This window comes from Miscanthus floridulus, chromosome 5, assembly GCF_019320115.1.
Source record: "Miscanthus floridulus cultivar M001 chromosome 5, ASM1932011v1, whole genome shotgun sequence".
NCBI classification, from domain to species: Eukaryota; Viridiplantae; Streptophyta; class Magnoliopsida; order Poales; family Poaceae; genus Miscanthus; species Miscanthus floridulus.
Window position 1 is genome coordinate 63,616,343 of NC_089584.1, and position 72,089 is coordinate 63,688,431.

General features: G+C 45.0%; 1 long non-coding RNA gene and 1 pseudogene across 3 annotated transcripts; both read right to left on the bottom strand.

Annotated features, from left to right (window-relative positions):
• Nucleotides 1–6,906: 6,906 nt before the first annotated feature.
• On the bottom strand, nucleotides 6,907–8,729 carry LOC136450008 (3-ketoacyl-CoA synthase 5-like; annotated as a pseudogene).
• A 26,137-nt stretch (nucleotides 8,730–34,866) lies between these two features.
• On the bottom strand, nucleotides 34,867–52,764 carry LOC136450009 (uncharacterized). 3 transcript variants are annotated; one of them, XR_010758236.1, is made up of 4 exons: nucleotides 52,457–52,764; nucleotides 52,134–52,385; nucleotides 51,895–52,024; nucleotides 34,867–35,126 (listed from the first exon to the last, which is right to left on the bottom strand). It is a non-coding gene; the product is annotated as an uncharacterized lncRNA (long non-coding RNA). The 3 variants fall into 3 exon arrangements; XR_010758234.1 differs by lacking the exon at nucleotides 51,895–52,024; XR_010758235.1 differs by lacking the exon at nucleotides 34,867–35,126 and having other exon boundaries at nucleotides 51,003–52,024.
• Between the last annotated feature and the right edge of the window lie 19,325 nt (nucleotides 52,765–72,089).

Below are 72,089 nucleotides of genomic sequence, written 5' to 3' on the forward strand. Positions count from 1 at the left end.
TTTTGTCATATTTCCTGCATACAAATAATTCTACAAGCACAAGTGGAACTAAGTGAAATTTAAACAAAATTCTACACATGTGATGATGATTTACCTTACTTTGTCATGCTTTTGGGTAGAATGTTGATGGTCAAAATGGGTGTTAGTCACCGTCAACATGAGCACATCGGGCGGTGCAACAATCAAGCTCAATATTTATTGGGTTTGCTCTATTTTATTTGAAGGGAAAAGCATAATTTTTGAAAGGTAAACTATTTTTATTTATTACTACAACTACTACTTTATTTTATGATGATAGAAACTAAACAAACTTTATTGAATTGAAAACAGCAATAAAATAGGTTATCTCCTAGCAGTGCTTTGTTTTAAGTTATAAGCTCGACCTTTGCAGTTTCAATTGCAAGAACTTGCGCCAAGGCAACTACGAGCTTTGGAATACTTATGGTAAACAAAAGCATCCACAACCATCCTCTTGAGGATTTGATAAAAGAGAAGCATAGGATGGGTGTAACTCTCATAGGTGTAGGTAGAAGGAAAGATTGACTCTACGGATTTCCCATGAAAGCATTGGATCTTGTGGCTCTTCTAGAATGTAACTTTGTTATTCATCCACATGATCCTCCTTTTTGGACTCCAAAGTTGATCTCTCGAGAATGTGCATACACCAAACATATTCGTCCATCATTCTCTTGTCAACTGGCATTCTACGAGTGGATTCCCTTCCTCATCCTTTATTAGGATCGGGGTCCTCACCTCGTATGAATTGTGCTCCCATTTGACGTCAACCAAAAGGTTTAGACGTGCCTCCTAGGGTTGGATTATCAACAAAGAAACAAGGAGGGATAAATGGGGGATCATCATATAGAGATTTAAAGTCTGAGGTGTAAGATGGTTTTGATTTGATTGTCTCTTGAGCAACCAAATCTTGAGATGAATAGGGAAGATTATGATTTGGGGTCAAGGACGCCAAAGATCTCTATTGGATTGGATGATTGAAGGTGTTCCCAACATCAGGAGAGAGATCCTCCTCGAATTCAAAACGAAACTCCAAAGGATGAATTTCTTCTTCCTTTGGTGTCCCTAGGAATGGTTCAGAAATTGGGTCAGCGGCTAAAGCATTAGATGGAATTGGCATGGATTCAGTTGTCGAAACTTCTTCTTGCATAGGGTTTGGATTGTACTTTTCTTCAGGGGAGTAGTCATGGACATTGGTGTAGGAAGTGTTTTCAAGGATTGTATTATGGATAGTTGTCCCCTCACTATCAAAAAGATGTAAGAAGGCTCCTCCTGAAGCGATGTCAAGGAGTTGTGCAGATTTCTCACTAAGACCCATATAGAAGTGTTGTAAAAGCATAGGATTGGGTATAGCAAGATTAGGGCCAGATGAATAGACATCCATCAAGCAGGCCCATGCGGCACCTAAAGATTCCTTCTCTTTTTGCTTGAAACTTAGGACATCTAGTCGAAGATGAATAACTCAGGGGGATAGGAAAGAAGGTTAAACAAAACTTGGCAGTGCAAAACCTCCCACTCTCCTTGAACACTCTCTAAGGATCGAGTATACCACAGTTTGGCTAATCCCATCAAAGAGAATGGAAATAGCTTGCACTTTGTGTGACATGCCTGAAATGTGAAGGCATGAACACACTTGCTCAAACTCTCATAGATGAGCATATGGGTTTTCATCTTTTTCCCAAGAAAAAGATAGCTCCTGAACATTAGTTATGAAACAAGGGCAAAATTTTATGACTATTAGTGAGCATAGGTTTTGATGATGGAGGTGGCTCCAGACTAGTGACCTTTGGAGCAGCAAATTGAATGATAGGAATGTGATCCATGGTATGAAAGATAAAGGGTAAAAGGTACTTGGATGACTCAGTTCTAAACTAGAACAACTACCGTTCCCTGGCAACTGCACTAGAAAGCTTATTGACACTAGATATGGCAAATAGATAAATCCGCATGCACATGGATGTCAATGTAGCTTCTACTCTGGAGTATTCCAAGGTATCGAATTTTCATGGGGAACACGAAGTGGACTAGTTAAGAACTAAGAGTGTCCAAGGACAGAGCAAGGGTAAAAATAACAGGTAGAGAGGATATCTGTGGTTTCTGTGAGCTAAGGAAAGACTAAGGAAAACTATATCACACTTGTTTACATCGGGGCACAGCCCGCCTAGCAACCAGGAGGGATAACTAGACAAGGTCTACCATGAGCCCTATGATTTAATAACTAGACCTATCATGGTGGAATACATAGGATAGATAGGGCTGTCACCACCTGCCACTTACCACAATCTATCCGGAAGGCCTAGCCGTAAACATAGGCAAGCTATAGCCTAAGCACCACACTTAATCGATATACTCACTACTCTAATCCTTGTACATGATGAAATGAGACTAGAGCACTCTAACCAAGCGATGAAACCAGTAAATAATAACAATATAAAATAATACTTAAGTAATGCAAAAGATCAGAGTTACCACACAGAAGATGTCGAACTTCACTCGAAGAAGAGTTTCATGGGCCGAAGCACAAGTAGGAGAGGATGTCGACAACCCCGGCTCCTCCACAAGCTTCTCCTCACTCTCTCCCTATCTTTCTACTTCTAAGTAGTAGAACTACGGAGCTTTGCCTAGCTACTATTCTCACTTGGAGTGATGGACTAAGATGGGATGATTACAAATGAGGGAGAGGGGTCCAACTTATAGCTTGAGGTGAAGTAGGGGCTACTCCATCACCACGTCATCAATCTGTGTGGCATCTTCTCCTTGCCCTTGGATCAAACAGACCTTGAACTGCCTTAAATCAAAGCACCACATTGCCCCATTTGTGCTAGTGTGCATGTTGTCCAAAGATGAGTCGATTTGGCAGGAAGTGGGCCATCGGGCGATGCCCCTTGGCATCGAGCGACCCCCACTGAGGAGTGGGCCCATCCTTCTTTGGTGTGGGGCCCTTAGGGGTGTAGTAGAGTGTGGGTATGAAGCTACTTTGTCCATTTGAGCACTGAACATAAGCATGGTGAGTCAACAATCCATGTGATGCACATTTTCAGCCTTTGATCTTGCACTGACTTCAAACCAATGGTGGATGGGCACTTCTAGGGGTGTCACCTAGCTCTCCCATGGGCCAGTGACATGGAAGGCCCAGGTGGGGCATCGGGCGACGCCATGTGGCTTCGGGTGATGACACTTGGTGGCCCCTTGGTCCGTCCTTGCCACTTGGATTGCTTCTAGAAGGCCTCCTTTTGCTTAATTTTGCCTTGTTTTACCCTACAAGCATAATTCTCCAAGTACAAGTGGAACCAAGTGAAATCTAAACATAAAATGTTACTTTTCGATTGATTTTATGTATTTATATCACCAATTTAGGCATAGTTGATGGTATAAAATGGGGTGTTAAGGACCATCAATAACGTTCCTAATGTCAAGATGGCCAAAAAAATATTTGGATCATCGCATTGAAGTACGAAGGGCAAAAATAAGGTTTTGGGCTCAAACCGCTAAAACCAGCCCAACCAGGTTTCTCTTTAAGTGGCCCGGCCAACATGTGTAGGCCCGAAGAAACTGGCCAAGCCGATTTCAAATCCGCTAGGCCGATTTTTCTAGATTCCAAACCGGTTAAGTGTACATATCAGTTTTGGGTTGTGTTTTTTAGAATTACATAGTAAAAAGTTGATGCCCACAACACGCACCCACACTCACTCCTATGAACACACGTACATAAACCCTGGCCTACCCCTATGAGCACCTCCAAAGGATGAAGCCGGCAGATCTGAGATTCACTGAAGTCACTACAGGCACCTCGCTGATGACGGGGACATTGCCTACCACTGAAAGCATAGGGTCGTTAAATCCTGGAATAAATCCAGAAAAATACGAGCTCCCGTGCCAAGTCAAGGACTTAAACCTGGGTGGACAGGCTTTCACCATAAGGAATCCAACCGACCAAGACATGGAAAACTTGCAAAAACATGTAGGACATGTTTTCCTAGTAGGATAAGACCATCCTCCTCTATATATTGGAGGATCACTGATCGATTGAGAGATCCAACATCCAATCAATACATCTATTACTCCTTTTACCCTAACTTTTTCAGCCCTTGCAATTCAGCACGTCTCTCGAAGAGATTCGACGATATTTTTTGTGGCCTTGTCGACCCTAGGACAACCTCAGCGTGCATCTCCCCAATGAGGTCTTCTCAGGAGGTGTTATTGAGCTCTATCAGGTGAAGAACATGCGTCAAATCGGTTCTACCAACCAGCTGATTGGTACATGTTGATTCAGAGTTACTCACTACATGTTTAGGTCATGTGTGACTTCAGGCGTGCTAGCCCTTACTTGTGTATGATCCGAGATTCAATTCGTCGTCAACAGGGGCATTTTATCCGATTTTGAAATTTAAGGAGTAAATTGTCCTGGTATTCAAGTTCAAGGGTGCATTTTTTAAATTCAAGCGATAATTTCGGGAGTAAATTAGACATTACTCTATTGTTGATGAGTCATCTATATCTATATCTATATCTATATCTATATCTATATCTATATCTATATCTATATCTATATCTATATCTATATCTATATCTATATCTATATACTCCCTCCATCCTGTAATATAGCGTATTCTAGCATTCAAAATTTATCCTCAAATATAAGGCATTCTAGAAGATAGAAACCCATTTTGCATTAAATATTTTCTATTTATGAGTCAATCACCACTAATCGTGTTGATGATAGCGTCTTATTAGGAAATAAAGTGAGGACACATACGTCTTTTGTGTTCTCTCTTAATCTGTCCTAAAATTTCTAAAATGCACTATATTATTGGACAGAGGGAATATCTTATAATCCTAAACCTTATTAGAAGTTAGTCTCGACATGCAAGTCATCCACATCAGCAGCCCACTTACATATGCAATTATTGCACGTATCTATTCATACAAGCTATCCACTTCAGCAAATCACGTATCTACTAACATAATTTATTTATCCACTATTAAAATTCTTCGCGATTCCCTCAGATGGCAGGGCAGTGCTTGTAGTTTCCTGAAATACGGGATTACAGCGAGGATTGCCAAGAATCCGATTTCCCTCATCCTAGGCAAAAGGGAAGACTGGCGCTGGACCCTAAGCTAAGTGGCTATTATTATTATTTGACACGAGATAAGCCTTTAGGTTTTCTTTTAGATGTGGACCACACAAGCTGTATCCTAGCGAAATCGACGCGGATCTCTTTTTTCCATGTAATAAATACTGCAGGTCGATTTAGACATTCCATGTAGGTGTGGTTTTCAAATGAGATACGTAAGTAAAAAGTAATCTTTTTTTTTTGTGAAATGCTTGCCTTTCATTATATTCAATGGGGCCTCAAACATCACCAAGTCAGAGACAGACACTGGAATTACATGCCACACTTCCAGACGTTGTGTGCTCGAGACTTGCTTAGGCTAAACATGAGCAACCTTGTTACAAACACGATTAACATAGGAAAAGAAAAAATCATGAAAGGCAAGACTAAGATCCTCTGTCTCCTTCAAGATTGGATCAACGACAGACCGCTGCGAATGCTTCTTCTTCCACAGATTTACCAGCTCGAGGCAGTCGGTCTCCAACACCACCCTTTGCTTGCCATGCTGTTTTGCCAAAACCAAGGCATCCCTGCACGCCGTCGCCTCCATCGTGCAAGCATCCAGCCACCGCTCGTACCAGCGCGCTTGTGCCTCCCTGAAGGCGCCACGGTTATCACGAATAATGCATGCGTAGTACCCACAATGCCGTCTAAGTTGAAAGGAGGCATCAGTATTCACTTTAACCCAGCCCAGGTCCGGTGGCTTGCCATTTCATCTCAACCTGCGGCTTCTCACGTCTCATTGACTGGCTGGTTTCCCACAGATCAAGTGCAGTGTCCCTAGCCCAAACCACAGCTTGATGAATACTGATAGACTTCTCCCCATGTCTTCGCTTGTTGCGCATCATCGACAAAGCCCACATACCGCAGAGAATGAGCGCAGTATCTCTCTTTGAGCATATATCGAGATAAGATCAGTCGTCCAAGTCAGCGGATTCAGAGCTGGGATTTTCACCCCTGTACCCAAGCGAACTTGGAGCCAAAAAATTCGGGCTATCGAGCAGTCCACCAGCACATGTTTGACAGACTCCTCAGGATCACCACAGTCCTCAAAGAAGACCACTGGTTCGATATACTTCTTGAAGAGAACCTGCCTTGCCGGGAGGAAATCATTAGCTACCCTCCACTAGAACACTCTCACTTTAGACCGTCTTCAAACGACCGTTACTTAAAATACAAGACACATTCCACATTTGGATAACACTATGGGCAAAGGGTTCAATATCTATTTTTGGTCCTTCTCCAACAACAAGACCCTAAAAGAGAACTCTTTCTGTAAATGGGTCTCCATGAGAGATGATGCTCAAATTTGATTTATACCTCTCAGGAGACCCTAAAATAGGTCTTCTATATAGATACTATGTTAGGAGGCTACAGATATTCTGTTGAAGACCTATTTTAAGTTTAGGTCTTCTTCTAGGTCTCCTGTTGGAGACATCTCACAGGACCTCCCACAACGTCTTCCCGCATTCGTCCGATGAGGAGCCAGGCGTCTGACTTTGATCCCCATCAAAATTCTTACTGTATAATAGCTTGTACGCAGATCGCACTGTAAAAAAAATAATCTTTTGGAGGTTTACGATTGATAAATTAGTATTTGTTCAAAATAGTGTAGTATTGCGGTTATCATGGTATATTTTCACATTTATAGTTAACTGAAATTCTTGTTTAATTCGTTTTGTTTTTGCAATGATTGGAATCGTTCCATTGGAATTGCAATTTAATGGAAATCCGTTTGGATCGGAGTTCGCACTGCTACTTGTACTTTCTCTCCTATTTATTACAAAAATAGGAAAATATTTGTTTATAGTAGAAGTAGCATGATTTGCAATTATATGGAAGAGATACATAGTATTTTCAGCTATAATATTGTCTGTTCCCATCCTAACAGCAGATATATGGTTGGTTCTTGTACGAAGGTTTGACACCAAACAGTCCCGTTGCTTTGGGCTCAATCGATATGTATACGTGTACTAGGTACGTACAACTATACGCCTGAAAACGCCAGTTGCGTGCATGCTTATTAGGAGTCATCAGATGTGTCCTTGACGATTTCTGGGAGCTGCACCGGGTAGCGGTGGATGGAGTCGACCCACGGCCCGTCGGCGTCGGCCGGCGGCTTGACGCACTCCCACGCAACACTGTTGCAGTCGAAGCCAGGCGCCGAAGGAGATCATCCAAATCCGGTCGCCCTTTTTCATCATCCCCTTGGCCTCGATGTACGCCAGTTCGTACAGCACGGAGCTGCTGGATGTGTTCCCGAACCGGTGCAGCGTCATCCGCGACGCCTCCACGTCCTGGTCGGAGAGGCCGAGGCCATGCTGAACCTCGTCGATCACCCCGCGGCCGCCTGCATGGATGCAGATGTGCTCGAACGCCGTGCGGAAGTCCGGTCGGTAGAGCCTCACCTTGGCGCGCCCGCTGAGGAGCTTTCGCTTGAGCAAGGACAGCGCGACGAGGAGCTGCTCCGAGGCCGGCAGGACAAGGGGTCCGAAGGCGGCGATGTTGCTCTTGAGCGCGTGGCCGGCGGTGGTGGCGAGGTCCTTGGAGAGACGGATCCCGGTGTTGCCCTTGTCGTCCTCCTCCTGGAACACGCACCGGTAGTCGGCGTCCCGGGCCGCCGTCACGGTGCGCACCAGGCGGGTGAGCCTGTACCGCGCGCGCTCCGAGGAGTTGGACAGGATCATGGCCGCGGCGCCCATGCGGAAGAGGCAGTTGGGGAGCAGCATCGCGCGCTCCGTGCCGACGTAGTACTGCGACGAGAGGATCTCCGTGGAGACGATGAGGACGTGCGTGCCCGGCCGTGCCGTCTGCAGGAGGTTCTTGGCGAGGCCGACGGAGACCAGCCCCGCGCTGCACCCCATCCCGGACAGGTTGACGTTCTGCACGTCGGCACGCAGCTTGTACCTGTTGACGACCATGTCGGTGAACACCGGCGTGGGCGTGAAGATGCTGCAGTTAACGATGAGCACGTCGATCTCCTCGGGCTTGACGCTCGTCCTGGCAAACACCTCGTCCACGGCGGAGAAGATGACCAGCTCCGTCTCGTCGCGGGAGGCCTCGAGGCTGCGGTCTGGCGGCATGTAGTGGTACGCCTCCGGCACGCACGTCTCCTCGCCGAGCCCGGAGCGTTCCAGCAGGCGGATGGCGAAGCTGACGCTCTCCTCGTCCACCAGGTACGGCATCAGGTGCGCGTGCTCCAGGCACGTCGCGAAGGGCGCCCGGAACCAGGGCTTGGGCCGGAAGCAGCCGTACTCCACGAGGTACACGTCCTTGGGCCGGCCCATGCGCCGCAGCTTGGCGACGGCGGCGGCCAGGAGCAGGGCCAGCAGGCAGTGGACAGGCCGGATCTCCCGCGCCAGCGCGAGCACCTCCTCAGGGCTCGTCCTCGGGACCACGGCGGCGGCGGCAGCCAAGGCGACGATGACGAGGAAGTTGTTGACGAGGAGCCCGTACATGGTCTTTAGGAACTTGACATGCAGTGGCCTGTTCATCGTGCCAGTGCCACTGTGTAGTATGCGTGCGTATAGCCTTAGCCTGTATGGTTTTTTGCCACTGCACGCGGGCGTGTTATAGAGTGTGTGTGTGTAGCTGAGAAGAGAGTGGAGGGAGCGTATGATTTAAAGGCTGTGTCGAGGGCATTATGGGAACTGGAGACAAGGCAGTGCTGCCACCGAACCGACTTAAATGCGAGTCAATCCGGCGAGTCTTACAAAATTTACTTCTTTAACTGTACTAGTTGACTGGCTGTGCATTGCTATGGACATTCATAACATACGTAGTACAATCATGCTCCCTCTGCCCCGAAAAGAACGACGTTTTAGCTATGAATATGGATAATTTGGGATGTAGGGTATGGGTAATACATATGTGAAGTCTTATGACATGCAATAAATATTGAAATTAGATTATTATCATCTTCACAATATTGTTAATTCGAAGGAAAAAGGCAGCCCATGCAAAGCATCATTCCCTTGGGCCAGGCAACCAATCCTGCGTCAGACATACTTGACAATTCACGTACCGCTTGCTTATGTAAGTGCCTGGTGAAGTCCACTCAGGGCATTCCTGCATTCATGTGCACACGTTTGGAGGAACTGGGCAAAACACGCCAACAACCATTGGATAACCAGCCACATGGTATCCTGAGAACTCAACCATTAGCGATTAGATGCTGTGGAGATTGACACACATGGTATCCTATTCGGAATGTTGAGCTAAACTTTCTAAATGCCCAGTGCATTTCAAATGTTGTATTTGAAACATAGGGCACTTTTGATTCTTCCTACAAAACTTCCCTCGCCTAGCTGAGCAAGGATTATTTGAAGTTGAGTAGTGTGTTTGGTTGATTTGCTAGTAGTAGTATTTTGGGGCTTGTGCACGCAAATTTTTAGTAGATTTCCTTACTACCAGCTCGCTGGGCCTAGCACGCTTCTCGGGGCTAGTGCAAATGCTATTTTCACTCCCCGATAAGCTAAATACTTTTAACTTCAACAAATATATATATATATATATATATATATATATATATATATAATATTAACATTTATAATTTGTAAGTAGTATCATTAGATAGATCATTGAATATATTTTCATAATAAACTTATTTAAAGATATAAATATTGCGCGCATTTTCTATAAACTTAGTCAAAATTTAGAAAGTTTAACCTACACGCATCCCATAACGACTTTATTTTTTTGTACAAAAGGAGTACGAGGCAGACAGCAAATTTGCTTCAGAACCAAACGTGTGCTATGCACATACTATTTTATTTGAAACAATGGCGGGAGCTGTGCCGCTCAATTAAGACGAAACAATTTGTGTATAAGAAGCTTAGCAAACTAGATGTTCACAGAACACCCAAGTGGCTAACCACCCCACGGGACGTGGTTGAGCACAAACACAACACACTGATATGGATCATCATTGCCGAGGATGAAAGCAAAGCAACCAGCAGCTCTGACTTCTGATGGTAGGGCACCCACAAGCCACTACCGATGGGTCCAAAGCACGAGGCCACAAACGGTCATCGTTGCCAAGCTCAAACAAGAGCAGCTCTGACTTCCAGTCACGAACCCACACCTCGCCCCCAACGGATGCAGACCCTCCGCTAAGCCCCAGACTACGATGAAGGGGGCTCGCCATGTGTCATTGTTGCCAAGTCACGTCCCCGATGCAGCAGCTCTGACTTCACGTTGCAAAATCCACATCCACGCATCCACCATGCGTCGAGAAGTGCAAACACCGAAGGAGGCTTTGAAGCTGCGACGACGATCCAAATGCAACGCCTTCAGGAAGAGAGCGACGCCGATGGCGACACAGTCACACATCCACAAAGGACTAGGTTTTTACCCTTGGATGATTAAGGATGGCAATGGGGCGGTTTTGGGTTGGATATCCGTGGGTTCAGGTTCGGGGATGATTTCTCACCCACGGTTTTCGGGTTCGAGCCCCCGAAACCTATCGGGTTTGGTTTCAGTTTTGGTTTTCCACCCGTGGATATCCAATGCATATCCGAAATAAATCATTTAGAATTAAAACTCATGTTTTATAATATGCTAATAATAACTTGTTTACTTAGATTATTAAATTTATTCTAAGTTGACTCATGAAAATATTTATTATTTGTTGCCTCTTGTTTATACATGTGAATATGTGTATATATATCATACATATGTTTAGGGAAAGTCCTTATTGCTCTTACTATGTTGCCATACAAAGCGGGTTTTGGGTATCCATTCGGGTTTCGGGTATCCATTCGGGTTTTGGGTATCCACGAGTTTGGTTTTTAGGACGGATTATCAACTGAATCGGTGTTCGGGACGTTTTTCGGGTTTCGGGTTCGGGTGTATAGAGACTCCAACCGATCCAAATCCGCCCCATCGCCATTCCTATGGATGATAGTGCAGAGGGGAAGACATGATGCCCCCAATAGGGAAAGCGGCACCCACCAGTGTCACCGTCACCAAGGCTTTCACCCAAGGAACCCTCTAGCACGAACGTCGAGCAAAGAAGCCGAACCCCATGCCCACTAACTCCGCCCTTGCCGTTGTCCCGACACCCATAGAAGCCCCTTCATGAGCATCAACTGCGCCAGCTGCTCATAGCAGCCGCACAACTGCATCGGCCGCCACCCCCTTCATCCGGGCAACTCGAAGAGTCAGACCTGACTCCACCACCGCTCGCTTAACACCACTGCACATTGAGGCCTATCGCTGACCACCACCACCGACACTAGCACGCACCCACTGCAGTGTTGCCGACCTACGCCGCCAGCAGCCATGAGGGCACATGCCCCCACAATTATGGGCGCCGCCCCATACCCGCATTCAGTCGTAGACCGCCGTGGGTAGGCTGGCCACCACCCTGGCAGCACCTAGGCCGCATGTCGCGGGCAGCCTATCTCGGCCGCTGTCGGCCACCATCGCTTGTGAGGGAAGGGGCGGGCGGAGGAGGAGAAGAAGAGGGCCCTGTAGCCGCCCTCCGCGCCTGCACAAGCTTTGGTCGTCCTCACCACAGCCACCGCCGACCGCCGCACCTCCCGGCCACGACGAGCCGGATCCAGCGGCCTAGGCAGGGGAAGGGGCCAACACCGCCACCGAGGAAGGCGCCACCGCCGCTATCGCCGGGCGCTTGCCCGACCGGACGCGATGCTACAAGTGCGGGGCGGCAGATCCGGCCTAGAGGACGCCGGATCTGCGCACCCCAGCCGAGAAGCCGCCGACAACCATTGTCCCAATCAGAGCACCTCTGGCCTCCGGGAGAGAGAGAGAGAGAGAGAGAGAGAGAGAGAGAGAGAGAGAGAGAGAGAGAGGAGAGGGTGTGGGGAAGAAGAGGAGATGGCCTAGACGCTATCGTCCTTGCCTTAGGCCGGTTTGCGGGCATCCGGCTCTGGTGGCAGCCGGGCAAAGGTAGCACACGGGAGGGTTTGGTGCTGGGCGGAGATGACGACGCCCGAGCCACCCCGTAGAGGCGACGTGAGGGCCTGGGAGCGATTATGGCTCTGTTCGCTTGAGCTTATAAGCAACAATCAGCCCTACTTTTTCAGCCATGGAACAATATTTTCTGTCACAATAAATCAGCTCTACAAATCAGCCGCAACAGTAATAAATCCTGCCGAAAAGAGCTTATGTTGACCTTGTTTCAGTGCAGATACCCCTGCGCTGTGCGCATACTAGCTGAGGGAGATTTAGAGTTTATTTCCGTGAAACATAGGAAATAAAATTTCAGATAAAAAATGTACGTCGAACACCATCAATGAACTTTTTTTTGTGAGGGGATCGATGAACTTGTTTTGGTTGCCGGACCGTGGGCGTCCGTTGTGGTTTTGTTTACGAACATCAAAATGGGGCTTTGGCAGGTTGCCAGAACGGTGGAGGTGGAGAAGCGCCAGCTTTGTACAGGTCACGATCTAAGGGCGTCTCCCAACAGCTAGCGACGAATAAATAGCTGATCTATTTTACATAGCCTAAAAATCTAAGAGAAGAACACGTGGATTCAATAGTACATACAAAAATAAAATAATATAAATAGTGTTTGGTTTTGTCTCTGACCTCCAAATAGTGTTGCGGAGGCGGGAGGGGTGTAAAAGTTTGTCGGCTGAAATCAAGCCTTTATAGCATTCCGGTGATGATGAGATAGACCGTTGCGGAGGCGGGAGGAGTATATCGACACCATTTTTTTTCATTTCTTTTTGTGGGATGGGATAGATGCATGATTGGAGATGGAGGTGATGATGAGATAGACCGTTCACGGCAAAGGAGACATGTCAGTTAAAGAGAAATAAATGCCTATAGATCTACGCAAGGGAAGTGCTACTAGTAGTTGAGGCGATGAGGTCAAACTAGAATGGGACTTGTATTAAACCATCCAGACCAAGGCCTTGTTTAGATTGTAAATTTTTGCAATCTGGACACTGTAGCACGTTTCGTTTGTATTTGACAAACTTTGTCTGATCATGGACTAACTAGGCTCAAAAGATTCGTCTCGTGATTTACAACCAAACTGTGCAATTAGTTATTTTTTTTACCTACATTTAATGCTCCATGCATACGTCCAAAAATTGATGTAATGGAGAGAGAGTGAAAAAACTTGGAATTTGGAGATGATCTAAACAAAGCCCAAAACGATGAAGGTATAGCGAAGTATATTGACTTTGGGGTAACGTTGCTACTCCTCTATGATTAGAGTCAGTTTCGATTCTATGGACTAACAACTACGTACTTGCTAAGTTTTATAGTCCTCGAGGATCCACGGAGGGGGCTAATGAGTAGGCTAAAATTCAGCCAAAGTTCTAATTAATTGTTAGTTTTATGTGGAAAAAAACTAGTTGTTAGTTTATTAGTCTTTCAGACTTTATGAATCCCGAGATCTGTCGGCTCAGTCTTTCGAAGGTGCTCATAGGGGTAGAATTTGTGTACGTATGTTTATAGTGATGAGTGTACGTACGCGTTGTGAACGTTTACGTTGTAATGTGTACTTCTAAAAAACCTGCTAACAAGGCCTTGCTTTAGGAGTTCTATTCGTGTAGGTGAAGAGAGAGAAAGAGAAAGACAAAAGAGGGGAAGAGTTGTCCTCCCATAAGATGGATACAGACAAGGGTACTGTGGCCTTTTGACGATGATCCACGTAACTATTAGCAAAGGATCCAAACAGATGAGGGCTAACAACTAGTACTATTTTGTCCAAATTACTAGAATAGTATGGTACTGCATTTAATTATCATACTACTAGAATGTAGTGGTTAATTATTACTCCTACTAGCTCCTGTATAATTACTAGGATTGATGTACTTTACTCACTCTGTCTCCAAAAAATACAATTCTTAGGCTAGTCTTAGTAAGAGTTTTATCAAAGTTTCATTTACATTTAGTAAACGGTCACATAAGTGCTTTTGATGACGTGGCAACATTTTAAAAAGAGAGAGAGAAGAAGTGAGTTTCATATGAAACTCTCTTGACACGATTACCAACTCTTTATAAGTCATAGAATTTATTGTTTATGAAACTCTCCATTGAGATTACCAACTCTTTTATGTATTGTTTAAAACATGAAGTATTTGTGGTTGGTGGGGCACCGGTTTTCTTTTATTTTTTCTGCTCTTGGTTACAGTATAAAACACTACCCACAGTAGTACACAAAGATGATGGCCGTTCAAATTTAGGGGCTAAAGTTAGAGGTGTCACATCAGTTATCACATGAGGTGTCTTATGGAAGTGGTTGGATGGTAATAATAAAATAAATTATATAAGTCTTCAGTAATCTGCGAGACGAATTTATTAAGCCTAATTAATCTATCATTAGCACATATTTATTGTAGCATTACATTGTCAAATCATAAACTAATTAGGCTTAAAAGAATTCATGTTGTAAATTGGTCATAATCTATATAATTAATTATTTTTTAATCTATATTTAATACTCCGTGCAAATGTCAAATATCCCATACCATAGGAACTAAAATTTATGTGGGGGAAAACTAAATGTGATGTTTATGAGCATGTCGGGGCTGACGACCCAATGGCATGCAGAGCTGATCTGTCAGTTGTCCAGATCTGAGATGAGGCGGCGCTGCAGGCCTATCCGAGCTGGATCCACGGGCACAGACAGTGCGGCATGCACGCCGATCCATTGGACCAGAAGTTCAGAACCGGGTACCAGCAGGCGGCAGCGCTATTTAATTATTATATCTCCATCTCTTCTCTTGCATGTTGAGTGGAGTACATACTATGATGTAGTACTCCTACCTGCAGATCTGGGCTCAGCTCTAGTAGTACTCGCGATAGTCTCTATCTGGTCCCGGGGAAGCTGAGCTGGAGAACCGAACCGATGGCCTGTTGGTAGTATTGGCCTTGTCGAAATGTCCATCGACGATGATCTCGCTCGCGCATAGGATGGGACGGATAGGCGCGCGCCATTGCATATTTGCATTTTACTCCTGTGGTAGCATGGGAGCTCGGCAGCCCTTGCAATTGGGGCCCTTGCTGGCTCGCTCCGTCTCCATCTCCAAGCGCTCGTCGCGTGACATCATGGTTGCAGTTGCGGGCTCCCCATGCTGGTTGCGCCCCACGGATTCACTGGCTGTTGTCCCTGTCCGGCCGGCTACTAACATGCCAGCGGCCGCAGCCGTATTCACGTGAGCATATTGACTAGCAAGTGCCTCTGTGCCTGCCCCTGCCCCTTCGGAGACTTTGCCTGTCAGCTGGTGAACGGAGCACTCAGATCAGATTGACTGTTCCATTGTTTGTTACCAACTACTGGCAGCAAAATCTTACAAGACTTGGAAAACATGGATGGAAAATAGAAATGGACGTATGAATTATTCGATATTCGTATTCGCTAAAACTTGTAATATGAATATCCGTATTTGTATTTGTTTTTAACGTGGATACTAAATGAATGTATTCGAATTCATTTTTAGTTTTTTTCTCTCTATCCGAATCCAAATTCGTATTCGGCAAAAATATGGAATACCTAACATTTATCCACATCCGTGAAGAAAAAGGTATAATGAATCTATTTAAAAGTTTTCTCTCCGTAGTGACTAATTATTTAATCATAATATTACTAATGATGCATTAAGATTATTTAATAGTGTATCTATAAATAAATTTTAATATTAGTTTAATATTATTTGGGACACATAAAGATTAAATTATTTTTAGTGTTTCTCTAATTTAGTTTAAACCTAATAAATTTGTTATTATAATTTATTTTAATACTTCAATTTATTTATTTACTATTGTAAATTATATAATTCATAATTTCATGTCAAATATTATTAAATAATGTTTGATTAATTGATGTATTTAATTATTAAATATTAATTGATAACTATATTATATCAGATGATCTATATGTAAGCGTATTTGGAATGAAAGGGGAGAATACGTGGTTGATCGATCAATGACCATGTTAGTACATATAGCCAAATGGGGAGTCGGATAGGCAAGCCCATGGGCCGCACTAGGGTACAAGCATGCAAGGCGTGTTTACTAATCTAACACTCCCCCACAGTAAGAGCTTGAGCATAGTAGACGTTGAGACTAGATCTGAACTCCATGAAGACTAATGTCGGCAAGCCTTTGGTGAAAATGTCAACACATTAAATTTGTTGGAACAGGGAGGACGTAGACTTCACCAAGGGCGACACGATCTCGAATGAAGTGTAAATCAATCCTAACATGTTTTGTTCGCTATGTTAGGACGGGGTTAGTGAGGTAAACAACACTGATGTTGTCGCTATAGACGATGGCGGCATGGCGCAATGGATAATGAAGCTCCTGAAGCAATTGCCGCAATCAAGAAGCCTCGGCGACACCATTAGCAACACCCGGTACTTGGCTTCAACACTGGATCGAGAAACTGTCTGCTGACGCTTAGAAGACCAAGAGATAAGATTATCACCAAGAAACACGTTGTCGGGGTTATGATACCCCGGGTATCTCAAGACACCAATTAGTTAGCCACTCGGGCGGCCCACGGTACACCAGCTAGTATAAGCCCAAACGATCGAGGCCCAACTAAGCTATGCGGACCTAGCAAGGGTAGGCCACGACCTCTTCCCTCAGCCTTCACCGTGCGCCACGCAACTCACCATGACTTCTCCTCCGTCCCAACTTCTAGGAGGGGCGGGCAGAGATCGAGCCACACCAAGTATGCCCGCTCTAACAAGGGCATGCATGCCGCACTGACCCTGTAAGGACCAATGGGCCAGCAGTCCCCTCATCTCGGTCAGATGCCATCCCTGCGCCATGTCGCACAGACAAGACAACACCACCGAGCGGTGGTGACCAGTACGTCGGCCCACCATCCAAATATGACCCAACAAGACAGATGTACGACCCCAGCCACTACGAGATGGGGCCACGACGGCGGTGTTGACTTTTGAGGCCAACTAAGCCAACGAGGGCCACGACACCGGAACATGGGATCGTGGCCACCGGCACCACAAGCAGCAAGACGATCGACGGACTAGGGGCGGCTACCAACTCTAGTATGATGCCCCTAGGAGATTAGGATGCGATGATGAAGGCCACGGTAAGTCCATGTCGCGCAGGACGACTGGCGAAACATTATCGTGCCCATAGTGCCACCATGACCGGTACTATAGCACCACACCACACCATGCCACGACGTGGGCACAAGACCATGACGACAGCCATGCCTAGACGTGCACCACAAGACGACGTTACTTGCAAGCCAAGTTAGCTAGGTTTCCTCCCTCATGCTCATGACCCCTCGGTCGGGAGAACCTTCCTCTTTGTATGTGACTTGGCCCGAACTCTATATAAGGGTAGCTAGGGCACCCTTCTTGGACACGACCGGACTCTCAAAGCTTTCATTCGGGTAGTCTGTCTCCTAGCTCTAGCTCTCTACCTCTTCCACCATTCTTGCACCCCCCCCATTGTGAGAACTTCAGAGCATTCAAGCGAGGAACACACACTCAATCATCTCTAAGACTGGACATAGGGCTCTGGCCTGAATCAGTATAACTCCTCGTGTCTTTTGGATGCTACCATCGTCTTTCTGGTGCAATGTGACATTCATATAAATTCACTAGTTAGTCTACAAAACACTGACAGTTAGCGTGCCAGCTAGGGGACAGTCGTGCACTCTTGTTGTTGAGAAGGAAGCGATGGCTCCTCGCACCGTTGATGGATTTGACCATGGAATGGCCCATGGTGGTAGAATCCATCATGGGAACCCCGAGTTCATCAGTGTCGAAGGGCCAACACCCACATCCGTCTTCAGCCATTACCAGGTCCTCCACCATAGAGTCCTGGACCTAGTGGCCCACGGCAGACACACTCTCGGAATGGCCCTCAACGGCTGCATCCTAGAGTTCACCTACATAGGGGTGCTAGTACCCTCTCTCATCACCGGCCATGGCCAGGTTTTCCACCCATGAAACCAGAGGCCTATGGCTCATGGTGAGCTCACCCATGAAATGGCCCTCAACAGCCACATGCTTTGGGGAAACAATGAGATCGTCCGCACCAACGGGCTAACACCTATCATCTACTTCCACCCCGTCCAGGCCCATCGCGTGGGAAGCCTAGATCCTATGGTAGAGCCACGTCCTGAGCAACGCCGCCACTAGCGGAACATGGCAAATTAGGGCGCACACAAGTGACAACCTTCTGCCGCCATGCGGCATTATCGCTAGTGATCAGGTGGCTATCCGGCGCCACGACTTGCAATGCCAAGCCCGAGACTAGGGTTAAATCCCTCGTGGCAGACTAGACATCTGTCACGCCATCATGAACTATTAGCTTTCACACGGAGGCATGTGCATCCAAGGAAGTGGGCCTTCTGAGAACATGATGCGCTGCGCTAGGTGGACCGAGCCATGTCACCCTAAGAGCGACATGTCGCACTGGCTCTCCATCAAGAGCGACAACCACACCTAGAAGCATAGACGCGATGACTACGATGTCGTCGTGCCACGAGGACACATGCAATAGAATGAATGAGCCCTCTCAGCCACAGACCTCAACAAGTCGAGGACGTCAAGCCGGCAAGGATCAACCCAAGGCCACCCAAGAGGTTGGCCCACACCGGCTACGACCACTCCAAGCGATAGAGAAGCGTCCCTACTAGCTTGCGGTCCAGAAACCACAATGACTCAGCCACAAGCATGCGCTCAGGGGCTCGACATGCCCCAAGCAACGATGGCTAGATCCACGACAACTTTTGATACACCGCTTAGTTACGTCAACTCGATCCCTAGCTTCTCTACCTAAGCATGTTCACATACACGTGTAGGCTCGCCCACAGTTCCAAAAACTTAGGCCAACCTGTCGAGTGACCCGACCAAAGAACACGATACCCATACAGTCAATCCTGGCGCCATTTACCTCTCGAGTGACCCGACCCAACTCGTGCCAGCGGCCAGATATGACTCACTCACTAGGGCTACACATCTAAGTATACACCTATGAGTTCCAAAAGCGCAGCACTGTTTTTCATCATGCCAGCGACCCATTTCGAGTCTTTTGTGATCGCGCCTTGCATCATGATGAACCGGTGACCCGCTCCCTGACTTCTCGTTTGTACTAAAGAGGTCGCTCCGACCAAGCCGCATGGACCAACTCCTAGCCAAGCCCAAACACCCATGCACAAGTCTCAAGAGATTGGGGTGCTAGTTCGCTCATGGCAAAAGGAATGAGAGGAAACACAATTCTTGCCACCCGCTCATTTTCTTCTTGCATCATACCAGATCTACGACCTGCCCTCGACGTCCCATAGCACCGTCGGGCCACGTATTGTTTAAGCCCCGTGGGCCAGCCCCTAGGCTAAAGCGTGCACCTACATGTTCAAGACTAAGGGGAATGGAGCACATTCCAATTCAAACGAGAAGAAAGCAGAAAGGTAGCAAAATGACAAACGAATGCACCAACCACACATCTTATACACACAAGCACGTTCAATACAATAGGATCACCTATGTCATGTGACACGCTCATAAGAACAACTCTCATGCACTAGAGGCTTCGTACTAGAGGTGGACAGTGGTAGTCGACACCTTGCTCGCAAGGACTTCAGCACCACGAGCGGCGAAATTGCTGGTTGCAAGGATCTCAGCGTCGAACTTCCTCAACTAGTACCCTTGCCCCACGGCATCGAAATCGACACCGTCATAGTGGGAGCCAACTAACATCAAGGCTGCAAGCACACCACTATGAATCCCTTCAGAGATTAGGAGGTCCACCCGGTGGCGAGCCTCGTCGAGGTGAAGCATCAGCTGGGTATCCACCCGACTAGCGTCGAGCATGACATCACACATGGCCCGTCTAGAGATGGTCAATGCCACCAGCTCGATGGCCACCTCTTGTGCTCTCTGCTCCACAGTCGTCCTCGCCTCTAGATCCGAGAGTGCCCCCATGCGTAGCACTAAGCAAGCGATTGATCCGTAACTAGGTAGAATAACCAAGCGAAAGCACAACACAGACAAAGAGGACTCACCAGCGCAAGTGGATTGGAGGTTTTGGCACTCATCTTTGAGGTGCCGATGACCTTGCTCGACCTCGTCCCAAGCAGCATCTGCCGTGGTGCGCTCCACCTCTTGAGCGGCCATTGCCACCTTGAGACTGGCCACCTAGGTTGTCATCAAACCGATCTGAGATTGAGCCCACGCCTCCTATTCCATGACCCGCTCTTGGGCCATGTCAACCCCTCTGATAGCATTGATTAGACCCTTGCTAAGCTCTGCTTGCACTTTTTGGGAGGCCACCAGCTCCTCCCGCAAGAGCCACACCTCTGTCTCCACTTCAGCCAGGTAATCGTAGTTCATAGCACCTCTTGACTGCATCTGGTAGGCCAGGTGTAGGAACTAGGATGTTTCCAATGAAGTCCTCATCAGCTCCTGTGAAGAACAAAAGAGAAGACCACATCATCCGACTGAAAATATGACTCGCGTGGCGAGCTCAAAGTCAAAGTAGGGCAAAGAAGGTTCACCTGTCCGTGGACCACGACCTCGTCGAACATCAACCACTGGGCCTCCATGCTCAATTCGGCAACCGAGGCGGCAATGTCGACCAGCTTCGACAAGGCTGCCCGGACCCCCTCATGGCTTTGGGAGGAGCTAGCGCACGCAGCTCGCTTGGCTATGTTGTTCACCATGAACAGAGCCTTGTGGGGATCCGTGAGATGCAGCCAGGTGAAAGAGCCTTTGCTAGGTCCGACCTCTTCTCCATGAAGATCTAGGGCCATCTCGTCAGCACCACCAGCTGTCGCCCCTACGAGTGGGGGTTCGATGGCAGACGACGAGTCCACTCCCCCCTCCGGGGCAAAAGTTGCTACAACTTCACCCACATTTGGGGCCTCCCTCTCGTCCATGCCTGCCACCACTCCAATGTTCGAGTAGCCCTCAACTATGGTAGGTGAACACAAGGTCACAAGAGGAAGGCGTCGGGCTATGGTCAATGCAGCCCCGCTGTAGCTCGATGAAAGATCTAGCCATATGGGTGGGTTCACAAAGCCTATTGGCCTCGCGATCGCAAACTCGGGCAAAGGCTCCCTACAATGGGAACCCCTAAAGATGAAGAAACTGATCAACCTATGCATCACAGCTAAAGAAAAGAGCCGAGAGACAATGTACCTGTTGGAGCTCCCTACAGGGGGGTGACGAGTCTCATCACGCCTCTCCCCAGGAGCGGGACCACAACTAGGGTCATCGCGCCCGACATCATTTGGCCAGAAACCGATGAGGCAACCCGAGCCATGACGATGGTGTCGGCCTCCACCATGCAATAACCATCAACAGTGCCTGATCCTTTAGCCTCCACTGGCTTCAAGCAAGGCCCATCACATGCGAAAGAATCTTCACCCGTGCCTTCCTCACAACTGAACGCCGTCGATCTGATCGAGGACACACCAATCGAGACTGAGGATGAAAGCCAATGACCACTGCCACTGGTAGCACAAGGACACTTTGGACCTAGCTCCTGTAATGGCGATGAAGACAAACGCATCCACATGGCCCTATCCTCATCCGTGGTGCATGCCACACGACCTGGCCCCATTGCTGGACCTCTAGGATTCATCAAGGGTGTGTCTAAGGACCTCTAAGTCCTTGTCATCATCTCCCTTAGACTCCCTGCCTTCATCAGCATCATCCTCATCCAACAGTGAAGCTCCTCGCCTTTGGCGCTCCGCCTTTTCAAGTGACTTCCTCAGCCAAAGGCGATTCTGCTCATCGGTGGCCACCTTCTCCTGGGTGGCGCATTTGGCTCCCTCGGGATAGGGATCATGGAAGCGGGAGTGGAAAGATGGAACATGCTACTAAGAACAAGCCGCATCAATGCTCACGCGACTGATGCTAACCTTGTATAAGAGGAAAGACACGAGAAGGGGAGACTCACCAGCTCGGGACGACGGCTCGCCGAGAACGCCATGATGTCACTCTCAGTCGTGACTATGATCCCTGCACCAACCATCTAGGCCATGTGCTCTATGACTGCATCATCCACAAGCTCCTCTGCCACCTTGCAGGTTGGGTCTTCTACTCTGGTATAGTCGCACAGTAGGCGAGCCCGCTGCTTCAATGGTTGGACTTGCTACTCAACCATGGTCTGAAGGACCACAACCCCATTCAGGTCAGCCAACACCCATCCCTCAAGAACCTCCAAGATCTCCACCACCCTTATCAATTGCTTCTTGCCACACCCCAACCCTAGGAAGCCAACCTCACCGAGGGGCGATAGAAAAAGGGAGCAAGGCAGCAGAGGCGTCGTCTAGGATGTAGAACCAATTTCCATGCCAGCTAGAGTTCAAACTCCTCAACGGTAGACACAGATAGAGGTGAGACACCCTAGGATGCATCTTGATGTTCATCCCACCCACGAGGGCAAGTGCTCCACCGCTGGATCCCTACATCCGTCGGCTCTTGACCTCGAACAACCTTCGAAAGAGGTCCTTGTTGTGCTCTATCCCAAGGAAGGCCTCATAGACGACCATGAAGCCTGCCCACTATAGCAAACCATTAGGAGGAATATGCTATAGCTGGACGCCATTCTCCTAAAGAAATCCCCCAAAAAATCCGACACTAGGATCCCTAAAGCGAACTAGGATTTCAAAAATGAAATTCTAACTGTCCTGCCCCTCTATGATGGTGCCAGGATACCTCAACTATCATGGGCATCCACTTTTTAGATGATTACAAAGTCATACAACACATCAGGGTACAAAATTAAGCATATTACATTAATCTAGTTACAAGTCCTTTGGAATAAATCAAACAAAACACCAGAAATCTAAATCATAGCAGCGAAGCTTGATGAGTCTTCGATCCACAGGCATCCTTGAGAGTCATGTCCCTTCTGAGTTAGGGGAAGTCCAACAATGAAGTCCATACTAATATCATCCCACTTTCATACTAGGATATCCAAGGGTTGGAGTAATCCAGTGGGTCTCTAATGTTCAGCTTTCACTCTCTGGCAGATATCACAATGTGCCACATAAGAAGCTATGTTAGCCTTCATAGACTCCCACCAGAATCTGCTTCTGAGGTCACAATACATCTTGGTACATCCAGGGTGGATTGAGTACTTTGAGTTATGTGCTTTCGATAAGATGGCATCTTGAATCTACTGATCCTGAGGAACACATATCCGTTGTTTCAGCCATAGGGTTCCATGTTCATCAATTCTATGGTCTTGATACTGACCCTTCTCCATAGAGGCCTTGATCATCTTGATTTCAGGGCATGTCTCCTGGGCTTTCCGAATATGATCTTTGAGGGTATAGGTGACTTGGAGGGTGTGGAGGTATCCATTGTCATAAGCTTCCAATCTCAGCTTTTGAAACTCTTCATGCAACTCAGGCAATCGCTCTTTAGCAACTAGACTGTTGCAATAGCTTTTCCTACTCAAGGCATTTGCCACAACATTTGCTTTACCAGGATGGTAATGAATCTCTAGATCATAGTCTTTGATCAATTCTAGCCATCTTTGCCGCATATTTAGCTCGTTCTGCGTGAAGAAATACTTGAGACTCTTGTGATTGGTGTAAATGTCACACTTGTTGCTGATCAAGTAGTGTCTCCAAATCTTGAGAGCATGAACAACTACAGCTAACTCTAGGTTATGTGTGGGGTAGTTCTTCTCATGATCCCTCAACTGTTGTGAAGCATATGCAATAACTCTGTCATTCTGCATGAGGACACATCCTAACCCTTGCTTGGAAGCATCACAATATACCACAAATTTTTGATGAATATCAGGTAAGATAAGGATTGGAGTGGTCATGAGTCTTCTCTTAAGCTCTTGAAAGCTCTTCTCACGTGTCTCATTCCAAACAAATGGAGCATTTTTCTATAGCAGCTCAGTCATTGGCTTCGCAATCTTGGAGAAGTTCTCAATGAATCGATGATAATATCTAGCTAACCCAAGAAAACTCCTGATATCTATGACATTCTGGGGTTGCTTCCATTCTGAGACTGCCTCAATCTTGGCAAGGTCTACTGTAACACCATTTGCGGTTAACACATGTCCAAGGAAGGCAACTTTCTCAAGCCAGAACTCACATTTCTTGAACTTAGCATACAACTGATTCTGCCTCGGCTTCTTAGTACAACTCTGAGGTGTCGCTCATGTTCTTCAGTTGTTTTTGAATAGATCAAGATGTCATCAATGAAAACCATGACAAACTTGTCCAACTCTTCCATGAATACCTTGTTCATCATGTTCATGAAGTAGGCAGGTGCATTGGTCAACCCAAAGGAGACTACCATGAACTCATACTGACCGTATCTTGTGACAAATGCTGTCTTGGCAATATCCTCTGGTCTAATCTTCATTTGATGGTAGCTAGATCTCAAGTCAATCTTGGAGAAGTACTTGGCCATTCTCAATTGATCAAGCAAGTCATCAATGCGAGACAATGGATATTTGTTCTTGATCATGACTACATTCAAACTGCAGTAGTCGATGCACATTCACATGGAACCATCTTTCTTCTTCACAAAGAGATCAAGTGATCCCCAAGGTGATGCACTAGGTCTGATAAAACCTTTGTCTGTTAGCTCTTACAATTGCTTCTTGAGCTCTGCTAGTTCATCGACTATCATTCTGTATGGATGATTAGCTATTGGTCCAATTCCAGGAACTAAGTCAATGATGAACTCAATGTCCTGATTAGGTGGCATTCCTGGCAACTCATCTAGAAAGACATCTGGATACTCACAGACTATGAGCACTTTCTTCAATTTCTTCTCTATCAAGCATGAAGTCTAGTATTCTTCGCATCCTCTATTCTGAGCTCGGCATTGATTTGCACTCGTATGCCACTTGGGTTCTCTAGACTGACTAATCTAGGTGAGCAAGATATCAAACCCTTATGTTTGGTCAACCAGCCCATTCCCAGTATCACATCAATGTCTCCATCTGATTTTAGCACTATCAAGTCTACAAGAAACACTTGTTCTACTATTAGGATTCTCACATTCTTGTACTCTAGGGTGGAACTGACATCCCCAAGGGAAGAGCTAGTGATCAATGATTTGCTTCGTTGTTCGACAGGAAGAAGTCGCTACTGCACAAACTTTGAAGAGATGTATGAGTAGGTAGCACCTGAGTCAAAAAGGACTACAGCTGGGGCTCCTTCTACATCTAGCTTTCCAAGCACAACTTTAGGTGATTCCATTGCTTTCTCTGATGTCACATGATTTAGTCTTCCATGGTCTCTGACTGTTACAACTTGCGTGCCTTAGGTCAATGATTGGCACTCAAGTAATCCCAATGGAGCTGGTGGTTGGTGTTGAGGACATACATGTGCCTTGTGACCGATCCTATGATAGGTGTGGCAAACCACAATAGCCTGCTTCTTTTTCTTCTTGCTTCTGATGCACCTGGCTTTGCTTTCCATGCTTGGCTCAGAAATAGGCTCCACAGGATAATGATGTTCGATGACCTGTGGTAGATAGCAAGGTTGTCCCTGGGCTCATTATGGAAAAGGTCTAGGTAGCATCCTATCTACAAGCTTGAGCCTCTGAGTGCTTGAACTTGTGGAGGTTGGTTGGATCATCTTTGTCTTTTCATTGTGGAGTGCTTCCTTCTCTAGCTCGATCTCCTTTAGATCCATCTCCATGATGTTGGCATTCTTGATCAACTGCTTGAGAGTTGGGCAGTTGTGTCCTATGAGCTTACTTCTGATAGGTTGGCTCAAACCCTTCATGTAGTTGTAGCGTCTCTGCTTCTCTGTGTTGATGTCTTCAAGTACATACCACATCAGCTGGATGAACTTGTTGGTGTACTCTTGAACTATCATAGTACTCATTTGCAACTTCCTGAATTCTTCAGCCTTTGCATCCATGTCTCCTTCCATGAGATGATACTCGTGGAATGCACATGCAAACTCTACCCAACCAATGTTGGTGGGGTTAGTATGGATAGCGTAAAAGCATTCCCACCAAGCACTAGCAGTTCCTCTGAGCTAGAAGGTGGCAATGTTCACACCTTCCTTGTCATTGCTTTTGATGAGCTCAAGCCTTCTTCTGATTCCACTCAACCAGTCATCTGCCTCAATCAGGTTGTCAGTGTGGTCAAACATAGGTCGTTCCAACTTATAGAACTCCTTAATCTTCTTGAGGAAAGGTGTTTGAGATGGCCCAGGTGCAACTGCATTAATGAGCTTCTACAACACACGAGTCTATCGTGCTAGGGCTATTGTCATGCTGGGTGCTTCTATGCTCTCGGGTCTAGGGCTCTGGTCAAGCTCTAGGTGTTCAAGGGTCACACCAGGGTCGACGTCCATTAGACCTCTAGACTCAGGCATGGGTTAGTGTTGCGACTGCTACACTGACTGACTCAAGGCTTTCGATTCTACAACCTTGATGTCCTTCTAAGGATAGGCATCTAACGACAATAAGGCAGGTAAGGCTCAAGTTAGGTTTACTAAGGTGAAGTCACGCACAAGCAAATAGGAAATCGCTCACTATCCTACACTCAAGCATAAGAAGCGCAAGACAACACAAGAACTAGTCACTCAAGTAGCGTTGTAAGGAAAATGGACCCTAGGCCCATTTACTTTGGATTTTAGTGTTTGATGACCAACACAACCAAATTGGACTAATGAATTTGCAAGTAATTGTTTTGTAGTTCAATAGGGTGCAAGACGTGACTTGGACGAAGGCGACATGATGATTCCACGATCAACACCATAAGCAAGACCCTAGAAGCATAAGAGAAGACCCAAGATATCAAGCAAAGTCCAAGAACGAATATGGGAACCAAGCTGGACGCAAAATCGTGAAGAAACAAGCTCGACAGAGGTGACTAGACGTGGACCTATGAGGACCGGACACGTCCGATCAGTTGCTCGACAATAGCAGGCGTCAGCAAGCAGTGACCGGACGCACTGATTTCACTGTTCATCGTCATGGCAACAACTTAGTGAGGACCAAATGCAGCAGCTATGGATGACCGGACACGCCAGGCAGTGGTGTCCGATCGAGTCCAGAGAGGTTGAAGAATGGCGAAACATCTACCGGACACGTCAGATGGTAAGCGACCGGACTCGCTAGAGAGTCCGATCAACAGTGAGCGCCAACGGTCAGCTTCAACGATCAAGATGACCGGACACATCTGATCAGGATGACCTGCGCGTTCGATTAATGGCAGAAAGCTAGGTTTCATCACCAATGGCTACTTTCTCCATGGGACTTATAAATAGACCCCCCAACAGGCCATTTGAGGAGTAAAGAGCTGAGGAAACATACCAAGGGTGTTGATACACCACTTTAGTGATCTCCACTTGCATAGTTCTTAGTGATACATTCGGTGATTAGTGTAGGTGCTTTGCAAAGTGCTTAGGCTAGTTAGACCACCGCTTATGCGCTTGCTCTAGGTTTAGGCCTAGTGTTTAGTGAGGTTTGCACACCTGTTACCACTCGCTGCTTGCGCGCACCATTGTTGTACATCGAAGGGGCTTGTAGTCTTGCGAGATCACACCAACCGCATTTGTGGTGTGGCCACCACCATGTATCGAAGGGAACAAGGCCCATGGCTGTTCGGCCGGAAGCTTGATAGTGAAGACAGCGGGGAGCAGTCCAAGAGAGGCTTACCGAAAGGCACACTAGAGACCCACTTGCACGTGGGGAAGGCTCGGGGCTATCCACGGAGTTACCTGACCGAGAGCTTGGCCCTTGCGAGGGATTCCTTGTTTGGGGCTCCAATAAGGACTAGGGGAAGCTTGCACGCTTCTCGATACCTTGGTAAAAATACTAGAGTCATCGACGGGAGTTTGCATATCTCTACCTTACTCTTTAGCTTCCGCATTTACATTGCAATCTTGGTTTATGCTTTACTTTCCTAGCTTAGTGATAGGCTAATTGGTAGGTTTGGAACCTAGGTTGCATAACTCCTTTTTATGGTGAGATAGCAACATACTAGCAAAACCGTAGTTGCACATTTAAATAGTTTACTTTCCTGCATAGGTTTTGACTAGGTGAAATTAGAGGCCTTAATGAGAAATAGAATTTTAAGTTGCCTAATTTACCCCCTTTCTTAGGTGTTACGGTCCCTTATAAGTGGTATCAGAGACGGTTGGCTCAATTTGGACCTTTGGCTTCACCACCATTGAGCCGACGCTATTTAGAGTGGTTGGGATGGATACCTCTAGACCTCCACACTTTGATGGCACTAACTTCCCCTACTAGAAAGCTAGAATGGCTTGTCACCTTGAGGTGGTAGATTTGGGTGTTTGGAGAGTCACTTGTGACGGGATGAAACCCATCAAGAATCCTGATAAACCCACAAAGAGTGAAGAAAAAGAAATTCATTTCAATACTAGAGCTAAAAATTACTTGTTTGAATCTTTTAGCATGGATGTGTTTAACCAAGTGTTCACTTTAAATACGGCACAACTAATGTCCATGAGCAAAAACATTGTCTAGCTAAACAAAATTATGATTCCTTTAAAATGAATGATGTTGAGCTTGTTCATGATATGTATTCTCATTTGAATCTAATTATCAATGAGCTCCATTCAATAGGATTAACGAAGCTAGATGATGCGGACATCGTGTGGAAGATCATTTCCATGCTACCACAAAAGAAATATGCAAGCATCATCACCATCCTTCACAACATGGAGGACTTGAGCACCATGACCCTGGCTAGAGTCATTGGCAAGATAGTGGCATTTAAAATGTCATGGAAGATGGGTCAAGAAGAAGCCTCGTCATCAAGCAAAGGCAAAGCTCTCGCATGTAGTGAGAAAAAGAAGATGAAGGGCAAGCAAGTTGAGACAAGCTCAAGCTCAAGCTCCTCAAGTGAAGATGAAGAAGAAGATGAGGATGAGGATGATGATGATGAAGATTCAAGTGATGATGATCAATCTTCCTTCCCCACCTCCGACCTTGATGAAGAATCAATCAAATTTATCAACAAGGTGGAGAAGATGATCCAAAGGCTCAATGTCAAGGGTGTGCCCATCCAAATTCAAGATTTCATCTTCACCAATCAAAGAAATAAGCAAAGAAAGAAAGGATGTTATGGATGCGGTGAGTTGGGGCACTTTGTGGAAGTTTGTCCAAACAAGCCTACACCTAAGACAAAGAAGAAGGCATGCAAGGACAAAGCCCTCACATCAATAAGGTCATGGGATGATTCTTCAAGTGAAGAAGAAGACCATCACAAGTGGCGAGGCCACAAGCACTCATCATCAAGCTCTTCTCATGTGTGCCTTATGGCATGAGGTAACGAAAGCTCATCCTACTAGTGAGAGTGATAGTGATGATGAAATGCCCTTCTCTTAATGAACTTGTGCAAGAAAATCTTAAATATGCTAAGGCTTGCACTAGCCAACAAAAGAAGCTAAAAATGTTGCAAGAAAAGCTAGATAGTTCACAAGAAGCATATAAAACCTTGCTTGAACAATATGAGACATTTGCTAATCTCAGTATTGAACTATCTACTAAAATTGAGCAACTTGAGGCTAGTGCAACAACAAATGCATGCACAATCAATGATGAGCAACTTGTAAAGAAAAATGAAAAATTAAAAGAAAAGTTAGCTAGCTCACAAGATGCTTATAAAAGTTTGCTTGCTAAAATGGAAACCATGTGCAAACATTGTGATGAGCTAACTAATAAAGTTGCTAATCTTGAAGCCGTCGGTACAACCCTCACCAAGGCACCTAAAAAGAAAAGTTCTATCTTTGACATGCATAAAAAGGATGCTTCTACTTCTTGCAATGATTTATGTTTAGACTCACCCTTGTGCAACCAAGTTTGTGTTGATAAAGTTGTTGTAGATACATGCACACAAGAGGTCGCAATGGAGAATGAGCAACTCAAGCAAGAAGTGGCTCGCCTTACCAAGGACTTGACTCAAGTAAAAGGCAAAACAGAGCAAGCCCAACATCATCAAGATAACACCGTTAAGGGAGTGAAGAAGCTTGATGAAGGACAACCAGTGGTTTACTATGTGTGCCACAAGGAAGGCCACAAGTCCTATGAGTGCAAGGTGAAGAATGGGGGAGGAGCTAAGAAGAAAGAGAAAAACAAAAAGGAAACAAGCAAGCTCTCCAACACCTACACCAATAAGGTGGACAAAAAGGCCTCCACACCTTATCTCTTGAAGAAGAAGAAAAATGACAAGGTGGTGGCCATCAAGGTGAACAAGCAAGCCAACAATGGGGCCAAACGCATTTGGGTGCCAAAGGAGATCATTTCCAACATGAAGAGCACCAAGAAGGTTTGGATCCCAAAAGGGAAGTGAGAAGTCCGATGGACTTCGGGGAATTTGGAGACTTGGCAAAGTATGGGTGCATTTCATGGGGTGCATCATTATGGACAAGGTAATTGCCAAGTGGATTAGTGAATACTATGGACCCAAATTCCCCTTCCCATGTTATGTAACTAGATTTAATTTCTTGCAATTTCAACTAGCATCTAGTTCCTTTTCATGCCTAGGTTTGCATTTGCATGTTTAATCTTTTGTCTTGCATACACTAGGTATATCTTATGGTAGGCTTGCTCGGTTTCACTCTTAACCCTTGGAGCAAACCTACATGGTTTTAATTGTTTAGGAGCACGGCACATAGCTTGTTTTACAATTGTTCATCTAATATGTGCCAAAGTCCAAATTGTAGATAATTTCTCCCAAATATCACTTTCGAAAATGATTCTCACATTCATGTGATGTCATCTTTCAAGTGGTATTTTTTATTCTAAAATCAATGTAGCATGTCTCCTACAAGTATTCCATACTTGTGTGCACAAATTTAGGGGGAGGTTACTCTACAAGTTGGATGCTTTGAGACTAACACCTTTTCAAGCTTATCATGTGTGTAGTAGTCTCATTGCAAGGAAAATGGAAGTCCCCGGAGTTAAGCATCATACTTCAAATATCCACCACCTATTGCAAGTGGTATAAATCAAATTGGTTTCCACATGTGGTATTTCTAAACCGATATCATCATGTTGATTTCACTTTGGTATTTATATGCTTTCTCCATGCATTATATAGATTAAACTCCCTTGAGCATTAATTTGCCAATTATGCATAAACTACATTCTCCATCATATGTATGCTATATATTTAGGGGGAGCTTAGTCTATGTAATGTGAGAGTCAAATTTTATGACCTATTCCACTCCACATACAAAGGATCACAAAGTTTGACCCTCCCTTGTGCTACTAATGTCTTCCTTTTCGGTGTTTGATTCCAAAGGGGAGAATTTATAGGACCAAAAGCAAGCCCGATCATAACAATTTATAAGTGGTAATGGTCCGAGAAAGGAAGAATAGTGGATTATAGAGTTAGGGCGAGGCTTAAATCCATAATGCCACATGGGGACATTTGCAAGGGCAAGATAAGTTTCCAAAGATGTTTACATGTGGTATCTTTTAGCATCATATAACCTTGCCCTTTGCATTGCATCCTAGCAAGTAAATAGTTTTTAAATTCCAAAATTTTTATTATTTGTTTGCTTTGGTCGTGTTGTCATCAATCACAAAAGGGGGAGATTATAAGGAAAATGGACCCTAGGCCCATTTACTTTGGATTTTGGTGTTTGATGCCAACACAACCAAATTGGACTAATGAATTTGCAAGTAATTGTTTTGTAGTTCAATAGGGTGCAAGACATGACTTGGACGAAGGTGACATGATGATCCCACGATCAACACCATAAGTAAGACCCTAGAAGCACAAGAGAAGACCCAAGATATCAAGCAAAGTCCAAGCACGAATATGGGAACCAAGCTGGACACAAGATCACGAAGAAACAAGCTCAGCAGAGGTGACCGGACATGGCCCTATGAGGACCAAACGTGTCCGATCAGTTGCTCGGTGACAGCAGGCGTCAGCAGCAGCGACCGAACTCTGAGCGAGACAGTGACCGAATACATGAACTTCACTGTTCATCATTGTGGCAACAACTTAGTGAGGATCGGATGTAGTAGCTATGGATGACTGGACGTGCCAGGCAATGGTGTCTGATTGAGTCTAGAGAGGTTCCAGAATGGCGAAAACGTCGACCAGACATGTTAGATGGTAAGCGACCGAACTCGCTAGAGAGTCCAATCAATAGTGAGCACCAACGGTTGACTTCAATGGTCAGGATGACCTGACACATCCGATCAGGACGACCTGCGCATCTGGTCAATGGCAGAAAGCTGGGTTTCATCCCCAACGGCTACTTTCTCCATAGGACTTATAAATAGACCCCCCAACGGGCCATTTAAGGAGTGGAGAGCTGAGGAAACATACCAAGGGTGTTGATACACCACTTTAGTGATCTCCACTTGCATAGTGCTTAGTGATACATTTGGTGATTATCGTAGGTGCTTTGCAAAGTGCTTAGATTAGTTAGACCGTCGCTTATGCGCTTGCTCTAGGTTTAGACCTAGTGTTTTGTGAGGTTGCACACCTCTTACCACTCGGTGCTTGTGTGCACCATTGTTGTACATCGGAGGGGCTTGTAGTCTTGCGAGATCACACCAACCATGTTTGTGGTGTGGCCGCCACCGTTTACCGAAGGTAACAAGGCCCGCGACTGTTCGGCCAGAAGCGTGATAGTGAAGACAGCGGGAAGTGGTCCGGGAGAGGCTTGCTAGAAGACACACCGGAGACCCACTTGCATGTGGGGAAGGACCAGGGCTATCCACGGAGTTACCCGACAGGGAACTTTGCCCTTGCGAGGGATTTCTTGCAAGGCCTCCAACAACGACTAGGGGGAAGCTTGCATATCTCTACCGTACTCTTTAGCTTCCACATTTACATTGCAATCTTGGTTTGTGCTTTTCTTTCCTAGCTTAGTGATAGGCTAGTTGGTAGGTTTGGAACCTAGGTTGCATAACTCCTTTTTGCAGTAGAGATAACAACACACTAGGAAAACCGTAGTTGCACATTTAGATAGTTTACTTTCCTGCATAGGTTTTGACTACGTGAAATTAGAGGCCTTAGTGAGAAGTAGAATTTTAAGTTGTCTAATTCACCCCCCTCTTAGGCATCATGGGTCCCTTACAAGCATTACAATCCTATAATCACATAGCTAACTAGTCGAAACATTAAGGCAGGGAGGGTCTCCTATTGTCAGCTCCTTCGATAGGGGTAGTTAGATAGCATTCAAATCCAAGGATAAGATGGGAAGACAAATGTTTTCACAGTCAGTTTTTAAGACAAATAGAATTGTAGGCTCTTAGACTAACATCTAGTTCTAGGTTTGCGACCTACTATCAAGTATGGCTCTAATACCACCTAAAGTGAACCGGGATTTCAAAAATGAAATTTTGACTCTCTTGCCCCTCTGTGATAGTCTCAGGATACCTCATCTATCATGGGCATCCACTTTTTTCAGATGATTACAAAGTCATACAACACATTAGGGTACAAAAATTAAGCCTATTACATTAATCTAGTTGCAAGTCCTTTGGACTAAATCAAACAAAACACCGGAAATCTAAATCATAGCAGCGAAGCTTGACAAGTCTTCGATCCACAGGCATCCTTGAGAGTAGATCCAAAACCAACTATCATTCACAACACCACTATGAGGCAAGAAGAATTTGCACACCACCAGATGTGTGCAGGCCATGGTCAGCACCGAATGAGCTTGGGTGGAAAATAGAAAATAAAGGGATCTAGTGATCCTAGTGGTTTGGTTGTAGTTTGCATCCTTAGCGCATGCAGAAATAGCATAAAAATAATAATATCTTCTCAAGTCCCAAACCACACTCTCATTCTCACCATCCACTCATCATCATAAGTCACCACTCATCATCCCTCACAACACCCTCAGTCTCTCAGTCTAGTCGACAAGGCGGCCTCCGCACGCCCCTCGTCTCAAGCCGGACCTTATCTTCAGGGGGAGAGAAGCAAAGCACAAGAGAAGCTAGTAAGCTGAACTCTACACACAGGTAAGTGATCATATCCAAGACCGTGCTATACGTATAGATTATTAATCTCTGTAGAGACTACACTGTTACCCCACATGAATACCACCGATGAATCACCATCAGCGATGAACACCGCCACCGCATACTAGGCTAACTAACACCAGTCCTGTCCACTAGCTAGAGCAAAGATATATAGACGCACTATATAAGCTGGGGTCATGTCATCGAGGTAGCACGAAGTAACCCCCGCCCTCCTAACGCTAATTGCACAGGGCCACAGACCGCGTGCCTACTCTCTCCCACAAAGACTGATGGTCGCCTACAACTACTAGGGCAATGGGTCATACCCACTACGTATGTGGCCTGTACGAAAGTATCCCATGATTTATGGTTGCAACTTACGTCAATCCTTAGGTTGGCTAGAGCGAGCACCTTCCACCAAACCATGTGCCCTCAGAGCACTAGACTCACCCCTAAAGAGGTGATCTATCCATCCACAACTCCTCATCCCAATGTCCATCGGGGACGCGCCCATCCTCTAGGATTATGTGTTCCCATCATAGGAACTACCCTTGGTGTACTTCATAAACCACAGCTTCCTCTCACTCTAGCTAGTATCTCCAAGAATCAGGTCAAGGGAAGGAAAATCTCTAGAGCTCCTCACATCACCACCATCCACTCAGGATTCACCGCTCCGTCGTGTTATCAAACCATATACCACATGGGGATGTCTTGTGGACAACCCCATCCACCATCCACATCACCCAAACATCCATCACACATCACATAACAAGGAATATATGTAATTATGATGGAAGTAAATGCAAGCAAGTAGACATGCATATATAATAGTGTGAGAGAAAAGTTGGGGTAATCAGGGTGAAGTGGTTTCAATCAAGGCAAACAGGGCTTAGGCAATAGCTTGCATCACATATTCTAGCAAAGGAATAAATATAAAGCGCTAGCAGTTCTACTTGCAATGCCTAATAGGATTCTCTAAGAAAAAGGTGTTTCCATGACACCTACGGTGTATAGAAAGTAGTGGTATGTGTCTTCGGAAGTTGTTATAGCCGATCAGCGAGAGTCTCCTTGTCCATCCGAGGCATCCTTGAGTCCATTCGAGCTCAATCCATCGCTATGGAACAAAAACCTGAGAACTACCACCAATAAGAAGCAATAAAACCACAACCAAACGTAACACAACTGAACACCAAAACTGCACTGGGAGGTAGAGCAAGATTTTAGAAAAATTATAAAACTAGAGCAAGGATGAGATTGTTAAGAATTTTAGAAAGTGGAAAGTTTTTTCTGAAAATAGATGAAAAGAGGAAGGGCAAGGAACCGGATGGGCTGCTTTGCTCAACTGGTGACTGTCGACAAAAGATGCTCGGCAGTCCACCGAGGGGTATCCCACGATGGTAGATTTGTCGGTGGGGATGTGCGTAATCAGGAACCGGATGGTGACACAATGCGCAGAGACAGCGATTTAGACAGGTTCGGGCCGTCTGATCGACGTAATACCCTACGTCATGTGTCTTTGGTGTATTGTATTGAATACATGATGTCGAGTAGAGAACCCCTACCTCTCCTTATATACTCTAGAGGGGCAGGGTTACAAGTAAAGTATCCTATTTGGTACTATACAATGTCTTGCGGTGCACGCCGAGCAGCGCCGTGCACGCCTTGATCTTGTGGGCCGGGCCACTTCTGATGGTGCGGCCCATGTCTTGGGGGCCATACCCCCACAGTGACCCACCAACACAAGGTGGAAGGGAGCTTCGGTGTGGGCTAGACCCCGAGCTAGGCACGATGATGCCAATGGCCTAGAGGAAAGGAGAGGCCCAAGGCCAAGGGGAGAGGAGGCAGGCTTTAGCTTGGTCTCGAGGAAGGGCTGATGCCTATGTGGGCTTTGGATGCCACGGCCTGCCGGCGGGCCTGCTTGGCTATCTGCTCCACCCAGCAGAGACAGAAGGGAATAGGGCATTCTCCGGTGCTTGGCCGAGCGGCCAAGTGCCAGGCGGCTCATTGGTTGGCACCTATGAGCGTCGCAGCTATGTGAGGGTGAGGCCAGGGTGGCTGTGGTGGTGTCAGCGACAGGTGGGGCCTGAACGAGGGGGCTTTGGCTATGCGTCGGCCATGCGCACGGTGCCTAGATGGCGGCATCAGCAACGAGCACGGCAGGGAAGAGTCGACGTCCGTGCAGCATGGTGCGAGGAGTGGCAGGCCAGAAAGGTAGGGCCTTAGCCATGTTTGTTGGGTGACGGACGATGTGCCTGCTCTGGTGGCTGTGTGTGCGCAGCATTATCAAGCCTTGCCGGCAACAGCGGCCAATCATAGTTCCCATGACGACCTCGAGTGGCCGCATGCAAATGGAGGCTAGGCGGTGGCACTCAAGTGCATGGCCGCGCCCGCGGCGGGTGTTCATGTGGTGCCATCATGTTCGAGCGTGAGCGTGCTGGCGTTCCGGTTGTGCGGTGACCGTAAGTGGCCACTAGTCATGACATGTCGTGGCGGCGATGCACTGTGCGAGTGCGCGCATGAGGTGGCCGCATGAAGGTGGGGCAAGGCAGCGGTGGTGTGGTGCCCACGGCTAGGTTATGACCGAGCACGTGGTCGCAATACGGAGGGGAAAGGCAGATGAGGGCAAGCAAGGTCTGTGGTCATGGTGGTTCAGCTATGTGTGCACGATGTTCGTGCATGAACGGCGACGGCACCCCAGCAGTGCTCGATGGAGGACCCAAAGGCTCGTCATGTGGTTGTGCCATACCCGAGCTCTAGCTTGTAGGCGTGCGTGTGGTGTGTGCCATGGATTAACGATGTTCCACGGCCGGCAGAGTTGCAATGACACACGACGAGGGTGAGGCGGCGCGAGGGCCGGGCAGGCATGGAATGACAAGCTCAATAGAAAGGAAAGGTCTTGGGTGTTAGTTTGATCTCCACCAATTGGCCCAACAACCAATTGGGCCCTTGGATCAATGTCCTGATCGGGGGCATACAACCACTCTATGGTTGGTGGGCCCCCGTCGCACAACACCATAAAAGGGAAGTTGGGGCCAAGGCACGAGGTGAACCTGAGCCGCCACAACCCTCCTACAGAGGAACCCTAACCAGCTAAATCCTTTCAATGGTATCAGAGCCAGGTTCTAGTGTAGATCTAAATTAGGGGTAGCAATTTAGAAGGAGATGAGAAAGATCTAATTCAGATTGAGACAGAGGGTTCCTAACCCTAACCCTAGAAGGGGAAGAACAACAGAACAAAGAGGGCTCAATTTGGCCCCATTCGGATCGACCCAGACATGAACCCCAACCCTAACTCGTGAAAAGTAGGTAGGGAAGATGAACAGTGGGTTCGGCCAAATCCAAACCAACCAAATCCAAACCCTAACCCTAGACTCGACCCACTCCAAGAAGAGAGAAGAAGGGGCTTTGGGAGATTAACTCACTGGATTAGCTCCGGGAAGCACACCGCAGGAATCCCCATGAATACGTAACCCTAACCCTAACTGACAAGAGGATGATGTGAAGAGAGGGACCTACCTGGACCTCGCCGCTGTCACTAATGCCACCACGCGGGATGTTCACCGAGATCTTGCCGTGCCTCCGCACGGTCTCCGACATGCGGGCTCGGGATCCAAGGCACAACCGCAAGGCCACTCGACGGCGACACACTCCGCCTAGGGCGAGTGTGCACGTCGGCAAGGGGCCCCGTAGCCGTGCCACCTTCTTCCTTCTTTCCGGCCACCACGCGCTGCCATCGCACCGTCGTTTCTATGGCGCTGAAGTGAGAGAATGGGAGGGAGGGAAATGAAATTAGGGTTTAGCGAAGGGAGCTGGCTGACGCTGGTTTTTACTCACACAAGATCGATGCGGAGCCATCCATCGAGATGAATGGCCAGGAAATGCCGGGCCAAGTTTTGGCCCAGGCGGGTGCGAGTGGCGGGCCGCTTTCCTAGCCCAGGCCTAGGTTGCGGCCTAGGATGGAGCCATAGGTGAGCGCGCGAGCTGGGCCAGGTCGTCTCTGCGGTCGGGCCGAGTAAACAATGAAGAATTGGGTTTTTTCCTTTTTTCTTTTTCAGTGAATTTTGTTTTTTCCTAGAAATTGATTATTGGCACAAATAAAATTAGTTTTGAGGAGTTTATCCTGTGGGTAAAATTCATGAATTAAGTTTCCGCTGCAAGGTTTAATGTTGATTATCTTCTAATTAAATTTGAACCAACGGGAAATTTAATTAGAAGAGTAGTCTGTTTTGTTTAAGTAAGATTATGGTATTGTTATTTTCTGACCTACGTTGATGATGACAATATTATAATGAATTTAAGGTTGAAGTTTAAATCTCTGATACATTTTACACCAACGTGGTCAATTTTTCAGAGAGTAGATAAGGACCAAGAAATGCTCCTGAACTAAAAGAATGTATTTCAATAAGTTTTTGCTGCAATGATGTTGATTATCTTCCAATTAAATTTGAACCAACGGGAGAATTTAATTTTGAAGAGTAGATATATGGATTTCAAGTTAATTTCTGAGTTTTATGCATTAATTCTATTTTCTACCCAATGATGATGTAGAATTGATGCAGAAGCATATAGTATGTTTTATTTTAATCGATGAGATCACTCAGCTGCATGCCAATGGGCTGCAATGCTGGGGTATATGAATGAAAAGGCTTGAATCAAGCTAGTTCAGGAAAGTATTTGTTAGTTTACTAATTTTTTTGATTATATTAGAACCAACGGGAAGATTTAATTAGAAAATAAAGTATAAGTGAATGTTTTAGTCGTCATGACTAAGTTTTTGTATAGATGTATCCCGCATGGGGAGAAGTTTTGGCATAGTAATTATGCTAGTCTATCCTGCATGGCGGGAGAAGTTTTGTGATGATTCATATGTTTTTGTATCCTGCATAGGGAGGGAAGTTTGGGTAGCTCTTATGCTGTCCTAGTATTGACCTTGGCACAATAGAAATGCATCGTCATGGTCAATACTAACCAAAAGATAAGGAAAGATGCAAGTGACTTGCAAAAGTACTGCTAATGAAAGACCTTGTTGAGTTCTTAAAGTGAATTAGGGAAAGTGTACTCCTAAACAGATCAAGAAATAACTTTGTTTACATGACACAATCATGTGAATGAAGTAAGTTGAAAGTGTCTCCTCGTTTACAGGCTTTCTGAATAGTTATCAAAATTATGCTAGTAAAGTTCATGACACAATCAAGTTTAATTAAGAAAGATACTCTTCATTAAGAGTGAGATAAAGATTAATTTAGCGACCATCGGAGGATTACAACGGACATAATAATGATACCCCTAAGTAGAGAAATAGCTAAATTCCTGGACCTTTTAAAGTTTCAATAGGAAGATAGCATAGTTGAAAGCTCTAGTTTGGTTTTGGTGAATTGATGAAACCCTAAGTGCTAACCTAGTTTATCAAGTGATCATGAGATAGGTAGCACACTTCAAGTGGAGAAGCTAATGAAGATCATAACATGGCAATGGTGATGGCATGGTGATGATCAAGGGCTTAAACTTGAAAAGAAGAAAGAGAAAAACAAAAGCTCAAGGCAAAGGTATAACTTGTAGGAGCTATTTTGTTTTGGTGATCAAGACACTTAGAGAGTGTGATCACATTTAGGTTTGATAGCCGTACTATTAAGAGGGGTAAAACTCATATCGGAATATGGTTATCAAAGTGCCACTAGATGATCTAACTCATTGCATATGCATTTAGGATCTAGTGGAGTGCTAACACCCTTGAAAATGTTTGTGAAAATATGCTAACACATGAGCACAACGTGATACACTTTGTGGTTGGCACAATTGAGCAAGGGTAGAGAAGTTAGAATTTAAAAGGAGTTGGTCGCGAAGACGCTGGCGTCGGTCAACTGATCGGACGCTGGGTCTGAAAGCACCGAACGCTGGCTGCTTGCGTCTGATCGAACTGGTAAGACGACACAGTGCCTAGGGTTAACCACTGGACACTGGACTATGTCCGGTCAAGGTGGACCGGACGCGTCCAGTCGAAGAAATACGCCTCGGGGAGCTTACTGGAAATGACCAAACACTGGGGCTTCAGTGTCCGGTCAGTTTTGTCGGAGCGTCCGGTCGGCACTTAGCCGTTGTGATCTGACGTTTTAGTTTTAACTCAGAGTGACACGTGGCATAAATCAGTGGACCGGACGCTGGGTCCAGGGTCCAGTCAGTTGGACCGGAGCGTCTGGTCAGAGCGCGGTGTGCCCAGTGAAGGGGTACAACGGCTCTATTTCGTGGGGGCTTCTATTTAAGCCCCATGGCCGGCTATGGCTCACATCTTTAGCCATTTTCATTGACATAGCAACCTTGTGAGCCTAGCCAAAGCCCTCCCACTCATCTCCATCATTGATTCATCATCATAGTGAGATTGGGAGTGATCCAAGTGCATTGCTTGAGTGATTGCATCTAGAGGCACTTGGTGTTCGTGTTTCGCTGTGGATTTCGCTTGTTACTCTTGGTGGTTGCCACCACCTAGACAGCTTGGAGCAGCGAGGATCGTTGAGCAGAGGGTGGTGATTGTCTCCGGCTCTGATCGTGGTGATTGTGAGGGGTTCTTGACCTTTCCCCGGTGGAGCACCAAAAGGTACTCTAGTGAATTGCTCGTGGCTTGTGTGATCCTCATCTTGTGTTGGTTGTGCGGCACCCTATTGAGGGTTTGGCGTGTGAAGCCAATTAGCGCGTGAATCTCCAAGTGAGTGAATCACCACAACGAGGAGTAGCTTGCCGGCAAGCAAGTGAACCTCGGTAAAAATCATTGTGTTCATCCTTTGATTCCGAGGTGATTGGTCTTCATTGTTATTCATCCTTGTGATTGATTGGTTCACTCCTACACGGCGGTATAACTATCTTGATCACTCTCTTTACATTATCGCAAACTAGTTGACAAGCTCTTTAGTGTAACTAGTTGTGAGAGCTTGCTTGCTTGGTTGGTGTGGCTCTTTAGTTAGCCATTGAGAGCACACTAACATAGGGTAGTGTCATACCTCTTGTGTGAATCGACACTATCTAAACTAGAATTGCGGTAGGTGGCTTGCATTTTGAGTAGGCTAGCGCAACACTTGCTCCGCCTCATAATTGTCTAACTATTTTGTTAAGTGTTGTTGTAGAAATTTTATTAGTCTATTCACCCCCCCCCCCCCTCTAGCCATTAGGACCTTTCAAGTGGCATCAGAGCCGAGGTCATCGTTATTTGAGGCTTAACAACCTTCGGTGTTAAAATGGCTCAAATCAACAACACCAAGAAGCCACCCCAATTTGATGGCACAAATTATCCTTATTGGAAGTCAAAGATGACCACACATATCAAGTCAATCAATAGAAAGGTGTGGAAGGTGGTAGAAACCAAAATTAAGATTGGTGATCTAGAGAATCCCACCGCGGCCGAAGAAGTACTTCTCCAAAACAATGACATTGCCCTAAGTGCTATTCATGATGCAATTGATGAGAGAACATTTGAGCAAATCAAGAATATTGAGATGGCTCATGAGGCTTGGAAGAAGTTGGAAGAATCATTTGAGGGCACTCAAGCCGTGAAGGGTGCAAAGGCGTACATTCTCAAAGAGAAGTTTGCAAGCTTCAAGATGAAGGGGGATGAAAGTGTGCCGGAGATGTTTCATAGGCTTCAAGTGCTTATCAATGATCTCAAAGCACTTGGAGAAGAGGTGAAGGACAAGGACTTCTCCCACAAGTTCTTGAGATGCTTGCCTTCAAGATTTGGTACATTGGTCACCATTCTAGTGAGATGCGGTTTGGACACCATGACACCAAACCAAGTATTGGGAGATATAATGACCGATGATACCTATAGAGATGATGATGAGAAGGAAGAAAAGAAGGAGAAGAAAGATGAGAAGAAAGATGAGAAGAAGAAGAGCATGGCATTCAAAGCCACATCATCCAAGGGCAAAGCAAAGCAAGAAACATCAAGTGAAGAAGATGAATCATGGGATGATGATGATGATGAGAAGATGGCTCTATTTGTCAAGAGATTTGGCAAGTTCATGGTGAAGAAGGGCTACCGTGCAAGAAGAAATAAATCTTCATTCAAGAACAAAGAAGAGTCAAGAAGGTGCTTCAAGTATGGAAGCAAAGATCATCTTGTTGCTCAATGCCCATACAATAGCGACAATGATGATGACAACAAGAAGAACAAGAAGAAGGACAAGAAGGAAAAGAAAGAGAAGAAGGACAAGATGGCATTCAAGAAGAAGAAGGGTGGTTCATATGTAGTCACTTGGGATAGTGATGCTTCCTCAAGTGATGATGACGATGATAGTGATGATAACAAGACCACCAAGAAGAAGGTTCTTGCAAGCATTGCTATCAATGAGAAGCCTTCTCTCTTCGAATCTTCATCATGCTTCATGGCTAAGGCCACTAAGGTACAATCTTGTGATGATGAAAGTGATGAAGAACATGTTGATGATAATGAACATGAAAATGAAAATGATAGTGATAGTGATGATGATGAACCTACTAAGGATGAATTATTTGATATGCTAGAAGATGCTAAAGAACACTTTGACATTAAGAGAAGGGAATGCAAGAGCTTGAATAAGGAGGTAAAAGCCCTTAAGCAAGCCCTTGAAGAGCTCAAAGCAACTCATGAGAAGCTAGAGGAAGCCCATGAGAAGCTTGGCAAGGCTCACAAAAGGCTTGAAAAAGCTCATTCCATTTTGCTTAATGAACAAGATAAAAAGAAGCATGTTGAAACTTGTGATATAGGTGTAACTTGTGATTTAATTGATACATCACTATCTATGCCTATCATTATTGCTACTACTAACCCTTCTTGTAGCACTTCCACTTCTACCTCATCTAGTAGTGATGGTCTCACTTGTGATGCCTCACTAGTGGTTGAGAATGAGAACCTCAAGAAGGAGGTCACTAAGCTCACTCAAACCTTAGCTAAGGCTTATGGTGGTGAGGACCGCTTGCTTATGTGCTTGGGTAGCCAAAGAGCTTCTCTCTACAAAGAGGGATTGGGCTATACCCCCAAGAAAGGCAAGGCGGCCTTTGCTCCTCACAAGACTAGTTTTGTGAAGAACAATGGTCGGTTTTGCACTAGTTGCAAGCAAGTTGGTCACAAAGAGCAAGAATGCAAAAATAAGAGCAAAAATGCTAATGTATCCTTCATAAAGCTTGATTCATGCTATATGCTTACTAAGGGTACAAATGGTGTAAAGGCTAAGTTCATTGGTAAACCATGGATGGGCTCAAAGAAGAAAGCCATTTGGGTACCAAAGAGCCTAGTGACTAACCTTCAAGGACCCAAGCAAGTTTGAGTACCTAAAAAGAATTGATCTTCTTTTGTAGGTCAATTATAAAGCCAGAGGAAGGCATTGGGTTCTTGATAGTGGGTGCACTCAACACATGACCGATGATGCAAGAATGTTCAACTCAATCAACACCAATGGCAATGATGGTTATGATAGTATCACATTTGGTGATAATGGCAAAGGCAAGGTCAAAGGGCTTGGTAAGATTGCAATATCAAATGACTTGAGCATATCCAATGTGTTGCTAGTAGAAAGCTTGAACTTCAATTTGCTATCCGTGGCACAATTGTGTGATCTTGGATTCAAATGCATATTTGGGATAGATGATGTAGAGATCATAAGTGTAGATGGCTCTAACTTGATCTTCAAAGGCTTTAGATATGAGAATCTATACTTGGTTGATTTCAATGCTAGTGAAGCTAAATTATCTACATGCTTGTTCACTAAGTCTAGCATGGGTTGGTTATGGCATAGAAGGCTTGGTCATGTTGGAATGAAACAATTGAATAGATTGATTAAGCATGACTTAGTTAAAGGCTTGAAAGATGTTGTGTTTGAAAAGGATAAGCTTTGTAGCTCTTGTCAAGCCAGAAAACAAGTTGGAAACACCCATCCTAAGAAAAGCATGATGAGCACTAGTAAGGCATTTGAGTTATTGCACATGGACTTGTTTGGGCCAACACAATACACTAGTATCGGTGGTAATAAATATGGATTTGTGATAGTGGATGACTACACTAGATACACATGGGTATTCTTTCTAGTGGACAAAAGTGATGTATTTGCAATATTCAAATCATTTGTCAAAGGCATTCACAATGAGTTTGAAACAACCATCAAGAGAGTTAGAAGTGACAATGGTAGTGAGTTCAAGAACACTAGAATTGATGAGTTATGTGATGAATTTGGAATTAGACATCAATTCTCGGCCAAGTACACTCCACAATCAAATGGCTTTGTTGAGAGAAACAATAGAACACTCATTGATATGGCAAGGTCTATGCTTAGTGTGTGCAATGTGAGTCAATCCTTTTGGGCCGAAGCTATCAACACGGCTTGCTATTGTAGCAACCGCCTCTATTGTCACCGATTGAAAGAGAGGACACCATATGAGCTCTTGAATGGTAGAAAGCCCAACATTGCATATTTTCGGGTCTTTGGTTGCAAATGCTATATCTTGAAGAAAGGCACAAGATTGGGCAAGTTTGACAAGAAATGTGATGAAGGATTCCTACTTGGTTACTCCACTACAAGCAAAGCATATAGAGTTTGGAATTTGGATAGTGGTACTCTTGAGGAAGTTAATGATGTTGAATTTGATGAAACCAAGGGTTCACAAGTAGAAAATGAGAACTTGGAGGATGTTAGAGGCATTCAACTTTCAAATGCCATGAAGAACATGGATATTGGTGAATTGAGGCCTAGGAAATTGAATGATGATGAAGATGATCAAGTGCAAGTGTTCTCCAACTCAAATGTGCAAGATAATACAAATCAAGCTAGTATAAGTGGATCTCATGACAATGAATAAGATCAAGTGGCTAGTACATCATCTCAACCCAATGATCAAGCAAGTGCAAGCAATCAAGTTCCAATCCTCCAACCAACCAATGTTGCAAGGGATCATCCATTGGACACTATCATTGGTGATATTTCTAGAGGTGTACAAACAAGATCAAGATTGGCATCATTTTGTGAACACTTCTCATTTGTGTCATTCATTGAACCAAAGAAGATAGATGAAGCTTTGAAGGATGTTGATTGGGTGAATGCTATGCATGAAGAATTGAATAACTTCACAAGAAATTAAGTATGGGAATTAGTAGAGAAACCAAAGGGACACAATGTGATTGGAACCAAATGGGTCTTTAGAAACAAGCAAGATCAAGATGGGATAGTGGTAAGGAACAAAGCAAGATTAGTAGCACAAGGCTATACTCAAGTTGAAGGTCTTGACTTTGGAGAAACATATGCCTCAGTTGCTAGATTAGAAGCAATTAGAATCTTGCTAGCCTATGCTTGTGCCCACAACATCAAGCTCTATCAAATGATGTTAAGAGTGCATTTCTCAATGGTTATATCAATGAAGAAGTATATGTTGAGCAACCTCCCGGTTTTGAAGATGATAAGAAGCCCAACCATGTGTACAAGTTGAAGAAGGCATTGTATGGCTTGAAGCAAGCACCTAGAGCATGGTATGAGAGATTGAGGGACTTCCTCCTCTCTAAAGGGTTCACAATGGGCAAGGTTGACACCACTCTTTTCATCAAGAAGATTGGAAAAGATCTATTTGTATTGCAAATCTATGTAGATGACATCATATTTGGATCAACAAATCAAGAATTTTGTGATGAGTTTGGGAAGATGATGGCTAATGAGTTTGAGATGTCCATGATTGGAGAATTGCGTTACTTCCTTGGTCTTCAAATCAAGCAATTGAAGAATGGTACCTTTGTGAGTCAGGGCAAGTACATCAAGGACATGATCAAGAAGTTTGGCATGATTGATAGCAAAGTCATTAGCACATCAATGGGAACCAATGGCAACTTGGATAGTGATGCAAGTGGAAACATGGTGGATCAAAAGTTGTATCGGTCTATGATTGGAAGCCTACTCTATGTGACCACATCAAGGCCGGATGTCATGTTTAGTGTATGCATGTGTGCAAGATTTCAAGCCTCACCAAGAGAAAGTCATTTGAAGGCTACAAAGAGGATATTGAGGTACTTGAAGCATACACCAAATGTTGGTTTGTGGTATCCCAAAGGAGCAAAGTTTGAGCTAGTTGGTTACTCCGACTCGGACTATGCGGGATGCAAGGTTGAAAGGAAGAGCACCTCGGGCACATATCAATTGTTGGGAAGATCACTTGTTTCATGGTCATCAAAGAAGCAAAATAGTGTTGCATTATCAACCGCCGAAGCCGAATACATATCCGCCGGTAGTTGTTGTGCATAAATACTTTGGATGAAGGCCAGTTTGAGTGACTTTGGAATCAAGTTCAAGAAAGTGCCACTGCTATGTGACAATGAGAGTGCAATCAAGTTGACCAACAATCCGGTTCAACATGCAAGAACAAAGCACATTGATGTCCGCCACCATTTCATAAGAGATCATCAACAAAAAGGGGACATTTGCATTGAGAGTGTAGGCACCGAAGATCAACTTGCCGATATATTCACCAAGCCATTGGATGAGAAAAGGTTTTGCAAGCTAAGGAATGAGTTGAATATATTGGATTTCTCAAATATGTGTTGATGCACTCCCCACTCATATGACATGCCTCTCCTTTGAGCAATCCAAGGTAAAAGTTGATGGGCATGACATACATCCTTGCTAAGGACATGTTTAGTGCATCTAGTCATATTTTCAATCTAATTAGGACCTTTCAAGTGGTTCTATTTTATTAGGCTCATTCATGAAAATCAAATGATTTTGATATTTATATGATATCACTATTGCTTCTATGCTTGACTTGATCTAGTGATGGCATATGACATGTTTATGGGCTTGTAAACCGAGTGGTTAATCTAGAAAATGAGCTATAAGTGTTTAACTCAATATGGTACAAGATAACCCTTATTTGGAGGTGTGAAGAAGCTTGTCCTTGGATCAAACCGAGTTAAATATCTTTGGCAAATGATCTAGATTAGACTAAATTTGGGAAAATGATCCTCACCCCATTGATTGACATTGATAATCTCGACCCTACAAGTAATACTATCTATATTTAAAACCTTTGTGGTCATTGATGACAAAGGGGGAGAGAAACAAAGCAAAGATAGTGAAAAAGGGGAAGAAATATCATAAAGGGAAAGAAACATATGATATCTTGATATATCTTGATATATGACATAGGGGGAGAGATATGACAAAGGAAAGGGATCAACTAAAATTTTGAGCACACAAGTAGGGGGAGCAAGCTCATGAACTTGTATGGTGCATTTGAATGTGCATTTCATATGATTTGCTTGCATGGCATAAGTATTAAATCTAAACATCCATGCTTGTGTCATGAATGTTAGTTGTAAGATTGAATGATGAAATGAAATCACTAGATAACTTTCATTTCCAAGTAAGTCTTTACAAGTGGTATCTTTCCAAAGTATGTTTTAAAGTGGTATTGAGCTAACCATGGTGCTAAGGATGGTATATCGATGCACTCCGATTGGTATCACGCTTCAAAGGTCCATCTTTTATACCTTAGCATCATTTGGTAGACATTGTCTCCTACATTTCCTATCTAAGCATATGTGCAAGCTACTATCCAAACTCTTAGCACATATGTAGGGAGAGCAATTGCTGCCATTTGGGGTTCATGAAACTTGTCCATATCCTTTTACAATTGGTAAATATGCTTGGGCAAGCAACATGGATTCAATTGAATTTTATTTCATATCATTGTATAAGGGTTGTCATCAATTACCAAAAAGGGGGAGATTGAAAGCTCTAGTTTGGTTTTGGTGAATTGATGAAACCCTAAGTGCTAACCTAGTTTATCAAGTGATCATGAGATAGGTAGCACACTTCAAGTGGAGAAGCTAATGAAGATCATAACATGACAATGGTGATGGCATGGTGATGATCAAGGGCTTAAACTTAAAAAGAAGAAAGAGAAAAATAAAAGCTCAAGGCAAAGGTATAACTTGTAGGAGCTATTTTGTTTTGGTGATCAAGACACTTAGAGAGTGTGATCACATTTAGGTTTGATAGCCATACTATTAAGAGGGGTGAAACTCGTATCGGAATACGGTTATCAAAGTGCCACTAGATGCTCTAACTCATTGCATATGCATTTAGGATCTAGTGGAGTGCTAACACCCTTGAAAATGTTTGTGAAAATATGCTAACACAAGAGCACAACGTGATACACTTTGTGGTTGGCACAATTGAGCAAGGGTAGAGAAGTTAGAATTGAAAAGGAGTTGGTCGCGAAGACACTGGCGTCGGTCAACTGACCGGATGTTGGGTCTGAAAGCACCGAACGCTGGCTGCTTGCGTCCGGTCGAACTGGTAAGACGGCACAGTGCCTAGGGTTAACCACCGGGCACTGGACTGTGTCCGGTCAAGGTGGACCGGATGCGTCCGGTCGAAGAAATACGCCTCGGGGAGCTTACTGGAAACGACCAGACGCTGGGGCTTCAGCATTCGGTCAGTTTTGCCGGAGCGTCCGGTCAGCACTTAGCCGTTGTGATCTGACGTTTTAGTTTTAACTCAGAGTGACACGTGGCATAAATCAGTGGACCGGACGCTGGGTCCAGGGTCTGGTTAGTTGGACCGGAGCGTCCGGTCAGAGCGCAGTGTGCCCAGTGAAGGGGTACAACGGCTCTATTTCGTGGGGGCTTCTATTTAAGCCCCATGGCCGGCTATGGCTCACATCTTTGGCCATTTTCATTGAAATAGCAACCTTGTGAGCCTAGCCAAAGCCCTCCCACTCATCTCCATCATTGATTCATCATCATAGTGAGATTGGGAGTGATCCAAGTGCATTGCTTGAGTGATTGCATCTAGAGGCACTTGGTGTTCGTGTTTCGCTGTGGATTTCGCTTGTTACTCTTGGTGGTTGCCGCCACCTAGACAGCTTGGAGCAGCGAGGATCGTTGAGCGGAGGGTGGTGATTGTCTCCGGCTCTAGTCATGGTGATTGTGAGGGGTTCTTGACCTTTCCCCGGCGGAGCACCAAAAGGTACTCTAGTGAATTGCTCGTGGCTTGTGTGATCCTCATCTTGTGTTAGTTGTGCGGCACCCTATTGAGGGTTTGGCATTTGAAGCCAATTAGCGCGTGAATCTCCAAGTGAGTGAATCGCCACAACAAGGAGTAGCTTGCCGGCAAGCAAGTGAACCTCGGTAAAAATCATTGTGTTCATCCTTTGATTCCGAGGTGATTGGTCTTCATTGTTATTCATCCTTGTGATTGATTGGTTCACTCCTCTATATGGCGGTATAACTATCTTGATCACTCTCTTTACATTATCGCAAACTAGTTGACAAGCTCTTTAGTGTAACTAGTTGTGAGAGCTTGCTTGGTTGGTTGGTGTGGCTCTTTAGTTAGCCGTTGAGAGCACACTAACATAGGGTAGTGTCATACCTCTTGTGTGAATCGACACTATCTAAACTAGAATTACGGTAGGTGGCTTGCATTTTGAGTAGGCTAGCGCAACACTTGCTTCGCCTCATAATTGTCTAACTATTTTGTTAAGTGTTGTTGTAGAAATTTTATTAGGCTATTCACCCCCCTCTAGCCATTAGGACCTTTCAGTAGTCAGCGTCAAAGATGTTAAGGTGGTGCTTAAAGCGCCATATGGAAGTTTAACGGATTAAACCCAAAATAAGATATTTGAAGATACACTATCTTTAGAAAAGATGAGAAGATCTGGGGGAGCATGGTATGTAGAGGTATGTAGAGACCTAACACTTGAAGAGAAGAGGGACTGTGTGCCCACTCCAGTGACTCAGGAGCAACAAGTTTCTCAATACATGTTGATGTTGTATGACCAATACAACACAGTTGTTAGCTCTTCGAAGAAGATGAATAATGTAAACAAGGATCTTGTTATACAAGAGCCTGTAGAATCAATTACCTCTTGGCAATGAAGAGCAACAATAGCCCCATATGAAAGTGCCAATAGCTGAGGCCCCAGAAGGTCTTAAAGAATTAGTAAACTAGTTTTTCCAATGACTATAAAGTCTATGTTAGTAAAGAAATTCAAATGGAGGGTGATCCCACCTCATTTGAAGAAGCTATGAGAAGCGTTTACTCGTTTAAATGACAAGAAGATATGAAGTTGAAATGAATTCGATGAATACCAATGATGTTTGGGACTTAGAAGTAATTCCTAATGGAGCAAAAATGGTAGGCTGTTAATAGGTCTACAAGACAAAATGTGACTCCAAAGGGAATGTAGAAAGATATAAAGCATGACTTGTGGCAATATGCTTTACGCAAAGAGAATAAATAGATTACAATGAGAGTTTTCTCTCCAGTCTTATGTAAGGATTCTTTTAGAATCATAATGGTGTTAATGGCACATTATGATTTCGAGTTACATCAGATGGATGTAAAGACGACATTCCTCAATGGGGATTTGTACGAAAACGTTTACATGGCACAACCCAAAGGTTTTGTCATGGAAGAAAAAGAACATATGGGATGCCGCCTGTAGAAATCCATTTATGGGTTAAAAGTAAGTCTCTAGACAGTAGTATTTAAAGTTGATGCAATGATAAGAAAGTTTGGGTTTTAAAGAAAATGAGAAGGACAATAGCGTTCATACGAAGTTCAAGAATGGAAAATTCATTTTCCACATCCTATGAATAGATGACATTCTACTCACTAGTAGTGATGTTAATCTGTCATTGGAGAAGAAGTTTTGTCCCCAAGTTTCAATGTGAATGATCTTGGTGAAGCGTAGGGAATCGAAATTCACCGAGATAGAAGAAAAAATAGGGTATTAGGACTATCGCAAAGACATACTTAGAAAAGATTCTAAAGAAGTAAAGTATGCATGCGAGTAAACCTACGCCTGCTCCTATAGTCAGGGGTAATAGATTTGGGAACTCTAAGTGTTCCTGGAACCGATATGAGATCAATCAAATGAATATGGTTCCATATGCTTCAGCTGTTGGAAGCTTGATGAGTGTACAAGTACAAGTAAGAATTTACCCTGACGTAGTTTATGTTTTCGAGATATTTTGGCAGAAATCCAGTTCAGATATGGATCACTGAAATAGAGTTGAAAATGTCTTGCAATTTTACAAAGTATCGTAGGCCTCATGCTAAGTAAGAAAGAACAAGTACTCTCAAATAGTTGAGGGTATAAATGTTTAGTCTTGACGAGATGTGTAGTAAAATCCACATCAGTTGCTAACACTCGTAGTTGGAGTATTATTGTAGAAAAACTCCAAAGAAATAGTTGTGGTGTTATCAATGATGCATACCATAGTATAGCTTGTCACAAGGCTTAAGGAACAGGCAAAAGGAGGTTAAGGAAATTTGTATCCGGATTTAACAATGGTGGACAACATCAATAACCATTTAAAGTAAGTTAACTACTAAGACAACAAGTCAAGTGTGCTGCCAAACACATTGACACTAAAGTATATGTTGTAAAGGAGAAAATCCAGAATTATTTTGAAAGCATTGAGCACATAAGTACCGAGCAAGTACTTGCGGATACACTTACCAAAGGCTAACCACCCAGTGCGTTCAGAGAACACACAGTTGACATGGTTTTATGGGAAAGCCTATGATTTCTGGAAACTAAGGGCGAGTATCTGTTTCAAAACAGAGATGTGCATTGTAGCTGTTTAATCTAATGGCAACAGACCGTGATGATGAGGCATGCTCTATGCACTGATCTGTGATGGAATGTGAATGAGATAAAGTAAGTTAAGTTTAAGGAATAAGGTGAGATTAAGGGGAAGAATGTTAGTTTGATCTCCACCAATTGACCCAATTGGGCCCTTGGATCAACGTCCTCATCGGGGGCGTCCAACCACTCTTTGGTTGGTGGCTCCCCATCGCACAACATCATAAAAGGGAAGTTGGGGGCGGGGCACGAGGTGAACCTGAGCCGCCGCAACCCTCGTACAGAGAAACCCTAATGCTAACCGATCAAGAGAGACGGTGCTGCCAATGACAGGAAGCCACCACCGACTTCACCGTCGCCTCTGCATCGCCATCACCGCGCCTACGCTGGCATGACACCGGCATCCACGTTGCTGCGGCGCCATGGACCCAACTGTGATAGGACGAGGTACAGGAACAAGTTTCCCTATGTAAGTCAAAATTATCCCTTGATCTACGATTTTGGAGGTACTATTTTCTTTCATTGGGCACTTGGACCTCACCGGCGGGCTCGTCGGTGGCGGATTGCGCGGTGACGGTTGGGCTTGACGTGGGCAGGGCCGGTGCAGAGCAAAGGCGTAGCTTGGTGGTCTCCGTGGTTCGAGCGGCTCCCCTCGACGTCGCGGCGTGGCTTGACGGCGAGACCATGGCTGCGGCGGCTCGCAGCGGGGCAAGACCGCGACGACGTCGTGGCCGCGCTGACGCCCGGCGTGGTGCGATGTCGCGGCTCCGGGCAAGGTGAGGCTGTGGCTTCCCTGCGGCGTTCGGGTCAGCGGAAACGTCGACCGAAGGGAGAAAAGTCGAAGCTTTGGGTCACGGGGCTCACCGGGTTCGTGGCGAGGCTGCAGTACGTGGCGTTCACCGGGCTCGACGCCGGGAGGCAAGGTGGGCGGAAGCACGGTCGTGGCGTCTGCAGCTCCCCGTCGTGGCGAGCACGGAGCAGCGTCGAGGTGAACCGAGGCAGCAACGCGCGGTGGCGAGCGGCGCCGGGCAGGGCGGCGAGGCAGAGGGCCCGCCAAGGTGCTACCGCGGCATGGGCGCAGCGGCGAGACGACCTCCACGGTGTCGTCGACCTGCGCGGAGTGGGGGGCGAGGCAGAGAAGACGGGAAGGCAGGGTGGCGGCTGGGAGAGGGAGTTGGGATGGGAGGCTGCCGGCCGGGGTCTTTTATAGCCGGTGTCTAGGGTTCGCGGAGGGGCCTGGAGCTACGGGCGGCGGCGATCTTCAACGTCCGCGCTTCGGAGTACGTGGCGTGCATCCAGCGCTGTGGCTCGGGAAACTTCGAGAAGGGGGCGTCGGGGCTCTGCCTGCTGTGCGGTCAAGGGTGCTCCGCAAATCGCGGCGTGGGGCGCGGCTCAGGCGTGGTCCGCGCTTTCGTCATGGCGCTTAGCATGGCTCAGGCGGAGGGCAGCGCGGCACCGGGTCGGAAAGCAGGGGCGAGAAGGTGGACGGTAAGAGATGACGGCGGGGCGACGGGAAGGAAACGGGACGAGCAGTTTCTAGCGCTGACTCAAGGGCCCGGCTGTCCACGGCTTCCGCTGCGCAATTGCGAGGCGCGCGGGCAGCGTTGACGGAAGGCGACGAAGGTCACGGAGCGGTGTCGGGCGAGAGACGGAGAGAGCGTCACCCCATCCGATTCCCTGGCTGGCAGGTGGGGCCCGATTGGCGCCTGCGTAGCTTCATCTTTGCACGTGCTGTGCAGCTGGAGAGGCATCGAACGGCAGCTGCTGGCCTGCTGCTTCGGTTTTGGGCCTGGGCCAAACAAGGGTAGCGTGCGCTGTTGTGATCAGGCTTCGGCTTGCTTGTGTCATGCCTGCTCCGATTGAGAACTACAGGGATGCAGGGAGCTCACGTAATTAATGAAACAAGCACAGTAGCATGCACGATTGTGCAGATAACTAGATTAGGAGCATTGCCATTTGGTGACACGCTGGATACGTGCTGCTGCTACTTTATGTGCTTCACGTAACTAAGGAACGGGCACAGGAGCATGCACGCCTGTGCAGCCTGCTGGCCAAGGGATTAAAGGGATAGGTTTTCCTATTTTCTACACAAGAATTAAAGAAGGGCTACCTCCAAGCACAACAAGATAGGAACCAAACACACATGCATCTACACTAAATGTGATGCACATGATCATTTGTAAATTCAGTTTGAACAAGAAGAGAGAGATTATGGTTTCTGTTTTAGGGATATTGCCTTGTCATGATGTTGACTTGGTCAACAACCTGACAATGGTATTGTTATTGCAAAAATTTTGAAGTCCTAGCTTCTGAGATCAGGGCGAGAAGGAAAATGGTTGACTAAAGTTTGACCTACTATTACATGCAACACACATTCACCGAAATTTTTTGAAAAGTTGGGATTTTTATATTACACAGAAACACGGGATGTTACAATCCCAAACCTGTGCTCATGGAAATCGGTGAACGACACCGTTCCCCGGGTCACGGGTTGGGGAGCACCTCGCCGGCGGCGGCCCTCCACCCAGCGACCCCCTTCGGCGGGAGAAGGCCTTCATCGATGAGTCGTAGCAACCTCACCTCCATCATCGTCGAAGGTACCCATCCACTCATCCTATGACGCAGGCGAGGCACGACGCAAGGGTAAGGACAGAAGGAGTGATGGAGGGCGATGGCGCCGAGCAACCACAGGCAGCGATGCACCTCCTAGGTAAATCTCTCAAGTTCGATTCCCTTCCGTCCCTCTCTCAATTGTAGCATACAACAATGGAAGGCAAGAACAAGGTAAGGGAACTCGAGCCAAGGGGGTCGTATATGTGGGGGCATCTAGGGATGCGAACAGCGCCCACACGGAGTCCGCTCTAGGATGAGCCCCACGGACCCTCGACAAGCGAGCTGCCATGCCGCAGCAACCGCGCGGCACGACACATTACGCGTTCACATGTGGGCAGGTGCCATTAAGTCACGCTACGACCAAGGAGGCAACAAGCCCCTAAGTCCACACGCAGAACAGCCTGCCGGCCTATGACCCCGCGTCGTACCAAGGAAACCTTCTCTTGGGTCGGCCCTTAGATGGCCTCAAGGCCACCAAAGAGGTAGGGGCAGGATGAGATGGGCCCCAACAGCTCTTATCGGTGGTACGGAACCTCACGCTCATCTTCTCCCATGTTCGAGTTGTTCACTTCGAAGTCGTCCGGGTTGACCCCCTCTAGGCGGAGGCATCTTGCCCTCTAGCCGATGCGGAGGTGGTCGGAGACCGACGGGCTTGACGGCCAACGATTTATGGGACGTCTCTCAATGAGGCACGGCCCAACTCCACGTCGATTAGGGAGGACATCAGGTCCCACTTGAATTACCCATTGACCTCGATGACGCACACCGCTCCGACCACGTGGTTACGATGGATGAGCCTCTCCCCGCGTGCTGTGAAACTAAATGTGCCAATAACTAGGCATCACGACCTCTTAGGGTAAAAAAGGATGTCAGGAAGAAAGAAGATGGGCCCATGCGACCCCACCAAGGGTCGTGGCTAGACCACGACCTGCTCCTCCCTACGTCTTGGGTCACTGACCCATAGCCATCCTAGAATCTCACGAACTAGTGGAGGCCAGCAGCCATGCTACGAGAAACTAGCTGGATCAACGGCTAAAAAGCTCACAGAGGCACCCACGCAAGGAAGGTGCTAAAACTCACACATATCGTGCCCCGGTCATGCATGACAAGGGATGCTTCAAGCCCAAGTGGCAATCCTCTGCTGACGAGGGCATCTCGGACCGTGCTACCACAAGGGAAAGCGGCCACAACCCAGCCACTACCAGGAAACCTCAAAACAAGCTAGAGGAATGGTCATGGGAAAAGGCTCAAGCAAGGGTCGACTTGCCCACAACGCGTAAAGAAGAGTCAGCAACTCGCTCTAGACTACAGCCCTAGACCAATGAGTCCGACCCCAACAGTAGAGCTCGGGGGCTCGAAACAACCTCAAAAGAAATATGCATGAAAAAGAAGCTTCTCTTTTTCAATCTCGGAGACAAGCGCAGCCGAGCCATGTACAAAAAATCAAATCTGGAACCACCACATTGGTGGCATCTCTAGTAAGCTCCGGGAGTCCCCGCTGTTGCCACAGAAGGACAAGGTGGAAAGAACACCACTTTAGCCTTCCCGAAGCAAAATGACTCCTGGGGTAACAAGAGCAGAGGGAGAGGCACGAAGGTTGCGCCAGCTCAAGGATGTCTAAACAGGCACCCGTGGGCTTTCACAAGCACCATCGGGGCACGGGCAGAGAGCCTTGGGGTCAGGGGGAAACCATGTTGCCCAAGATGGGGTGGCCTAATCCCCATAGTGTGCGCGCACCATGGGCATACCCTCCCCTGCTCGCAAGTCTCCTTCTAGCACTAGTTATCAAAAGGGACAACACCCATCTGCCAACGTGATCGACCCCCAACGGGTTGCATGCTTAAAGATATCCATAGAAGAAACTCCTTTTTTCCTCACTCTCTTAGAATTTGGCCTTTCGGGAAGGCCAAAAGCAGATCTTAGACACGGTTGGAGGTGGTTCAAACGGTAAGGAGGGCTCCTATTTATAGGCCCGAGGGAGGACTGAGCAGCCTGAGACCCCCACGCCGCGTGGCAAACCACAGGAGGTCGCAGCCAATTCAGATGCCCATGTGAGGTCGGGAAAATCGAGATCCTCCTAAAGATAGAACCGGTACAGCGTCAACGAGACCACATGACCCCGCCTAGATCACGTGCCCCAATATGCAGCACACTGACATGGCCGGACCCAGCAGTCATGTACCACACCATCAGGGCATCCTAGCAGGAGGGATGTAACAGCCACCTACCGCATTGAACGCACTAGCCCACAAGGGGTCGAACGCTGAAGCTCAGATAGCCACGACTATGAGCTCACACTCAACACACGCGAATATCAGTGCTTTCATGATCGCTTTGTCATCGCAAAAATGCTCAGGGGTTACTATCGGGGTTATGATACCCCGAGTATCTCAAGACACCGATTAGTTAGCCGCTCGGGTGGCCTATAGTACACTAGCTAGTATAAGCCCGAACGATCGAGGCCCAGCTAAGCTATGTGGACTTAGGCCAAACACAAAGGCAAGGGTAGGCCACGACCTCTTCCCTCAGCATTCACCACGCACCGCGCAACTCACCATGACCTCTCCTCTATCCCATCCTCTAGGAGGGGTAGGGAGAGATCGAGCCACGCCAAGTATGCCTGCTCTGATAAGGGCACACACGCCGCACTGACCCCATAAGTCCCCTTGATCCGGTCAGACACCATCCCTGCACCATGTTGCGTAGACAAGACAACACCACCAAGCGGTGGCGGCCAGAACGGTGGCCCACCGTCCAAATACGACTCGAGAAGACAGATGTACGACCCCTCCCACTATGGGATGGGGGCCACGACGGTGACCTTGACTTTTGAGGCTAACTAAGCCAATGAGGGCCACAACCCCAAAACATGGGATCGTGCCATCGGCACCACAAGCAGCAAGACGATCAATGGCCTAAGGGTGGCTACCAACTCTAGTACGACGCCCCCAAGAGATCTAGAGGCGATGACGAAGGCCTCAGCAAGGCCATGTCACGTAGGACGGCTGGCGAAACATCATTGTGCCCATAGTGCCGCCACGATCGGCACTGTAGCACCACGCCACACCATGCCACAATGTGGGCACAAGACCATGATGACAACCATGCCCGGACGTGCACCACAAGACAACATTACTTGCAAGCCAAGTTAGCTAGGTGTTGGCATTTCTTAGCTCAATCATCAAGTGTGGAGGTTTTAAGTCCATCCTTGGCAATGGCGCTAGAAATGCCTGTTGGTATTTCTTAGCACCATCACTAAGATTGAGTTAACCTTAGTGACGCCGCCAAGAAACACCAACTACGATAGTTCTTAACGATTACAAAAAATATCCACAAGCACATGGATCTATCGTTGTAGCATTTCACCCGGAAGTATTCAGGGTATCGTTATTTATATTTTCCAAAGGAGGGCAAGGTATAAGAGTCTAGCATGAGCATGAACAAGATTACGTACTTGCACTAGTAAACCAATAGTTAATGACATGGGTAAAAATGATATTTTAAGGATAGTGGATACACATCTGAGCCAACCTCAAGGATAAAAGGAAAACAAAGAATAAAAGAATGTTCCTACGTGGAGTCGGCATGTTCTAATATAGCTGTGCAAAGAACAAGTGATGATCATACAAATTACATGGTTAGAGCTAGAATTAAGTATAGGATAGGTCAGGAGGTCATAGAGTATTGGTCTGCCAACAACCTCATATGACAATTTAGACTCCTACACCCTACCCGAACATGGGGGGTTACAAGAGATGGACATGGCTATCACCACCTACCACCTACCCCTTAATCGGAGAGTAGGAAATGTATTCACCTATTTCTCCATACCCAAGCACCATGCTTGCGTACATAGAAACTACCTAAATTCCCCTGGGTCCCTGACCCTACGGATCGATAGGTAAAGAACTTGGGCACAACCGAAGGCACGATGAACCACCACCTCAACTTAGCTCTAATTCTACTCATATAAGTTATATGAATGATTAAGCACGAAGTTCTACATGTCAAGATCATAACACACAAACTATATGCTAGTTCATATATCATGATTATAACATGAGAACTATAGTCTGGTTCATATGCCTTACTATATTGTAAGTAAGAAAGCATCACTATGGAAGAACTCTTTATAGTATTCATACCAAGATGTCACTCTTCTTCCAAGGAGCCAAGCCCTCCTTGATAGCTCTTGCTAGCTCACAACACTACTACTAAAACTAAGAGAGAGTACAAGTAGAGAGGTGAGGTGTGTAGCTCCAAATGGTGTGTGTATTGAAAGGTGAGACTACCCCTCTACTTATAGTGCTAAGTGGTCGGTTTTGGCACTGGTATTTTTGGAAACTGGCCAAAACTACCTCAGCATGGCAGCATGCAACTGTCATAGGAGACTAGGCACGGGCCGCACCGCCTGGGGTGCAGGCGCACCCAGGGTGCGGCCACACCCTAGCTGGCTTGCCTGGCCACCGCCTTTGCCAGGTGGGCTGGTGGTTGGGCCTGGGCCCCTCCCACGGTGGTGCTCGGCCCAGGTTGTTGCGTGAAGGTGGGCTTCTCCATTTCTCTCGTTTGTGCATTTCTGCTTTACGATTTCAATTTGCGCCTTTTGCTTTGTTTTCCACTTGTGTTCGAATGAGTCCTACAAAACATATTTCTTCCAATACAAGTGGAACTATATTACAGTAAAAGCATATGTGTATAAGTTTGCTTAATTTCTCCTGTTTTGGATAGTAATTGGCAGTCAGATTTGACCGTTAGTGACTGCCAACACTAGGTTCCCTCCCTTAGGCTCACGACCCCTCGGTCAGGAGAACCTTCTTCTTTGTATGTGATCTAGCCCCGGATTCTATATAAGGGCAGCCAGGGCACCCTTCCTGGACATAATTGGACTCTCGAAGCTTCCACTCGGGCAGTCTATCTCCTACCTCTAGCTCTCCTACCTCTTCCACCATTCTTGCAACCCCCATTGTAAGAACTTCAGAGCATTCAAACAAGGAACACACACTCGATCATCTCTAAGACTGGAGTAGGGCTCTGGCCTAAACTAGTATAACTCCTCGTGTCTTTTGGATGCTACCATCGTCTTCCTGGAGTAGCGCGACATTTGTATAAATTCACTAGTCGGTCTACAAAACACTGACACACGCCATACCCGAGGTGGACCGACGAGTATCAGGACAGTTGGCCCAATCAGTAGCAGAGTAGACAACAAGATCAACAGGAGCAGTGCGAAATAGATGGAGGCCAAGTTACAAATTACCCTGAAGATAGCGTAGAATGCGCTTCATAGCAGCAAGATGAGCCTATCTCGGGTCATGCATATACAGACAGACATGCTGAACGACGTATACGATATCTTTACGGGTGAAGGTGAGATACTGCAAAGCACCAAAAATACTGCGATAGTGTGTGGGGTTGGACATCGGAGCACCATCGGTAGACAACTTGGAGTGTGTATCCACAGACGTACTTCAAGGCTTGCAGTCATGCTTACTAGCACGATCCAGAATATCAAGTGAACACTGCATCGGAGAAGAGGACCCATCATCTTGATGCTCAAATGAAACTCCTAGAAAATGATGTAGAGGACCCATATTAGTCATAGAAAATTCCCGCTGAAGAGCTGCAATGTTCTGTTGGAGAAGATTCTACGATGAAACAGTGAGAACAATATCATCAACATAAAGAAGCAGCAAAGCCATATTAGCACCACGACAATAAATGAACAGTAAAGTATTTGACTTCGCTTCAACAAAACCAAGAGAGATAATATGAGAAGCGAAATGACTCTGCTAAGCGTGAGGTGCCTGCTTCAATCCATAGAGTGACTTGTTTGAAAGGCAGACATGATTAGGTCTGGAGGAGTCGACAAAACTAGACAGCTAGACACAATAGACTATCTTAGTCAAAGTACCATGAAAGAACGCATTCTTGACATCCAGCTGATGAATATGCCAAAAGCGAGACAACACCAAGGTGAGAACCACCCGGATAGTATGCAGTACGCTTGACGACTGGACTGAAAGTCTCCTCATAATCAATCCCAGGTCGTTGAGTGAAACCACGAAGAATCCAGTGAGCTTTGTAGCGATCAAGAGTGCCTCTGACAAGTACTTGTGATCATAGACCCATTTTCCAATAAAAATGTTAACACCGGGTGGGTGGAGCACAAAAGTCCAGGTGTCATTATTGGGAAACCAAGGTATCGAAAAGGATAAGTGCCTAAATCTCTTCGTTATTTTTTGCCTCACCAAAACAGAAAAATTTACTCTTGTGAAAGTTAATTTTAAGCCCTATAATTGTTCAAAAGTGTAAAGAGTAACTTCATATTTGTTTCTTGTTCAATATCATGATATAAAAATAACACCATGTCATCTGCGTGCTGACGACCGACTATCAACCAAATGTGGCACCACCCCTCTTATTTGTCCATCCTCTTTGGCTCTAGCAATAATAAGAGTCCACATGTCTACCACCATATTAAAAATATCGGGGACAATGGATCAACTTGCCGATGGCCTTTTTATGTTTGGAAATAAGGGTCTATTTGGTCATCAACCTTAATTCCCACATTACCACCTTGTACAAAAGATTGGATCCAACTACACTATTTTTGGGAGAAAACTTTCATTTGAAGTGTCTAATGTAGAGATGTCCAATTGACCTTGTCATAGGCATTTTCAAAATCAATCTTAAAAATAACCTCGCTCATCTTTCTCCTATGTAACTCGTGTAAAGTTTCGTGTAAAACTACAACACCTTCCATTATATTTCTCCCTGGGAGGAAAGTTGTCCATGGAGGATGAATAACTTTTTGGGCTACTATTTCCATCCTAACGTTCAACAAAGAGATCGGTCTATATTGTTGGATTTGTTTAGCGTCACAGGTAGTGAGATTATAGTCCCAAAATTTAATCTATGGAGTGGGAGGTCACCTTTATGAAATTCCTCGAATAGCACCATCAAATCACCTTTTATAATATTCGAGAAAGCCTAATAAAATTCTGGAGGGAAACCATCAAGCCCCAGGGCTGAATTATGTTTCATTTGGAAAATAGCATCTTTTTACCTCGACTTTTGAGAAGCTTTGTGTGAGGATTTCATTTTCAATTTCTACGACTTGGGAGATGTCATCTACGTGAGTCTCGTCCATTGTTACAAAAGAGGGCTCATGAGAACTAAACAAATTCTTATAGTATTTGGTGATAAACTTTTTAGATTAGCATCACCATTGATAATATATACCTTCCTCTTGTTCCAATTGAAAATACGAGTTTTCCTATGCTTCCCATTAGCCACTAATTGTAAAAAATTAGTATGTTCATCTCCTTCGAATAATTTTTTAATCTTTGCTCTTTGGTACCATTTTATTTCTTCCTCCCTTAGAAGTTGTGCTCGTCTTTCATTTAAAGTATGCTTTACATTTAACTCATCATCATTGAGCTGTGAAAACTCAGTTTTCTTGTCTAGCTCATCTAGTTTATCAAACAATTTTTTCTTTGTTATAAGCACTACTGATATTTTTGGCCCAACCAACGTTCTAAAGGAGTATGACCTTCATGCACCTCAGTCCATACCTCTTTAACCATATAAAAAACCTTCCCTGAGTAGCCAACCCAACTCAAATCTTAAAGTTGGGATAGAACCACTCATGGAAGAGTCACCAATATTTAAAAAGAAAGGCATATGGTCAGAAATTTCTCTAGTAAAAGCTTGGACTATGGTTTGACTAAATTTCAAGTCCCATTCTGTAGAGACTTAACTTATTGTCAAGTTTCTCAAAAGTTTGAGTTTCCTGGTTGTTAGCCCAAGCAAATTGTCTACTTGATAGAGTTAGTTCTCTAAGATTGAAAGCATTAATAATATATTTAAAAAAGAAAGGCCGTCTATCATTATAATTTGAATTATTTTTTCATGTGGCCCTCGCATGATGATAAAATCACCACCTATTAGAATAGGTAAAGTTTCCTTAGGGCTAGCTCTGTCAGAAAAGCCTCCTTATTATCTTCTTATGCTGCACCATATATACAGATACTAGAAGTAATTGAGAGCCATTGACCTTGCCTCGTATTTTAAACTTAACGAAGCAGTCTCTTCCTCTATTTCCCCTATGTCAAAAGTGAGAAAATTAATGCCTAGAACCACGCCACCAGACCTACCTTGAGGAGACTTGACATGCCACAAGAAATTGTTTCCACCATAGATATTTTTAAGAAAGGAATGAGAGCAATCTAGTCTTCTACTTTCTAATAAAGCAATAAAATCTAGATTTTTGTCTAAAGCAAGATCTAATAACAAAAACTTATATTTGTAGGGTCCCCAAACCATTATTGTTCAAAAAAACTTTCATTTCTTTTACCTTCTTCCTTTTTTTCTTGGATTTACCTGTAGAACTTGGCTTTCCCTTTGGAGTTATGATAAGACAGCATGTCATCATATTCCCCATCTGAAAAACCCTCCACTACGTCTCCATACATGTCATCGTTTTGCTCATTCGCTAGTATCTCAAAAGAATTACTATTTTCTTGTAAACAATCGGTCAGATTTAATTAATTGTTTCTATTAAGCTTTAGGGTTCTAAGGTGTTTTACAGAAGAATTAATCTTATGTACTGATGACCCCAAAGAGATGACAACATTACTAGTATTTCTAATCATAGTAAAATCATCAAACGAATTGAAAGAAAAAACTGCACGAGCATATATATCTGAAAATATAGTCTGGTTTCCCTAGCTAGGTATGTATGTTTTCCATCTCTCCTTCATACAGTTATACTATAATGAACAGCATGGTTCCTTTTACTTCATAGTTTCTTATTTGTTACCATGGAGTTTAAATATTATGTAGCCATATATAACTTGTGCCGTAGTACGATAGTGTTCACTTAACATGATTTACTGACCAAAAAATAGTCTCTCTCTCTCTCTCTCTCTCTCTCTCTCTCTCTCTCTCTCTCTCTCTATATATATATATATATATATATATATATATATATATATATATATATATATATATATATATATATACTCTCTCTCTAGCCAGCTAACGAATAGCTTATTTTGTAGCCGGACCGACGGACCGCACCACCGGCTGATCGAATCGTCATTTACTGCAGTGCATGCAGCCATGCACGAACCTTCCGTACCACTAGTACAGAAACAGGCTATATTTCTGGTTGGGAAACCTCTTCAGTTCCGGTTTTCTAACTGGGAGCACGAATTCAAGACTAAAGGGTCTTTTCTTTAGTCACGGTTTCTCGTCCGGGACTAAATGTCCACCTTTAGTCTCGATTGGTAATACCAACCGGGACTAAAGAGACCTCCCGGCCTAGCCACGTGGGCCAGCCCTTTTGTCCCGGTTGGTATACCAATCGGGATTAAAGGTTTTCTTTTTTTTCTTTTTTGTTTCTATTTTCAATTGATGATTTGTTTTGCTTTTCGAATACGCATTCTACGCTGTTAATAATATACGTATTCTACACGTTTATAATGTTCGAACATTTTGTACAAACTAAAGTATGAAACTAACATATATATTACATGCATATACATATATTGAATGTTATTTTATGTACATATAATATATATATATATATTATAAATAAAGCTTGCATTGTATATTCTATTATATCATTGGGATAACAAATTCACTCCATCTGGTTTGGCTTCCATGTTTCGATCATGTCATTGTAGAACTCGTCGACGGGGTTTAAGACCTAGTCATTAAAAAATCCTGCTATGGTCTCTTGAATTGCTTTCAGTTGGTCACGTGGTATGACTTTTTCCTTCAACCATAGAGTCTTCAATAAAAGTTAAAGGAAAAATATTAATATATATATATATATATATGTGTGTGTGTGTTGGTCACGTGATTACTTATATATATGAACAATAAAAGAAATTGTAAATATATGAATATATTTATATAACGTACTTTGAGGATCTCTTTAGGAGTTCTTTTTGCGTATGTCATGATGAACTCACAAACATGGTATCCGTAATAGTTGGTCCCCTGTTCTTGCCTCGGAACCCACTTTTACAAGAAAAAAGATTCGGTGAATTAAAAGCATGCATGGTGTTAATTGAATTATATATATATAAGTGTAGCTAGTACTTACTTTGTGTGTGATTACATCTAGTGGCGCTTTGCAATGTTTTATATGGTGTTCCTCAATGAAACTTTTCCACACACTGCGCCCAATAAAATAAAAAATTAATTTGACCTTTAATAATTGTTGTAGTTAAGAGATCAGGGTATATATAGTTGCTAGAGAGACCAAATTACCCTTAGATAATATCTATCATGTCTTGGTACTCTATTTGCTCTTTTCTTAACGAGTCTAAGATGCTCAACCGACTATTAGTCATATCGATGACCATCAATATCCAGTGATTGCTGCATATGTTTTTATACACAAATATGATCGACATTAACTAGAGTCAACATATATATATATATATGGGAGATAGCTTAGCTAATAAGCAAATAATTGAACAAATGTCCATATGATCGACATTAATTATTTAACACTCACTTGAAGTTGTAGGGGAAGAGTATGTCCTTGTTTTGTTGGTTCACTAAGAACCTCATGAGATTTTTCTCGAGTTCAGCTTTCCATTGAGGCGGAGGATTATGGTGTTTGAATACAACATTTGGATCAACGAAACCAATATCATTATCCTTTCTCTTTATGAGTTCTGTCATCTCATATATGCATATATAAAAATAGTGTGAGGATATATAATTTATATATATACATATAGCTTTATATATATACACTTTAATAGTAGAAAATAATCACACTTACAGACAATAGCAGCTAATGAGACTTTTGTCGAGAGAGTCCAGGTGGTATAGTTGGTGTAATTCTAAAAACTCGACATATATAACGTCATCGCCATGGAAGTAATGTTTGTTTCTAACTTGACAGAAACAAAGGTCTTTCTCCGTTCACACACCGCCATGTACCACTTGTTTAGCAGGTACATTTGCGTACCCAGTTCACCTAAGGCCTCAGGGTTGTATAGACTCTTTCCATGTTCAAATTTATTCTAGGATCCACTTTTGGAGTAGATGGTCCTTCAGCGAGCACTTGGGCAAGGTTCAAACCAGTATCCTCGTAAAACCGAACCAGGTCCTCAAAATCGACGTCCAGTAAGTCTAAGTTTGTATCATATTCATTACGAATGACAAGAGGAGGGACTGATTGTTGCGATTGTTGTCCGAGTTGTGCAACACCTTTCTCTGCTCTAGTCTTTTTCTGCGCCGCCTCAAATGACTTGGTGAGAGAGCGGTCATAGTCCGATTTTGGCAGGGTCTTTTGAGATTCCCGCTTTTTCTGGTCCACCTTCTTTCTTAGAAGATCTGGAGGTAGGTAGAAACACAGTTTCTCTAGGTTCTCCATCGCTTCTCGTTGCTTTCTTACATTTTCGAAGAAACTGTTCACATCTTTTTGTACTGCAGCATTTAATTCCTTTTCACTTTTCTCATAAGACAGTTTTTGGAGAATAACTGAATTAGAGGAGGCTTTCTTCTTTGCCGGCTGGTGGGCCAACGGCTTCGTTTGCGGGGCGGACCTCTTAGGAGCTGGCTGCTTCTTGGTCATCAAGGGAGGCGGGGCAGCCGTTGGAGACCTCTTTGAAGTTTTTCCTTTTTTATATATTTCTTTTATATAAATATGCAGAGAGTTGTTAATTGCCTAGTAAATAAAATATTAGCAAAAAAATTACAAAAAGAATTCCTGGACCTGGTTTTGCATTATTGTACATAAGAAAAATCTGTAACCTAAACTCTTTTGTTTTACCGTATAAATGTTTAACATAGTGTAAATAATAATCATAATTTTCACAATGCAAAAATGTACTACTTAATTAAAATCATTAAAACTATTGCTTTTCGACAGGAAATTAGTTTTCACATCTTATTGACGTTGATCATTTGTTTTTTCATCACACATTCTCCACAGGAAATCCACCGTCAAGCAGAAAATTCATTTAAATCATAGAAAAATATGAATACATGACAGAAAAATCTGAAGTCACAATTATTACATAATAGGTCTAATACATCACTATATCAAGCGGGAACAACAATGATCTTCTTCTTAACGTATATCCCTTGGTTATGATCGCGCTATAACCATGGAGTGTCCTCATCATTTAGCTGGATGCTTGGGTCTTTGTTCACTGTGAAGGGTGGAATTCGGTCATCCTTTTCATAATCTTCTGATATGTCTAACTTGTCTTCAATTCCGATGATGTTTCTTTTCCCTGAAAGAACTATGTGGCGCTTTGGCTCATTGATTGGGTCGTTGTTGTTTTTCCCTCTCTTCGGTTTTGTAGACATGTCCTTGACATAGAACACCTAATTCACATCCTTGGCAAGGATGAATGGTTCATCTTTGTACCCAATATTGTTGAGGTCCACGGTTGTCATTCCATACTGGTTGTCGACTGCTACCCCGCCTCCAGTTGCCTTTACCCATTAGCACTTGAACAAAGATACCTTAAAAGTAGGTGCATAGTTTAGTTCCCATATCTCCTCTATGCGGCCATAATATGTTTGCTTATTTCCATTAGGGTCGGTGGCATCTATGTGGACACCACTATTTTGGTCGGTGCTCCTTTTATCTTGGGCTACTGTGTAAAATGTATTCCCATTTATCTCGTACCCTTTGTATGTGATCTCGTACTATTAGGGTCGGTGGCACTTGAACGATGGCTGCCTAGCCAATAAATACAGTTGCTCATCAATACTCTCATCACCCTGACATTCTTTTCGCAACCAGTCGCTGAAAGTTTTCATGTGCTGACGCGTAATCCAAGCTTGAGACTTCCCTAGAAACTCGGATCGAAGCAACTCTTTCTGTGTCTCGATATACGGATCCACCAAGGAGGAGTTTTGCAGAACTATGTAGTGTGCTTTATTAAAATAATTGTCCTACATACCAATATATGGTTTCTTCCCTAGTGTCCCCTTTCCACTTAGTCTCCCCTCGTGTCACGATTCAGGAACACCAATCGGGTCAAGGTCAGGAATAAAGTCAACACAAAACTCAATGACCTCCTCTGTTCCATAGCCCTTGGCGATGCTTCCTTCTGGCCAAGCACGGTTGTGAACATATTTCTTTAGGACTCCCATGAACCTCTCAAAGGGGAACATGTTGTGCAACAACATAGGACCGAGAATGCTAATCTCTTTGACCAGGTGAACTAGGAGGTGTGTCATGGTATTAAAGAAGGAAGGAGGGAACACCAACTCAAAGCTGATAAGACATTGAACCACATCATTCTGTAGTTTAGCTAGATCCGTTGGATCGATTGCCTTATGAGAAATTGCATCAAGGAATGCACATAGCTTTACGATGGCTAGACGTACATTTGGAAGTAGAATTCCTCTTAATGCAACTAGAAGCAATTGTGCCATGAGCACATGGCAGTCATGGGACTTTAAGTTTAGGAATTTCTTCTATGGCACATTTATTATACCCTTTATATTCGAGGAGAATCCAGATGGTACCTTGATGCTTGCTAGGCATTCAAACATGCTTTTCTTCTCTTCTTTGCTAAGAGTGTAGCTGGCAGGACTTAAGTAATGGCATCCACCATCTGTCTTCTCTAGATGCAGGCTGTCTCGTTCTTTCAAACATCGCAGGTCCTGTCGTGCTTCAAGTGTGTCCTTAGGCTTCCCATACACACCCATGAAGCCTAGCAGGTTCACACAAAGATTCTTTGTTAGGTGCATCACGTCGATCGCGCTACGGACCTCTAGGACTTGCCAATAGGGTAGCTCCCAAAATATGGACTTCTTCTTCCACATGGGTGTGTGACCATCGGCGTCGTTCAGAACAGGTTCGCTGCCATGTGCCTTAGTAAATACTACTTTCACATCCTTGACCATATTGAGTACATCCTCACCAGTTCGGCTGCCCAGCTTGGTCTGGTGGTCTGCCTTACCTTTAAAATGCTTGCCTTTCTTTCTTAGGGGGTGATTCGTAGGAAGAAATCGACGATGGCCAAGGTACATGACCTTTCAACATTTTTTAAGAATATACCTTTAATGTCATCGAAATAGTGCGTGCATGCATTATATCCCTTGTTTAATTGTCCTGAAAGATTACTTAGAGTAGGCCAATCATTGATTGTTACGAACAACAATGCTCGCAGGTCAAAGTGCTCCTGTTTGTGCTCATCCCACACATGTATACCTGGTCTGTTCCATAAAAGTAGAAGTTCTTCAACTACTGGCCTCAGGTACACATCGATGTCGTTGCAAGGTTGCCTTGGGCCTTGGATGAGCACTGGCATCATAATAAACTTATGCTTCTTGCATAACCAGTGAGGAAGGTTGTAGATACATGGAGTAACAGGCCAAGTGCTATGACTACTGCTCTGCTCCCCGAAAGGATTCATACCATCCGTACTTAAAGCAAACCTTAAGTTTCTTGCATCATTTGCAAACTCCAGGAATTCTCTATCGATTGCTCTCCACTAGACCCATCAGCAGGGTGTCTCAACATATTGTCTACCTTACGATCTTCTTTGTGCCATCGCAATAACTTTGCATGGTCTTTGTTTCTGAACAGACATTTCAAGAGTGGTATTATAGGAGCATACCACATAATCTTGGTAGGGATTTTCTTTGTGGGACGTTCACCCTCAACATCACCAGGGTTATCTCGCCTGATCTTTTATCGCGATGCATGACATACCGGGCATGCATCTAACTTCTTGTACTCCTCGCCACGGTAGAGGATGCAGTCATTAAGACATGCATGTATCTTTTGGATTTCTAATCCCAAAGGGCAGACTACCTGTATTGCTTCGTATGTAGTGGCGGACAATTCGTTATCCTTCGGAAGCATCTTCTTTTGGATTTTCAGTAACTCCCCAAATCCCTTGTCAGATACACCATTCTTTGCCTTCCATTGCAGCAATTCTAGTGTGGTACCCAACTTTTTCTGCACTGCATCACAAGTTGGGTATAGCAATTTCTTGTGATCCTCTAGCATGTGCTCGAACTTGATCTTCTCCTTTTCACTTTTGCATTCTCTTTGTGCGTCACGAATGGCCTGACTAAGATCATCAGCGGGCTCATCTTCTGCCCCTACCTCTTCTTCAGCTTCCCCCATTACAGTATCATTGAAGGCACCATATTCAGCAATAATGTCATCATCGTCCCATTGTTCTTCACCTTCTTCCATTACAACCCTGGTTTCTCCGTGCTTCGTCCAACAAATATAGTTTGACATAAAACCCGACTTCAACAAGTGTGAATGAAGACTCCTTGAGCTAGCATATTCCTTCAAATTCTTACATATGGCACATGGGCAGCACATGAAACCATCGTGTTTGTTTGCCTCGGCCACACGTAAGAAAGAATGCACGCCCTCAATGAACTCTTGGGAGCGACAATCAGCATTGTACATCCAATGCCGGCTCATCTGCATTACATGACATACATACCATATTAAAACCTAGAACATAATTAGTTAATTATACGACATGCATGCCACCACACAAGGTATTAATTTATGAAAGTCTCGCTACAATGTAGACAATCCCAACTACCACTAAAAAAACTAAAGCTAAAATGCACTTCAGCAGCATAAGGATTTCACGACCAATCCCAACTAAAACAGAAATCATGCGTTTGTTCAACATCTATGGGCTTCTTCCATAGGTTCACTGCCTCATCAGCCGCCGTAGCCACCTGTGCAAGAGAGTTTTGCACGTGTTCAACATACTCTTCCTCCCAGTACCAGCCTGAACATCCAGTGCCATCCCACTAAAATTAAAACAAAAAATTAGAAATTTAATCACAATCATCATGAAAATAAGTATAAATTAACCATAATCATCAAATACGACAAAATAACTCACATTGCGATCCGAACTCTTGTAGAAGATACGGCCCTTGTTGGGACACTCCTTCCTCACCCGGTACTACATCACAATCTTCTCACACTTGCCGCATGCAATGAGAGGGAGGTCCGGCCTCAGTCGCTTTGGAACCCGATGAGAGGCCAAGGACCCAGAAGCAGTTGCCATCTACTCTCTATACTCATTTTTAATATAATATAAATTTCTCATTTTATAAACAAATAAAATTAAAAAAACTCTAAAATTCTCTATATCTCTAAACCATGAAGTGTGCTATGCATGCTAGAAATGAAAGCTGAATACTAGTTTTGAATAACTACTTTAACCTTCCTTCATCCAAATATGCAAACTTTAAAGTGATTTTGAGCTTAAATGGCTTACAAATAAAAAAAATCCACCATAAAAAACCACATATATCTAGTCCACAAAATGAGATATGCTACTAATGAAACATGAGTATAAAGTTGGTAACCTTTAGAACCAAAGAATCGATGGAGGAATCGAAGAAATCTTATGATTACCGGCGATGAGGAAGAAGAGAGGCCGGCGATGAAGCAAGAACACTGAGCTCGGAGTGGCTCAGGCTCGGGGAGGAAGAAGGGGTATATAGGAGGGGACCTTTAGTCCCGGTTGGAGACAGCAACCGGGACTAAAGGTCCCTTTCTAGTCCCAGACGGAGCCTCTAGCTGAGAGTAGACTTTTACTCCCGGTTGGAGGGACCAACCGGGAGTAAAAGTTAACCTTTAGTCCCGGTTGGTAGCTCCAACCGGGACTAAAGGCCCCCTGCAGCAAAAGCCTGCCACAGTAGCCATTGGGCAGGGACCTCAGTAACCGGGACTAAAGGTTTCTCTAGTCCCGGACGTGAAAAATACCGGGACTAAAGCCAAATTTTGAAGTGGATCAAAAGTCGTTTCTCTACTAGTGTACATTAATTAATGAGAGCCCCTCATCAGCCCCATCGGTAATTACATTAATTGTTTTTAAATAATCATCACACCTAGATGTGAGACACTTAGGATTCATCTAGGTGTAGTACTGAGGGTGAATTGCTTACTGGTTGATTTAAATCGAGCAATAGTGAACTTGGGACAAGGAGGCAAAGTGAGTAGAGGGGCCATACATTCGAGCTTGGCAGAGGAGGTAGAGGAGGAAGTAGCCGCTATGGCAGTGGGTACGCAGTGCGGGCGGTGAAGTCCAACGTAGTGGTGGCGATGTAGAGGCGACGGTGAAGTCGGTGGCGGCTTCCCGTCGCTGGCAGCACCCTCTCTCTAGATTGGTTAGCGTTAGGGAATGGTCGGTGGGGCGCCTGGTTGCTCAAGGGAAACTCGTGTCTTGTGCCCTGGCCCCCATCGACCTTTTTATGGTGCTGTGCGACGGGGGCCCACCAACCATGGAGCGGTTGAGCGTCCCCGATCAGGGCGCGGATCCAAGGGCCCAATTGGCCATTGGGCCAATTGGTAGAGATCAAACTAACATTCTCCCCCTTATCTCACCTTATGACTTAAACTTAACTATCTTTTTCTTTTTCCCATTACATCAAAGATCAGTGCATAGAGTATGCCTCATCGTCACGGTCAGTTACCATTAGATTTAATAGCTACAATGTACCTCTCTATTTTGAAATAGATACTCAACTAGGCCCTTAGTTTCTAGAAATCATAGGCTTTCCCATAAACCCATGTCGATTGTGTGTTCTCTGAATGCACTAGGTGGTAAACCTTTGGTAAGCGGATCCGCAAGTACTTACTCGATACTTATGTGCTCAATGCTTTCAAAATGATTCTGGATTTTCTCCTTTACAACATATACCTTAGTGTCAATGTGTTTGGCGGCACACTTGACTTGTTGTCTTAGGAGTTAACTTACTTTAAATGGTTATTGCTGTTGTCTACCATTGTTAAATCCGGGTATAAATTGTCTTAACCTCCTTTTGCCTGTTCCTTAAGCCTCATGACAAGCTATACTATGGTATGCATCACTGATGACACCACAACTGTTTCTTTGGA